This window comes from Aethalodelphis obliquidens, unplaced genomic scaffold (assembly GCF_003676395.1).
Source record: "Aethalodelphis obliquidens isolate GAN/ISIS:26980383/991018 unplaced genomic scaffold, ASM367639v1 scaffold92, whole genome shotgun sequence".
Classification (NCBI taxonomy): Eukaryota; Metazoa; Chordata; class Mammalia; order Artiodactyla; family Delphinidae; genus Aethalodelphis; species Aethalodelphis obliquidens.
Window position 1 is genome coordinate 4,539,836 of NW_020838036.1, and position 72,089 is coordinate 4,611,924.

Genomic DNA, 72,089 nt, shown 5'->3' on the forward strand with positions numbered 1-72,089 from the left:
ATAGCCAAAGCAATCTTGAGAACGAAAAAAGGAGCTGGAGGAATCAGGCTCCCTGACTTCAGACTATACTACAAAGCTACAGTAGTCAAGACAGTATGGTACTGGCACAAAAACAGAAAGATAGATCAATGGAACAGGGTAGAAAGCCCAGAGATAAACCCACGCACGTATGGAAACCTTATCTTTGATAAAGGTGGCAGGAATGTACAGTGGAGAAAGGACAGCCTCTTCAATAAGTGGTGCTGGGAAAAATGGACAGATACATGTAAAAGTATGAGATTAGATCACTCCCTAACACCATACACAAAAATAAGCTCAAAATGGATTAAGGACCTAAATGTAAGACCAGAAACTATCCAACTCTTAGAGGAAAACATAGGCAGAACACTCTATGACATAAATCACAGCAAGATCCTTTCTGACCCATCTCCTAGAGTAATGGAAATAAAAACAAACAAATGGGACCTAATGAAACTTCAAAACTTTTGCACAGCAAAGGAAACCATAAACAAGACCAAAAGACAGCCCTCAGAATGGAAGAAAATATTTGCAAATGAAGCAACTAATAAAGGATTAATGCTCCAAAATTTACAAGCAGCTCATGCAGCTCAATAACAAAAAAACAAACAACCCAATCCAAAAATGGGCAGAAGACCTAAATAGACATTTCTCCAAAGAAGATATACAGACTACCAACGAACACATGAAAGAATGCTCAACATCATTAATCATTAGCGAAATGCAAATCAAAACTACAATGAGATATCATCTCACACCAGTCAGAATGGCCATCATCAAAAAATCTAGAAACAATAAATGTTGGAGAGGGTGTGGAGGAAAGGGAACACCCTTGCACTGCTGGTGGGAATGTGAATTGGTTCAGCCACTATGGAGAACAGTATGGAGGTTCCTTAAAAAACTACGAATAGAACTACCATATGACCCAGCAATCCCACTACTGGGCATGTACCCTGAGAAAACCAAAATTCAAAAAGAGTCATGTACCAAAATGTTCATTGCAGCTCTATTTACAATAGCCGGGAGATGGAAACAACCTAAGTGCCCATCATCGGATGAATGGATAAAGAAGATGTGGCACATATATACAATGGAATATTACTCAGCCATAAAAAGAAACGAAATTGAGCTATTTGTAATGAGGTGGATAGACCTAGAGTCTGTCATACAGAGTGAAGCAAGTCAGAAAGAAAAAGACAAATACTGTATGCTAACACATATATATGGAATTTAAGAAGAAAAAAAAATGTCATGAAGAACCTAGGGGTTAGACAGGAATAAAGACACAGACCTACTGGAGAACGGACTTGAGGATATGGGGAGGGGGAAGTGTGAGCTGTGACAGGGCGAGAGAGAGCATGGACATATACACACTAACAAACGTAAGGTAGATAGCTAGTAGGAAGCAGCCGCATGGCACAGGGATATCGGCTCGGTACTTTGTGACCGCCTGGAGGGGTGGGATAGGGAGGGTGGGAGGGAGGGAGACGCAAGTGGGAAGAGATATGGGAACATATGTATATGTATAACTGATTCACTTTGTTATAAAGCAGAAACTAACACACCACTGAAAAGCAATTATACCCCAATAAAGATGTTAAAAAAAAAAAAAGAAAGCAAACTCATTGCAAAAGAGATCAGATTTGGGGTTACCAGAGGTGGGGGTGGGAGAAATTGGAGGAAGGGAGTCAAAAGGTACAGACTTCCAGTTATAAGTTAAATAAGTACTAGGGATGTAAGTTACAATGTGATGAATATAATTAACTGCTGTATGATATGTATGAAAGTTGTTAAGAGAGCAAATCCTAGGGGTTCTCAGAAGGAAAAAAAATTTTTTTCTATTTATTTAATGTATCTATGTGAGATGATGGTGTTCACTAAACTTATTGTGATAATCATTTCATGATGCATGTAAGTCAACTCATGCCGTACATCTTAAATTTATACAGTGTTGTATGTCAATTATATCTCAGTAAAACTGGAAGAAAAAAAACATTGTTTAAGAGAGCCTGTTGAGGGGGTGACATGGCAAGAGCAGCCTCTATTTGTTGAGAGTGGTCCTCAGTCGACAGTCAACAAAAAATAAGGACTTCAAGTCCTACACCTGCAAGGGACTGAATTATTGAAACAACCTAAATGATCACTTCTTCCTTGAGCCTCGATATGAGGATGCAGCCAGCTGACACTTTGATTTCAGCCTTATGAGACCCTGAGCAGAGAACCTAGACAAAATGTGCCAGACCCCTAGCCCACAGAAGCTGTGAGATAATACATCTGTGCTGTTTAAATTACTGAGTTTGTGGTAATACGTTATGCAGCTATAGCAAAGTAATACAGGCCTTGTAAATATTTCTCCCTCTGAGTGTTTCTCCTTTGTCAATTGGCATGATATTAAGCTTTGTCAGTAGGAGGTGCTGGAGAGACATTGCAGGAGGAGGGTTTTTTCCTCTCTTCTTGATTCCCATGTGCTTCTCTCACTGGTGCTCCTGAAGTATATGCTGCTTCTACAGCTCCCGGCTCCTGCAGTGCATGCAGTTTCTGCACTATCTGCTACTGTGTGCCAATAGCACACAGTATCTCCCTGTGGGTAGTTTCTTCTAGCATCCCCTAGAATGGCTTTGCAGTTACGAGGTGGGGCATCTCCCTGTAGCTGTCTTCCCTCAGTATCTCAGCAAGTTCTGCTGGTGTGGTGCCATAGCAAGCTTCTCCACCATCCAGTGAGCCATAGCTATTCTGTCTCCAGCAAGATCTGGATCTTAGTCTTGGTGAGCCGGGGGTGGATCATACTTGCTCCCTCTGAGCCCCAGAGTTGTAACTGCTCCTTATATTTGCTATTATTGTGTTCTTTAGATTTCTCTTCATTTCCTACTGGCCAGTCCTGCATTACTCCAGTGTCTATTATAGTGAATAATTCTTTATATTAAACCTTCTCCATTCACATTACTTGGTGTTTTCTCTCCTGATTGGACCCTGACTGGCATACCCAACAAAGCTGGAATCCTGGTAGGACTCCCCAGTGGGGAGCTAGGACCAGACAGGAGAGCCAGTTGCTGCTTCAGTTGCCTCCTGAGGCAGAGAGGAAGGAGGGACAAAGACCCTGATTTCTTCTTTCCTCTCTCCTTCCAATCTCTCAGTACCCCAGCCTCCAGTCTCCATCAGTACCCCCCATTCGCCAAACCCATCTGGAAGCCAGCTGACACAGGGGCCAGAGAACATGGGCACCTGCGATACAGAGCAGAACAGGGAAAGGTGAGGAGTGGGTCTGAGGGCCACCAGGGCTGGAAAAATCCTGCATAGTCACTGATATTAAGGAATTAGTTGTACTAGGTTAATGATGAAATATAGAGGGATTATATTTATCTCTAAGTAAATTAAATGAGTGTATTTTTCTCCTGGAAACACATAATAAAGACTTTTATGAAATCTTAAAAGGAAAAATGACATTTTGAAATCTTTAGCTGTTAATAAAAATTAATGCTTTTAAAAAAAAGTTATTCATGTAAGAAAATCCTCCCTCCAATTACTCTTATTTTCGTTTTCCTTTTTCGCTATTCTCACCTATTTACGCTTCCAGACGAACCTTTAGATAATTTTGTCAAGTTCCAAAAGCCATTCTTTGGGAATTTTGGTTGGAATGGGGTTAAACCAATAAATTTAACTGGGAAACAATTTATTTATTTGTAATCCTCTTTCTTCCCTTTCCATTCACTCAACTCTTTTGTATCTCTTAATTATGTTTTATGGTTTTCTTCATAATAAATCCATAAATTTCTTGTTCTGTGCTATTTTATGTCCCTTTTGCTATTATGAATAAAATATTTTTCACCTGTTTGTATTACTTTTTTAATTGGTTGTTGGTGATATAAAGAAAAGCCTTTGGGGGCTTCCCTGGTGGCGCAGTGGTTGAGAGTCAGCCTGCCGATGCAGGGCACACGGGTTCGTACCCCGGTCCGGGAAGATCCCACGTGCCGCGGAGTGGCTGGGCTCGTGAGCAATGGCTGCTGAGCCTGCGCGTCTGGAGCCTGTGCTCTGAAACGGGAGAGGCCACACAGTGAGAGGCCTGCGTACGGCCAAAAAAAAAAAAAAAAAAAAAAAGCCATTGACATTTGTTTATATTATACAGAATCTTCTTATTGATTTTAAAAGTTTTCAATTAACCCACTAATGTGTTATATGTAAAATCCCATGGGATAATAATCATAATTTCATCACCTTTTAAAAATTGATACTTGTTATTTGTTTCACATATTATGCATTGACCTGAATGTCTAAAACAACATTGAATAGCTACAATAACCAGCATCCTTTCTTGAATATCATCTTTAGTCATGATGCTGACTATTTAAGATAAATATGTAAAAACCATATCTCCCTTTTCCTAATTTTTATACTTTTATACAAGGAATGGGTGTATAATTTTATCGAATTCCTTTTGAGTATTCTCATTCTCTATTAGGAGACAGTTCTTGAATTTTTCAGCTACTGTTATTATTTTCTAATTATTGCATGCTTTTTTCCATTTTAAAGGTTTGTGTAATTGCTTTATTTCTAAATTCTTGAAAAATATTTAGTTAATGTATTTTCTTTTTTTTTTAAAGAAAGTATTTAAGGCTATGGATTTGACTGGGTACAGTTTTAGCTACCAAAATTAATCAACAATCACTACCAGCAGGTGATCAGTGATATCAGGAACAATTTTTAACCTAACACAAAAGAAAGTGTCTAAAGTACTGGCCCCCTTTGTATGGAGTTTATACTCTTAGAGTAGAGATCACAGAATGTGAAGTTATTAAAAGTCATCAACATCTTATCCAAGGTTAGTTCTTAGTGACCTATTGTAGCTGTATATGACTGTTTAAATTTTTATGAAAAAGGAAGCACATTAAAGGTTTGAAATTGCTATGGTCCTGAAGGCTTTTAACAAATAGTTGAATTTACATGTAACCTAACTATGGGGTCTTTATAAAAGAGTAATTGATATAATACCAAAAGAGGGGTAAAATATGAGATTATAAAATATAAATGTGTAGAGGTGGGAGTAAAGGCAAAGCTAGGCTCATAATTTTAGATTTATTGCAGGTACACCAAAGCTAAATAAGTAACGTAAATTGTTCATATGAAGTATCTCTCAAATGAGAACCAGTGGTTAAATATGGTAAAATTTATTATATGGTTGTAGAATTCATACAACCTAAATTCCTTATAGCATTTAGCACTTACACAGTTTTGTGGAATTCACAATACGGTTATCAGTGAGAAAGAATCACTGCATTAGTGAAAATGACTTCTTTATGAAAGTTTTTTACATATAAATCAGACCTATTACAGAGCACCTGACAGAAATGCAAAGATGTAATTTCTAAATTCAGGAAAGTTGCACAAAATGGAAAACACTTAACAATATTAAGTAATTTGACATGCTTTACACAAAACGTCAAAAACAATTTTAAATATTTTAAATTTGGAACATGTTCTACCATATGATTAAAGAGCTTACTTAAACACACACATACACACACACAAAGGATGGAATTCATTGTCAGGGTGTTAGCTGACACATTCATGCTGCTTTCAGAAATCTAAACCCTATAAATTCAAATAAAAGACATAAGAATTATTTCATTTCAGTTTCAAACAACAAGCAGTGCCAATTAAATTAAAAATTGACAAGAGCTTGCAGTGGTTAGTAGCTTTTTTTTCTTTTTAATATAAGCCATAGAGTAAATGCATGAGTAAATATCTTGAGTATCCCACACACTTTAATGTTGAAGTCATATTATAAATCTCTGACTTCCTGTTACTAAGTGTACTCATTTTCTGTTGCCTCTTACTCTTGACAGATCTTGGTCTCAACAATAAATTCGTTGGGGAAGTGTCTAATCTTCCAGCACTTATCAATGGCACGTTTGTTGAAACCTGTGAGGAAATGCACAATAAAAGTGGCTTTTTCATCTTTGTGTAAATAAAAATATATCTAGATTTGCTCTCTACTTTTCCCATACCCCACCCATACTCTCCTTCACTGTCTCAACAACACAGGGTGAAGGAAGAAATAAATTGCCTACCCAGCAAGAGGTCTCTTCTGCGAAGGCGGAAGGACTTGCGGTTGTTGCAAAGTTGATAAATAAATATACCAAGGTTACTAACATCACGAATCTCCTCCACAGCAACCAGGTCTTCACGAACCACGTAAGTGTGAGGCAGGTATTTGCCACTCTAAAAAATTTTTTTAAAAGATTGAAAGAGAAATTCTTAAAAATGCTATTTAATTTCTCACCTATAGCAGATATACTTTTTAAATAGAGTTTATTTTTAGAGCAGTTTAGGTTCACAGAATATTTTTTATTTGAAAATTATTTTAGTGAAATGGAATGTTTTGGCTCAAATAATTAATTTTAAAATGAGGAAGCAATTATTTGTAATTGCTTATATAAAAAGTTGACATCCAAAATACATACTGCCAGTTTTCCAAAGAGCTCCACTAGATTCTTTGGAGGCATAACAATGGAGGTATTGAGGGGCATCAGATAGCAGTTCCCCAGCAGCAAATCCAGGTAAGCAGTCATGCCCTGTTGGGGAGGGGGAAAATGTTAGGCATGATTCAGAGAGTATCAATGCTGCAGATTTTCCAATGACCATTAGAACAAGCAGTTACAACCTTTCAAAATCAACTAATGTATACTCAGTAGCAAAAGAATGAAAAAGGCTTTGCTGCAAAAAGTTGTATATTTATGAACAAATTTAATACCAATAAACTTACAAAAAAAAGAAAATTCAGAAATACCTATAAGAATGAGAAACCCACCTTTTCAAAGTCGTGAATAATTGCTGCAGGGTCACTATGAGAGAAACTGGGGACAGGCACATCAATAATTGCGATGTTGTCATCCTCACGAATGTCAGCCTCTTCCGTCACAGGCAGGAAGTAGGGCTCTCCTCCTTGGAGGGAATTTGAAGGGTCCTCAGAATCAAAGAAGCACATCTCTCCACGGTAGATGGTACTCTAAAAGACAAAAAGGGAAAATCAAAACTTTCTAATACTCACTCCCGTGACATTTGAATAATTTCTCAAACTCATATCAGTTCGTTGTCCTGTTTATCAAGCTGAGGATTATTGATTACAGTTATCACCATAAAGACAAATCAATTTTATACCAAAAGGTAATTTGAAAACTTTCCCTAAATCTTCATTTATCTGGGGACCATGACAGAATTATTTGTTTTCGCTAAATGTATAGCAATTAGTAATCCAAAATATAATAACTTTCATTAATATTACCTTGGGCATGAAGTACTTGTAAATGCAGGCTCCACCAACAATAAGTCCTGCCAAGATGAATGAAAGGCCTAAGAGAGTAAGCATACATCTCCCAGAGGAGCCCTCTTTTTCCTTGGCGGCAACTCGGAGTTCCTATTTATTAAAAAGCAAGATCAAAAACAAAAAAAAAACAGATTGTGCTTTTAGACACATAGTTGCTTTTGTGTACAATTTATCACCCTTGAAACCTAAGATGTTTTAAAAAGATGTTAATTCACCCTAGCCTAAAATCATTTCAAGACACTTTCTGATGTTTAATAGATGTGAAATTCTCCAATTTATAACAACCTTTTTCTGGCATTTCCAAACCCAAATATAGATATAAAGTTATTTCAAAGTATACAGTTCTAAAATCAGCTGAAAATAACCATTCATTTATGCAATAAGTTATCCTCTTTAAATAAATGGAAGCCATTACTTTTTGGACTTGTACAGTGATATAATCACTAACTTTCTGGAATACAACTGTTTCTTTAGTATTTTTTGTACATCAACTAGTTTGCCAAATTAGAGGTGAATTAATACCCTTTGGTTTATTAACTGATTTTCAAAAAGCTGTTTTTTGAAAATTAACTTTTATAGGAAGGAATTCTATAAAGTAGGTATATACCGTTTCCCCCTATTTTAGAAATTAAAATATTGAAGATGAGATCTATTTCATAATATTCCTAAGTTTAATGAGAAATTAGGCTTCCTAATATCACCCAATATTCTATGGCTGTGTATTGCTTGAATGAAATAACGTTTTCTAAGTTCTGGGCAAAACAGTAGATTTAAAGTACAGTCATAGCTAGGCACAAAGCTTTGAGTGTAACAGTGACTGTAAAATTCTGTTAAATCCATAATTTGTTTAGTAATTGGAACAAGGGACTCCAAAACAAACAAGTAACCAATTAGCTCTGTACTCTTCTCAGGGCAGTGGACCAAGGGGCCCTCCAATCTCATTCTTTTATGTCACAATATGCCCTAAGCAGCAGTATTACTGAAGGGTATAATGAATGAAGTCAGCAAATCTATTCTCTTATAATCAGAGGGTAAATCATTCAGACTGGTATGTAAATAGAATTGCTTTAAGTCTTTCTGGCCATTAGCTCTTTTCCATAACTACTTAATGAGAATTAAACTTTAATTAATTTGGTGAAAGCAAATACATAGATTCTAAGGAGAGGCAATCATCTCATAAATGGCTTCAAAAATGATTTCTCTTTAAAATTCAAAGAAATTTGGTATTCAAATTTTCTTAGCTACGTTTACTTAAGTTCAAACCCTCCACTAATACTCTATAAGCCTTGAAGGTTTTCCTTGTCCCAATAATTTTCAGAAATTTAAAATAATTTTTATTTAAAAAATAACCTAAGATTAACACTACAAAGCCTATAAATTATGATTGTGAATCCCTGTAATCTAGAGCTAAGGGCTTAGAAATTATACTTTGGATGATTAAATTGAGGTCCAGAAAAATGAAGTGACTTTCCTAAAAGTCACAAAAATGACTTAGTTCGAAATTCTCAAAGGAATTAATTAATTTATTTTTTCTTGTCATTGAGATACGACAAGAGCAATCTGCACTGCAATTTCATTTCTCCTTCCAATATTTCAGGGGGGTTATTATTAAGCAAGATCTAAGTATTAGAGTGTCAATTTCAAAATTTCCCACCATAGTAGGCAAGATATGGAAACAATCTAAGTGCCCATGGATGGATGATGGACTAGGAATAAGGATTTTTTTTTCATTTAAATTTGCCAAACTTCAGTGCGGTAGGGGCTGTCACTTACCACAGCTCATTTCCCTCTGAACTGTATTTTAAAGTCATTGTACACAACCTCTGACATACTATTTTGTTGTGTTCAATTTCTGATGAGCTGATCAATACATCACAGTACAATGTGCCAAGTATTATTAAATCAGTGTCTTATGGTGGCCAGGTCAGGATCCTGTCGTATGCTTATTTTTGTTTATTCCTCATAACACCTCAGGCCTGGTAGAAGTATTGCTTGCATATTAACTGAATTCAACAAGTCATGGAGTTTGTGGTGATGTGGGAAAATAAAGGATTATTGTGTGGCTATATTTAACTACTGGCATCTAATTAGAACTCCCCTAAAAAATCTGGCCATATTTCCCTTACAAAGTAAGTAGGACAATTACATATTTGACCTTCTACCATTTAATCAAAACCTCAACAATGCAAGGGGGTGTTTTTGAGTTCTGAAATGTGTCATACACAACAGCTAGTTTGATTGCTGGGTTAACTATTGAAAGTTTCCGTGATAAAAATTCTGCAAAAGCTCATTAGCTTTGCAAATTGTGTGCATAATCAGTTTTACTACATGGATTCTCATTTCACTCAGAGATCTTTTCAAATCTCCACTCTGAACACAAAAGTTTAAACTTTATAGAGAGAACAAGACAAGTTAGGGCAGATTTGCAAGCTCCAACAATGCACAGATTTTGTATAACAAGAAAAAAATACGATTGTGCCTTTTAACATTGAAATTTTACTGAGGAAAATGAGGAGTAGTTTACAGACACTGAAAACGTGTTAGATGTTTAAAGGAGATAGAAATTAGACTAAATGAACAATGGCTAACATTTTTTGGGGGAAAATTCCCCCAGTTCCTGGCAGTGCTAGAAGATTAAATTACAAGGTCAGACTTGCTTCAGATCTTTCTGTGGGGGAGGGTGGGCAGAGGGGATATCACTCAAAAAGGAAGTACTGTACTATAAAGAAAAACAAAAGAGAAAAACAAAACCCCTCAAAATTTCTTTTACGGAAGAGTGTTTTCTTTAGGAAATGTCACTCTGAAAACATACAAGGCTCTTGGAGTAAGAGGGCACAGTGAACATCTCAAAATCTAATTAAGACTAACTTCAGTTTTGACAGCTCCTTTACAGAATGCTTAACACCGCCTGTGACCAGGGAGAAACTGAAAATATACACGGGCGTGCACAGACACACACTTGCCCCAACCCATATCGCATCGAGTCAAAGCTGCCTTTTGCCCCCCGCCCCATCTCCACAAACACTCAGGGATCCTAGAAAGCCTTAAGATTCATAGAACTTCATACATGTCGAAAGGAAAGAAAGAAGAGTTAAATCTCGTGTCCTTGCTCACCCTGCTTGTCCTCTCCGCCCCTGTGGAAGATGTGTGTGCCCCTGGAGCTGACTGGGTGACATGCCTCTCTTTGATCTCTAGCTACCCACATGTTCCCCAGGAGAAGGTGACATCTGGTCCCAAGAGTTCTCCTCAAACTCCCTCCAACATCCCTCCGCGATGTACAACGTGAGCTGGGACCCACGGAACGTGGCGCGACGCACGGAGATGCTAAGGGACTTGGGGAACCGCAAGCGGAAGGTGGTGCGAATGGACAGAGTTGGGGTGACCGGGCAAACCCAACAGACAGCACAGAGAGCACCGCCGGAAACACAGGAACTCCGCAGCAGCTTTCATTTTGTCCTTTCCCACCTTTCCCCTTCCTTCCCCTCAAACCACCCCCACCCCCACCTTCCCGACCCTGGCAGGCAGTCAGGGGTGGAATGGGAATTGCTACCTTGCCGGTCAGGATCTGAGCTCGGACCGTACGGCTTACTAGGGCCTCCACGTCTTGCTGCGCCTCCTCTTTTTGCACCGCTGTGGGTGTGTTGAAGGCGATTTTCACCATGGTGAATCTTCGGGCTGCGCGGTAAGGCGCTGCTCGAATCAGTGTCCTGGGCTGCAGGTTGGAAGAGGAGAAGATCGCGCTAGCCCTAGCCGCACCTTCTTTCTCCTTGTCTGCTTTTACACTACTGCAAGCCCAGGTCTGGGTATACTTATGACGCAGTCACAAGCTGGGTGGGAGACCGTGGGCGGGCCCAAGCAGGGGCCGAGGGAGGAGAGGGAGGGTGTCTAAGTACTGGAATGGGGGTGGGAGTTGACAGTGGGAGGAGAGAAACTGGGTGGAGCCAGTGGACTGGGACTGAAAACTCCTCACCTGCACTCCAGGCGTGCTCCCACCTCGCTCTCTGCTCCCTCAGATAAGAGCAAGACAGGAAGGAAGCCTGCTGTGTCGTGTCTTTCTGCCTCTGTACAGGCCACAATAGCCCCTGTCCCTGATTCTATTTTCCCAAACTTGGACCTGGCCTCCCGCGGGGCAGGGAACTGTAACTTGGCACCAGTTCAAGCTTCCTCCTCTCTGCACCCAAAAGCACAGTTCCAGGACTTTTCTGTACATTTACAATAATACCTTCCTTTTAAAAACACTCAGAAGCACGTTTAGAATTACTTGGTTCATTCTCTCAACATATTTTTTCATTCCTTGACATCTCTTTGTTTCGTAATTTTAATTTCCTATCACAGAGCAATGCTAAATCAGAAATACAGGACACCTGCCTCTTCAAAGCCCATTTTGCAGGTAGGACATGAGACAGAGGAGTATGGAAAGCTCATAGAAAATCCCTGAAATATTTCAGATCTTTCACTCTCCGAGGCCAGGGAATCCAGACCAACGTCTCAGCCCAGAACTTGTTTCTTTTCAGCCACCAGCTGTGAAATCCACAGCGAGAAAAGCAGGGATGTGTGTGTACCTATGTGTTTAGGGAGGTGGAAGTGTGGTTGGAGATAGAAGATAGAAAATTTAGCCAGATGTTAACCCAGCTCTAGTGAAAAAACAAAAAACAATAATCTCAAAGGGGCTGAGTTAGAAACCATTTTTGGAACATGTACATGAGCAGCCAGTGTAATCATACCATTTCTTAAAAGTCAGTTCTCCCTGGTTGGTGACAATGATAGAGTACCTTTCCATATGAAATTCATGCTGTGGAGGTTGGTGACTAGGGGTAGTAGTGGTAAAGGGTTTATAAATAGTCCTGCTGCCAAAGACAGTAGAGGGGACTGTTTTGTGAAGATAATAACACTTACCCCAAAAATCTGGCTTGTGCTAGAGAATCCCTCGTCTACTCATGTACTTATTAAAATGACTTGAATATGTTGAGAGTCACCACCCCTCTATCCTAGAAATTCCAGGTTGTAGTTTTTCCCACCGAGGTTTCCTTGGCTCTGAAGTGCATAGCTGTGGCAACTTTGTGAAAACAGCCTTCATTTTCTTGGATAAGCTGCAGATGGGAAGGAAGATGGAAGGGAACAGTGGGGAGCCTGTGCCTTATACAGGGCCAGATGTATGAGTTTGCTTAGAAACATTGGTGTTGTATGTTCTTTTACTTATTTTTTGCTCAAGTGTGGCCATTATAATTTAACATTTATGAGGTAACCTTTAGTGTAGACTGAGGAAATCTCAACTTCCTAAGATGTTTCTCTTTACAGTTACTTTATGTTTGCCATCACCTTTGTGATAATTCAGCCTAGAGTCTGTGCTAGTCTGGCCCTGTGATCCATAACACACAGATGGTTGAACCAATGGTTGCTCTGACACATCTACCTACCAAGTGCAACGTGCTGGATGGAATAGTAATGTATTATTTTAGTGTATCTTTCCTGAAATGTGGTCACACAGAAGGGGCAAAGATTATTTCTATTTTTCAAATGAATAGACCCAAACTCTCATAACAACCAATGGAGTATATGATTAATTGCTAGGTTTGTGACATTGAGCAAGTCACCTCATCTCCTTGGGCCTCACTTTCTCCTCAGTAGAATGGTAAAATATTTTCATGCTGCTGCTGTGAGGATCATTTAGGATAATGCAGGAGGAAACACATTTTAAATTATGAAAAGGATAGAAGAGTGAAGTGGTTGGTTATGCTACAATTCTTATTTTAGTATGTAACATAGCCAGGTTTCAAGGTTATAAAGATAATCTATTTTTTTTTTATCCTTCAACTATTCTTTAACTTCTAGAGCTGCTTAAGACCCCACAGTCTCTGAATATAGAACATCTTGGAAAAGGTCAGACTTCTAAGAATAGTCACATAAATTAGCATTTAACTTCTCTGTTGAATTTTTAAAGCTTTGGCCATCTTCTGTTTCTTAATGCCATGCTGTATTTTAGGAATGTCACCCATACATCTCTAAGGGCCTTTGCTGATGTTGGACATATGTGCTATAGGCGTGGTCTCAAGTTAACAGATATTGCTGTTATCCTTTCAATATAAATATGTAATGCTTGTGTTAGAATCATAGAATAGCAATAACGCCCATCGTTAGTGCCCATTTATGAAAGGCAAATATTTCCTGCATGTTTTTTTTTTTTAATTTCAAAATGTAACCTGCTACTTGCTCATTGGGCTGCAACCAGTATAGTGAACATATTTCCATCTAATAAAAAATGGTTCTCATTAATTAATCTTTTTCTTGTACTTGCTCCTTCCCAGCAGCAACTTCTTGTTTCTCAGAATCAATTTCTCTCACTTTCTTGTCTTTGGAACTGTGGGGATCTGGCTGCCATACCAATTCCAGTTAAAGTTTTTGTTGTTGTTGTTTTTCTCTATTTTTTAATTGAAGTATAGTTGATTTACAGTGTTATGTTAATTTATGCTGTACTTCAAAGTGACTCATTTATACACATATATACATTCTTTTTTAATATTCTTTTCCATTATGGTTTATCCCAGGAGGTTGGATATAGTTCCCTGTGCTATACAGTAGGACCTTGTTGTTTATCTATTCTAAATGTAATAGTTTGCATCTACTAACCCTAAACTCGCAGTCCATCCCTCTCCCTCCCTCCTCCCCAAATGTCAATGGGCTGAATGCTCCAATCAAAAGACATAGAGAGGGCTTCCCTGGTGGCGCAGTGGTTGAGAGTCCGCCTGCCGATGCAGGGGACACAGGTTCGTGCCCCAGTCTGGGAAGATCCCACATATCGTGGAGCGGCTGGGCCCGTGAGCCATGGCCGCTGAGCCTGCGCATCCGGAGCCTGTGCTCTGCAATGGGAGAGACCACAGCAGTGAGAGGCCCGCGTACTACAAAAAAAAAAAAAAAAAAAAAGACATAGAGAGTCAGACTGGATAAAAAAAACAAGAGCCTACAATATGCTGCCTACAAGAGACCCACCTTAGGGCAAAGGACACACATAGATTGTAAAGTGAGGGGATGGAAAAAGATATTTCATGCAAACGGAAAAGAGAAGGAAGTGAGAGTGGCAATACTCGTATCAGACAAAGTAGACTTTAAAACAAAGGTCATAAAGAAAAATAAAGAAGGTCACTATATAATGGTAAAAGGATCAATATAAGAAGAGGATTTTACAGTCATCAATATATATGCACCTAATACAAGAGTACCCAAATACATAAAACAAATACTACCAGCTAATGTTGCTAATCTTGTCAGAATCCACACCATTTAAGTCTATAAATGAATTCCTTATTCTCACATGCCAAATGATGACTAAATTATCACAACTTGAGCTAAATGGAATACGGCAAACAATTGAATGCCAAGCAACATTGTCAACTCTCTTTGAATGACCCAAAATTCAACCGCACAAAAATAAGGCTACTGGTGGCATCTGTGATACCATTTAATTTATTAACTCATTTATTTGTTCATCAAATATTTACCAAGGGTCTACTGCCTTCTGCTGTAATCAGCCATGGGAATACAGTGGTGACTAAGCAGATACAACTTTGCCCTTGTAAATCATGTCACTACGGCACACATGGCAGTACCATTTGTTATGAGCTCTCTAGTTTTTGTAGCGGAAATGTTGGTCCCATGCTGTAGAGTGGGATATAGCAATTCTACAATCCAGCAGAGCACTTGCATCCACAGCTAGTGCTACCAAGAAAGCTTAAATTCCAAGCTCTACTGCAATGGCTTCACACCCAGCATTCTATTTAGTAAAATTAATATGACAACAAGATGTATTGGGAAACAAGTTAGGAGGCACTCCCACAGTCTATGTGAGAGGAGGTGGAATACGTTGATGACTGCAATATTGAAAATAAAGGGACAACTTCCATAGATGTTTAGGAGCCATATTTTACAAAGCCTAGTGCTGGAATAAATCATATGAGGGAGAAAAAATAATTCTGTTCTGGATGATTGGGAATCCAAGATTTGGAAAATGGTGGTGCCATTGGTAACAATACCAAACATTTGTGGAACACATCAAATGCTAGATTTCTGTGCTAAGCACATTCAATTGATTGTGTTATTTAATCTTTACCACAGTACTGTGAAGTATTATTACATTCACCACTTCATTGATGAAGAAACTGAATTTCCAGAAGTTAGATGACTTGCCCAAGGTCAAATTCTAACTCAGGTGGTCTGATTCCAGTGTTTATACTCAACCTTATATTGTCCTGCTGCCACTAAAATAAATGAGAAAATCAACAAGGGAGCTGGCTTGAAAGCAGAGAGAATAATTAGCATAATCTCTATGGAAATGAAGCATGAATCCCCTGCCCATACTGCAAGCAGAGATTCCTACCTAAGATTTTGTTCAGGACTAAAAACATTTGAAACACTTGTGCAACTTTGCTGGCCATGGGTACATGGATATACTCTACTCATTTTAAAGAATATTTCTCCTGAGTTGTGCAGTTGCTTTTGTCAGCAGAGAAACAACTACAGGGGAAGCTGGTCAGCCATCTGCTTCTGGATATAATTCCAGGAGTTTGGTTTAAGTCTTTAAAGAGCCGCTCAATTTCTAGGTACACAATTTCCCTGCAAGCTCAGCTTGGGGAGCATAGCTAGGGCTCCACACAAAAAGTAACATAGACACTCACTTTCTGGAGTAGACTCTTGTTTCTTGACTCCATTTAAGGTTTCTTTGTAGGCTAGTAAGTTATGATAATGGGAAAATGCAATGTTTTCTTACACATAAGAAATAAATTTCATCATCTTTTCACAATGATTTAGTCATATCTTTGGGGTTAAGAGGAAATTGTGGTCCATCCCTTATTTATAAAAGTCACTTTTCTTCTCATTTAAGGCAACTGAAAAATCTAGTGAAAATAACTGATTTTCAATGCACCTTCTCTTAATTGTGTAAAAATTCTTATCTCATTGCAGACTACCTGGGAAATTTTTAAAATAGAGTTATGAATCAATATCTGAACATGCCTTATGTGATAAACCTTTACATGAGTTCCAGTCCTGAATACTACAAGAGAGAAATTAAAGTTTAGCCCTAGGAATGCTTGTAAGAATATCTAGTTGGTTCAGTTGTTCCATAATATATTACTGAGTGATACTAAAATGTCTTTGTGGCTTTAGAGTTAGTTATGTTCTTATTCAATGAAAGCACAATCATTTGTATTTTTATTAATGATTGTTAAAACAGATACTATTTTTACTTTCATGTTTAGTTTTCTTGGTGGGTCAACATATTCTGTTCCTAGTTTATTCTTAAAGAACACAAAATCCCAAGTGGTTTTATAACAGATTTCACCTTGATTGTTCTTGAAATGTAACTTTGTTTTTCACTTCACTAATTTTTAGATAACCTCAATGTATTCATATTCCAAAGCCTTTAATTATTCTAAAGTATGATGGCATCTTGTTAATAATGAGGTCGCAACAACAAAGGAATGCTCCAAATTAGATTCTCTTCAGGTCAATGGCACAGTCAGTCCTAACAAATTAAGTCAGATCATGATTGGAAAATCTGGTTGACAATATCCTAACCCAAACTCAAGGTCCACAAAAAGTGCTGCTTACACTTTAGTGTGGTTGCCATGTTTCTGTACTAGTGAAAAAGGGAAGTCTTGCATAAAGGAGGAATGTAGTGTATGACACATCAATTATACTTCTGACTTTCAAGTTAGGGGAATTATCTTCTCAGAATTTTTGTTTGTTTGTTTTAGAAACTGAAATTTGTAATTGCCTCTACCACATTGAGAAGAATCCTACATAAAAATATTGTCCACACAGCCTCGGAAGGAGGAGGTCTAGTCTCCTATGTTCTGTTTGTGTTGTAATTAACTCAGAACAACTGGCTTCTTTACTCATATTTGGTATTGGAATTTTAAATTTAAAAGATTCTACTAAATGAGGCAAAATAGAATACTGGCATTTATAAATAGAAATAGATAATTATACAAATGCTAACATTTATTATGAATAAGGAGAATGTTTTCTTTCATCCACTGTGATCTTACCCCTTGACCTTTAAGCTTTAAGACCTTTTATTTACAGGAACGTGAAATGCTTAATTCTCCACTTCTCTAAACCTTGCAAGGTAGCTAAAGGGTATCCCATCCTGGAATACTCTTACTCAGTCTTTTCAGCTCCTTTTTGGGTTGAAACTTTTAGTCGAGTGGCATTGGTATCTTATTTGCTGTTTTATTTATGAAGATCTTGAGAAAAAATCAGTTCTCAATCAATGCCAAGAATTGTTATTGAACAACAATGAGGCATGCACAGAAAAGAAAATTCATGTATATTTAGAAGCAACCCAGGAATGAATTCACGCAGGAGGCAAGTATATCCTATGGGATTGTGAACCTGGATGAGTAAGTGATAACTAACAAGAACATCCAACAAATACTATGATGAATGTGCTGAGACTGTGACCAGAATATGATTCTGTCACCAAAAAAGCAAATTCTTCAAAGACAACTCTGCAAGAAAAACATTTGAACTCCAAATCTGCATCCAAATGCAGGTAGAAATCTCTCCCCAGCAATTCAAAGTAAAGGTAATTATAATTGTTTATATAGGAAATTCAAAGAAGCCAAAAATGTCTCCCAACAAATCAACTAAGCACATAATGTTTTCTCTCTCTCTCTCTCTCTCTCTCTCTGTGTGTGCATGTGTGTTTTAATGAACATATTCTCTTGAGACTACTTTCTCTGAATCACACTACCATCTTACGCATCCAAAGAAGTTTTACCTGGAACCCTCCACAGCACATCTATATACGTTGTGTATTGGTGGTATACAGCAAATGATAGTAAAGTTCTTCCCATCACACACTGTACCTTACACTAGAACAGTATTAACATTGCTCTTATTTCTTAGTCCTTACTAGTATCTTTATTTTTTTTGTTTTCTATGTGTCAGTGGGGTTTGTACTTCTGGATTGCCTGCCTGGTGGAAGAAGGGCAGAACTATTTATAAGGGACAAATCAAGTTCCTGTGCTTCTGCAGTAACTGGCAGTGATTCAGAGACTCACTTTTGCTAAGAAAGAATAAAATGTTTGTATGTCATACTATTACAAATAATGTTTTGTTCTATAGTCAATTCCATATGTATCTATTTTTCACCTCAATCAGCCTCTAACTCACCTTTGAATAGTTGACAGTGTTTAGTCCTTTGACTGTTACAAAGAGGAGGCTAAATAAAATTGTTGAATTGACCTGGATCTGAGGTTCATAGGCAAGCAGTAAAATTGTAAACATCATCCAGCAAAGTAGATGGGGCCAGCTCTGCCTCTGTACATATATACCCCTTAGGATTACTACATGGACTTTTCTACTTCGGAGATGGCTCCAGTTGATGCTCAAGTGATTCCACCTGTATATATGTATTTTTAAAACTTTATGAGACAATGTATGATGTATAGTGCACCTTGCCTTAGAACCATGTAGCACCCTTAGGAAGTCTTACACAAAATCATCTTCCTGGGGATAAGTACACAGCAGAAATCTGTTCACTCATTAAGTCTCACTTCCTCCGTGGTGCTTTCCTGGAGCACAGTTCTTCTCACAGTCTTTGACCTCCACCAACACTAACTTTGTATAAACTCTTTCTCCTGTTTTCTTCTGCCACAGTATGTGACTGTGTTTCATCTCCCTAACTATACTATGTTTCTAAAGGGGAGGGGCTGGGTCCCCTGTTTTGTATCTCCACAGTATCCAGCGTGAGTCTGACCAAATACCTAGTCAGTTTCCAAACCAGACTTACTGATTACATTAGTTGTTGATAATTGTTTCTCTTTGAGAAGAAAGAGGGAGAAAGTAGGTGGAAAATTAAGGGAGCTTTATACTTCCTATACTGTCTCATACTTTCAATTTACCAATTAACAGATCTACAGTGATCTACTTTTCTGTGCCCAACTCTGTGCTGTGTAGAAAATACAGAAATATAAAGAATGCTATCATCTATAAAGACCTTTAAATTCTTGTGCAATGAAAAAGTAATAAATTTCTTGTGTATAGAATGACATTAGTTTTACATCCCTTTTTTTCATTTGCCCCTACAAAAAGAGCTATATTCATCATGGCAGAGTTTATCTGCCTCCCCTCCCACCGTTTTTTTTTTTTTTTTAAACAACAAATAAAGTTGCTTGGAGAACGGGAATGATTTTGGTAGACCAAATGGATTTGCTATTATATCCTTACTCCTGCACTGAATTGAGACCCAGGCAGGTCTACTCCACAGGGCACACCTGTCCCAGAGAAGACAGAATATACTCTACCTCTAGTTCTAAGATATCAAGAAGGAAGAAACGTACCCCTCCTCTTTGATTCACCAGTAGAGGAGTCACTGCTCCCATGGGAAGGAGGAAATGGGGGTGAGTGTGGGCGAAAAACTGAGTTCTTTTCTAGGGAATTCTGCCTCTCCACATGGAAGCGGGGGCGCTGGTAAATAAATGTTGGTCCCTAACACCTATCTCATTAAGTTGCTTTTAAAATTTTATCTCATGTTATAATTTTTATTAAGATATAACTGGCATACAACATTATATTTGTTTCAGGTGTACAACATAATAAGTCAATATTTTTATATATTGTAAAATGATCACAAAGTCTAGTTAACATCCATCACCATATATTGTTACAGAATTATTTATTTATTTATTTAGGCTGCTCCAGGCCTTAGTTGTGGCATGTAGGATCTTCATTGTAGCATGCAGACTTCTTACTTGTGGCATGCGGACTTCTTAGTTGCGGCAGGTGGACATCTTTGTTGTGGCATATGAACTCTTAGTTGCAGCATGCATGTGGAATCTAGTTCCTGGACCAGGGACCGAACCTGGGACTCCTGCATTGGGAACACAGAGTCCTACTCACTGGACTACCAGGGAAGTCCCTGTACCAGCCCATTTTTTAAAGTATTGTTTACTTGACTTATTTTATAAAAGCCTTTAACAATGTGAACTTTTGATCAAGTCTTTGTTTTGTTTTGTTTTTGAAAGAAGAGCTAGTGCTTTACTAATAACAACTAGAATAAAACCACAAAGTGCTCAATTTGGCTTTAAATTCAGAAGATATCAAGTTTTGTTTCTAAAAGTGGCAACATTTTAAATATCTAGAGATAGAACTGGTAACATCTGCTCATGTTTAATTTCATAACCCAGAAAATATAATTTTGCTCTTTTTTGTGACTCAAATTAATTTGCCTAATGTGGAATCTCCTCCCTCAACTCTAAGACAAGTGGGAAAACAGGTCGAGTGACAAGGTATAGGGTGGGGACAAAATCCCCTAAGGACTCAGAATGCTTTTTTTTTACAGCTTGGCATAAGAGCATTTCTACCCAAAATAGGTGGTATGAAGGCTGAGACAGACTTTTTTAGTAGAGATTTAACTACATTAATATGACAATAAGATCTTCATATAAGTTGAATAACTTAATTTGGAAGTGAATGGCTGAGGTCTGCTAGTAGGAGTGCAGATGATACAGAGAGCCCAGATTTAAGGGTTTCTTCTGTAAACAGATACTATCCTTTTAGTATAAATTCTATGACTGTGTATACAGGCCAATATTCAACTGGTAACAAGATTATGGGTTGACTGATAGATTACTTTTGTGATATTTTACTTATTAATTGGAAGAAAAGCACCTTGTATTATTTTCAGAATCTTCTCTTGGATGGACAAACTTGCTGGAGTAGGACAGTGGATTTAGGAAGATTCCAAAGTAGACAGTGGGAGTCAGAACATGTAGTAGAAATTAGAGGTCAACATCAGAGAAGTCTGGGAGCCTGGGAGCAGTTCATAAAGACTAGCTACTTGTGTAACTTATGTTTGTTCAATCTGCACTAGGTTATTAAATAACAGGCCTTGGTCTCTTAGTTTTCATGTGCTGCACTTTCCATTATGTCATAAGTTAATACCCCCAAATATGAAGAACTAGAGTATTGACAGGGATGGATGAATGAAAGAGGCCCAATTCTGGGATGTAAGGGTTATAAGAACTGGGGAACAAGATCAGAACATGGCTAACAGCAAGCTTGCCTTGATGCTATTTCACTAGATTCCAGTTACTAAATTGATCTTTAAAAAACTTCAGAGAATTAACTGGAACCTCCTGGTAGACGATTGTTTAACAGAAGGAACTAAGAAACTTTTCACTCTATTAAGTTTTGTCCCATTAAAACATAACATCCTTGTTTTTCTTTTGACCTTGAATCCTCTGTGTCAAATACAAAAATAAACTGATCTCCTTTGCTTTGTGACTCATTTAGGAAAAAATACTTTTATCAGAAAGTTAGTGGATTATCCCCTGTATATATATTTACCATTAGACAGACCCTCCCACCCTTCCCTACACCCAACCTAGCAAATCCTGATTATTCACTGCCATTCATTAGAAAATTAGTCATGTCTGTTAGGGAAAAACCGTTGGCCTCAGGGCATAATGAAATCCCAGTTTCCCCTTCTTCCTCTTTCTCTCTCAAGGCATGTCCTAAGGAAGAACCATCATGTGCTCCCCTTTTCTTTCCAGGCTTGCTTCTCCTTGGCTTTTTTCCCCCTCCACACACTGACTTCCTGGGGAGTGCATAGAGTAGGCTTTCTTCATGTATACACAAGCCTTATTTAAATCACGGAGGGCCCTAACAGGACTTCAGGCCTACTTCCCAGTCCCCATTTGCATTTTAAGCAACTTTGGTAGTTGTGATGAGGACTTCTCCATCAGAACTACAGGCTTCTATATTTGCTTGTGTGACTTATGCTTGATGTTTGTTCTCTCTGAACATAGATTGGCATGTTGAGTGACAGACCTGGGCCCTCTAGTCTTTATAGGCTGCTCTTTCCATTATGACAAGAGTCAGCAGAGCTAAACCTGCTTACAATTTTATGACCCTAAACCTGTAAAGAGTATGTTTGCTTAGCAATGAGGAATTTTCAGTTTTCCAGTATGTACTTTCTTTTAGAAAATCTGCGAGCCTATGCTTCTTTACCATCCTTCTGCTCCTTACTGGATGCCTGATATTCACCAATATAATCTTTTTTAAAGGGGTGTATTTTGGGGATAGAAGAAACAGATTTGGATTGAAAACTATAATCAGAAGTTCCATAGGCTCCCAACTGCAAAAAAGAAGAACCCAAACCCCAAATTGAATGTCCTGACATGACTAAATGTCTACATAAAAATAAGATTATTGTTACAAATATACACTCACTAGGGCCCTCAGGAAAGGCACTACCACAATAACCATGTTTGAAGGATTTGTTCTTTCAAAAACAAGCAGAAAAATAATGAGACTTCATATAATTATAAAATATCAGATCTGGAAATGACCTTACAAACTTGGTTCAACTTCCTCTCTGGCTACCCAGTGAAGAGGTGTCTTGCCCAAAGTTCGTAGTCAGCAAAAGAGGGGAACTGGTAGTCCGTGTTTCCTCAGCTCTTTCTCTTATAATCTGCCACCTCCTGGGTATCTCCTCTGACACAGCTGTTACTGATGATTAAGCTTATATCCCTTCTCCACAAAAACCCTTTTCAAACAAAAAATAATAATAAATGCCTTTGCCAGTGCTATATCATTTCCTCTTTTTATAACCATGTCTTCTTTCCTGGAACTTCCTCTAGGTACATATTTTGTTGTTAGTTTTTATTTTCTTTATTCCATCAGAATTTGGCACCATTGAAGTCTATAATCTATATGAAAGGTTTTATGTTTTATTTTTAATACCATTTGGTTCAGCATGACTGATATGCATAGCTGGAAACACACACACAGAGCTGTCCAGAGGCTGGCTGGTGACAAGAAATGAACAGGTGTGAAGGATAGTCATTGGAATCTACAGCCTGGTCTTCAGGCAGATCCAATGTCCCATTGTGATGATTTACTTTCAGTCAAAATGAGCACAGGTGCTGCAAACATCATCCAGTGTCTATTTTATATCAATCTGTCTGCAATGCTCACTAGAAAACATCTGGGTTTCATTCCCCTCATCTCCTGCTGGGTGCCCTCCATTCACCCTTCTACAATCCTTGGCTCCCCTTATCCTCATAGAACCTGCTGCCTCCCTATCTATGTTAGGACATCCTGGCTGCATGGTGACCACGTGAAAGCAGCCTGGATCCTGTTAACCCTGGCTTGAGGGTAAATTGTAAAGCTTCATTACCATGACACTAATTCATTGATCTCATAAATTAGACATATGAATTCAAAGCTGTTTTTTGAATGTTCACTCATTGTGCACTTATTTATTATTGAGTTGTAGCAGAATTTTTCACAGAAGTAAATGTTTTTAGTTTACATGTTTTTGGTTTCCATGTCTGATCCATGTAGAAGGTTTTATAAATCAGTATGTCACTCCTTTAAATGCCCTATGGTCATATATTTAAAAGACCCTATGACAAGGACGCTAGCACATTGAAAGGAAAGATTATAAAAACTTCAGAACTTTGACATAAAACTAATATATTATGTGATAATGTTTCTAGTAGAAACCAGGACCTCATTCATCACAAAAGACAAACCTTGACCAAGTTCCATGCTATGTGTTAAGGAAACTGTCACCCTCTATTCACACTGAATGTTGTCACTCCTAATCAGATCTGGGTAACTTAGAAACTTTGGAGGAAAATACTGCTGAGAAAAAATAGTTTTGCTAAACAGAATACTGGGGACAAACTCAGGCAGCAAAGCCTCCAGTCAGGACCCCTCTCACTATGTCAGTTTTATCCTCTACCAAATGAGAAGATGGGCCTATACACCTATACTTCTGTGGTATAACTTACTTTTTTCCTTGATGCCAAAGTCGCAGTAGCTGCTGCATATGTTAGAGATTAGCTAAAACATGGTAGACATTAACTGGAGAGCTAGGAGCAATAATCTTTTGATTAGAATGGTGACCAGTTTTGCCACACCCTAGTGGGTCTCTGATTATCTCAGAGGGCATTGTGAAATGCTTGGGACGAAAAAATGTTCAAAATCATTTAAACTGAAAGTAGGAGCCAAGAGAACTCAGCACTTGTGAGTTTGTGGAATGGAGTGCTGAGACATTGAACAATGCTTTTCCTCTTCCTCACCCCCATAACCAATCAGTCACCGTATTCTGCCAAGTCTTCTCAGACAATATCTCTTGCATCTGTTCCTTTCCATTCACAGCACTGCCATCCTCCCTGCAGCTGCTTAACAGCTCACCCTTGGTTTACTATGAAGGCTTCTTGAGTGTTCTCTCTGCCTGCTCCTGTCCAATTTTGGCTCTGATATAATATCAATCTTTCAGAAGTAGAGCTTGTTTTAAAGAAAAAGAAAGAAAGGAAGAAAGAAAGAAAGAAAGAAAGGAAGGAAGAAAGAAAGAAAGAAAGAAAGAAAGAAAGAAAGAAAGAAAGAAAAAGAAAGAAAGAGAGAGAGAAAAAGAAAGAAAGAAAGGGAAAGAAAGAAAGGAAGGAAGAAAGAAAGAAAATGAAAACATCTTCAGTGGCTCTCCATTGCTTCTGGGAATAAGGCAAAACCCTTGTCTTAAAATTAATATCCCCTCACACTCTGGCCCTTGCTTTAGCTACCTCATACACACTCTTTCCTTCAGTCAAACAGGTCAATAGACTATCCCCTAAACATAGCTTCATCTTCACTGCTACAACCAAGCTTTTTTTTTTTTTTTCAGTCTTTGTATCACCTTCTGGAATACCCAACATTATTCCCTTAACCTCTGCAAATTCCAGCTATGGCTCTACTTCCCATCAAATCTCATATTTTTCTTAAAGCCTTCCTAAGCCACTAAGCCTGAAGGGATCTCTCTCTTTGAATTCCTTTAGTAATTATTCACGTGGTTATGAATCTTTTTTTACTATGTTTAATTGCAGTATAGTTGATTTAGAGGGTTGGCCAAAAAGTTCGTTCGGGTCTTTCTGTACCATCTTAGTTAAACCCGAACGAACTTTTTGGCCAGCCCAATGCAATGTTGCGTTAATTTCTACTGTACAGCAAAGTTATTCAGTTATACATATATATATATTCTTTTTGTATTCTTTTCAATTATGGTTTATCATAGGATATTGAATATAGTCCCCTGTGATATACAGTAGGACCTTGCTGTTTATCCATCTTATATATAATAGTTTGCATCTGCTAATCCCAACCTCCCAATCCTTTCCTCCCCCATTCCCCTCCTCCTTGGCCACCACAAGTATGTTCTCTATATCTGTGAGTCTGTTTCTGTTTCCTAGATATGTTCATTTGTGTCATATTTTAGATTCCACATATAAGTGATATTGTATGGTATTTGTCTTTCTCTTTCTGACTTACTTCCCTTAGTATAATAATTTCTAAGTCAATCCATGTTGCTGCAAATGGCATTATTTCATTCTTTTGATGGCTGAGTAATATTCCATTGTGTATATATACCACTTCTTCTTTATCCATTCATCTGTCGATGGACATTTTGGTTGTTTCCATATCTTGTCTATTGTAAATAGTGCTGCTATGAACATAGGGGTGCATGTACCTTTTTGAATTATAGTTTTACATGGGTATATGCCCAGGCATGGGATGGCTGGATCATATGGTAACTCTATTTTCAGTTTTTTGAGGAACTTCCATACTGTTATCCATAGTGGCTGCACCAATTTACATTCCCACCAACAGTGTAAGAAGGTTCCCTTTTCTCCATACCCTCCCCAACATTTATTATTTGTAGACTTTTTAATGATGGCCATTCTGACAGTGTGCAGTAGTATGTCACTGTAGTTTTGATTTGCATTTCTCTAATAACTGGTGATGATGAGCATCTTTTCATGTGCCTATTGGCCATCTGTATGTCTTCTTTGAAGAAATGTCTGTTTCGGTTTTCTACCCGGTTTTGATTGGGTTGTTTGGGGGTTTTTTGTTATTCAGTGGTATGAGTTGTTTTTATATTTTGGAAATTAATTCCTTGTCAGTCACATCATTTGCAAATATTTTTTTCCCAATCTGTAGGTTGACTTTTCATTTTGTTTATGGTTTCCTTTGCTGTGCAAAAGCTTATAAGTTTTATTAGGTCACATTTGCTTATTTTTGCCTTTCTTTCTATTGCCTTGGGAGACTGACACTTGGTCCTGTATCTTCAGCTCCCTTTATTTCTTATTAAATCATTTATTTGTAATTTTTATTACAGATAAATTATCTAAAAAATTATAGAAAAATTATGACATTAAAGAAATACTTGAGAAATGAGGAGGATGATAGAGTAGAGAAGCTGACCCATAATCCCAGTTCCCCAACTGGAAAACTTCTGTTTTGAGGAGCATAGGTTTTCTGTCCTGTGTATCATCATTTATGAGCTTTGTGACCTTGAGATAGTCAACATATCTAAGTCTCAATTTCCCAATCTGGAAAACTGGAAAAACAACAGTACTTACTTCCCAGGATTGCTATGATTATTAAATGGGATATCATGTATGAAACAGAATAAGAACTCAGCCTGGCACAAAGCAGTCAGCAAATTTTCTAATATTGTTACTCTTATGTTTCAGTCATGTTGTATGTATATTTTCATAGCTGAGAGCATGCTTTTCTTCAATTGACAATGTTTTATAGGCATTTTTCCCATTGTGGTACCATCTTCAGACAGATTATTTTAATAGTTTTATAACAATCTATAACATGCATGCATCATATTTTACTCATGCATGCTTTTTTTGTTAGGTACTTGGGCCGCTTCCCCTATTCTATTGTTATTATAAATAATGTCTTGATTGATATTTTATGCATAAAAATTTCCCTCCATTTGGATTATTTCTTTAGAATAATTGTCCAGAAATGAGGTTTTTGAGGAAAAGAGATGCACATTGGGACGGCTTTTATGCCACCAGCAATTTTAGATAGCACCAGTTTTATATACACACTAATTTTGTATATTATTAATTGTAAAGCTATGTAATATTCAAAATAGTATATCTTTTTGTTTTTTTCCTTTTTCTTTAAACATTTTTAGTAGCAAGTTGGATATTTTTCACATGTAGATTTGCTACTATATCCTCTTTTATACATTGTCTGTTTACATTCTTTGCTTATTCAACTATTTGGACTTTAATGTCTTTGTTTTAATTTCTATAGGCTCTTTATATAAAGAATAGTCTTTTGTCTGTCATATTTGCTGCCATATTTTCTTGGTCCGTTATTTACTTAAAAATTTTTAAGCTATTTTTTTAATTTACAGGAGTATTACATTTATGTGGAATTCAGTATGCCAGCATTTTCCTTTGGGATTGTTTTCATTAATTCTCAGCCTTCAAAGTTACTTTCTAATCTACTTCCTTTGGCAGCTTTTCTACTGTTGTGTTGTAATATTATTTTAGTCTATTGTTATATAACTGTTCTCAACCTGGATTATAAACTCCTTAAATTCAGAGATCCTGTTCTATGCTATGGGCAGAGCGGAAAGAGGACTGGCTTGTGAGTTCAAAGACCTATACTTGAGTCCATGTATTTGCTATGTAACTTTAGATATGTCAGTTCATTTCTTTTGGCTTCTATAAGATAGAAACTTACCCCCTGCTTTTTTCTATAAGTTATTAGGAGAAGCCAATGTGTTTATATACATGAAAGTTTTGTTAACTGTAATGCACCATTAAAAGTCAGTTGTAATTTTTTGTGTGTCCAACAGTACCTAGCACAGTGCTGCCTTGATAAGAGGTTCTCAGTAAAATTGTTTACTTTGGATTTTATAGGGTAATCATATTTTAAGGAAAAGAAGAGAGAGAAGTCACTATACTAGATGTTTATAATAGCCAGGATTACTATCTATACACTCTAAATTTTCTAGTGTGAAACAAATTACAAATCGTCTCCCTAATTGTAAGATGTGTCTTGGTTTAATTTGGGAAATGTGGTATACTTGGCTATGACCTCCTCATTAATTGATTTGGGCTAGGTAAAAATTTCAAAGTTAGCAGTTGTCTAATCTTAGGCATGAAACAAGTATGGAAATTCACTTTAAGGATCTTTTGAAAATTATCTCTGTTGCAAAGTGAAGATTACCCATGCTAAATGTATGTGATCTTCTAAATGAAAGATAATCTGGAAAGTAAAGGTTAGATAACAGTGTTTAAGAATCCAAGAGGCCATTATAGTTCCTTTCTTTTAAACCTATTCTGTCAAACATAGAAATACTGCAATGAACTAGCAGTGGCAACACTGGATATGCTTTCAGTTTTGTGAGATTTGTGGCAACAAATGAAGAAACACAAAAACTGTAGACTGATATGCATCTCTTAGAGATAGAGAATGCATAACCTCAGATAAAGTGTCTACCTTGTGCGTGAAGAAACTCGACACCACGAAATATGAAGCCATAACAGACAAAACTTATTCACAAATCAAGATGAAAGGGTACCAGTTCTTTATGACTTTCTGGAGAAAAAGCACACACACACAAACACACACACTGATGTTTTATGTTCCTTGTTTAAAAAGAAATTTGACAAAAAAATGTGTGAGAGGGAGGAGATATAGGGATATATGTATATGTATAGCTGATTCACTTTGTTATAAAGCAGAAACTAACACACCATTGTAAAGCAATTATACTCCAATAAAGATGTTTACAAAAATTTAAAAATGTGTGTGTGTATGTGTGTGTGTGTGTGTGTGTACTACACATCCAAACTTGAAGAGGCAGCAGGGGAAGGAAGCGAGAAAATAAATATGCTTATATTTTTAATGAGCCTGAAGTTCTGACTCAAGTCTTTTAGAATCATTTGAATGAATTCAATTTCAGAATCTGTGGCAAGATTAGGGAGAGATTCATTAAAATAAAATGCAATTCACCCAAAGGTAATTCTCCTTGCAGAGACTATCTTTCCTCATCATGTATATAAGTGTCAGATGAAATAAAAACCAGTCAAACCCAATATACACCAGACACTATGCTGGACCAAATTAACTTAAAATTTTGAAATTAGTGGAATTTGTAAATGGAATTAAAGGGATGATGTGAAAAATGTACCTGAGTAGCAAACACTTATGTTGGCCTCAAAAGGATGGTGAGGATGGAAGGGAAGGTAATGAGCAGAAGTATCAATAGAAATGTAAAGAGCTCTAAAGATGGTGTATAGATGAGTGAGTGCAGTTTCAGTAAGGAAATATTAAAAAGGAAAGAAAAGAAATAAACTGAAAGAAAGAAAAGAAGAAGAGAAATAGAGAGGAAAAAAGAAAGGAAGAATAAAGGAGGGAGGAAGGGAAGGAAGGAGGATGCGGGGTAGAGAGAGAGAGACAGAGACAGAGACAGAGACAGAGAGAGAATCTCTAAGTACCAAAATCCTAAAGGATTTGTCATGCAAAGTGACCAGAATTCCTGGCACTTGTTCCACTGAGAGTCTGTGAAGGTCATACAGAACCTTAATTTTTAAGTTGTGAGATTTCATGACGTTTTATTTACTGCATCATTTTTTGTGGCTGTTTTTGATATTCTGCTGGGCATGTTTATTTGTGCTTTTGGATCTTAGTCCCATTGTTGGACTCTCTAAAATCAGAGACCTCCTTTTCATGGCCTAGCACAAGAAATAGTACATGTAAGTACAGTAAGAGTTATCCATAAGGATGTCAATCAGATTAAATTCTCAATTTTCTTCAAATACTAAAATATTTTGTTAGTGCCTCTACATCTCCAAGAGATATTTTTCATGAAATTTAGAATTTTTGTATTATTTGTTCAATAGGCAGAGTCATTTAAATAATGCACATTCAGTTCAGCATTTGTATTTAAGACCAGGTGACTATCTTGGAATGTAAATAGAGTAAAATATGTAAATACTCCAACTGTGAAACAGTGTTGTGGAAACAATTAACAGAACTCTAAACAAGAATATTCATTTAAAAAGTGTAAATAGCAGAGTTGATAAAATTAATCTCAGCACATCTAAGGAGTACTGTGTCAAACTAAAATAAGATTCATTTTAAACCTCAGATATTATTATTAATTTATGACTAATAATTAGATAAGTTTTGTTTTTTTCCAAAGAAAGTAAAATACTTTTCTGACATAAAGCCTTTGCTTATGCTATTTCTCTACATTGGAAACCTCCCTCTCTTACCTTCTCTTCCTAGCAGACATTTATCTCTAAAAGTCTACGTCAAATGGCAAGTTTCTCTTGAAATTCCTGAATTTCTCTCATCATGATTAACATTGCCCTTTCCCTCTTCTATGCTGTCGTAACATGTTGTTCTCTTGTCTTAATGTTTAGAATCATAAAGCCAGAATTTTAAAGTTAAAAAGAACTTTAGAGATGATATGGTCTAATCTAGCCCCCTTATTTTATAAATGAGACATATAGTTCATTATCACTTTCCTATGTCATTAGAGTTAATTGTGAACACTTCCATCTTCCCCATTAAATTTAAAGTCATTAAGTGTAGGACTTGTGTTTTGTTTTTCTTTGCATCTCTCTTAGTGCCCTGCATAAAAGGAGTGCTCAAAAATAGTTATTGAATAAATGTTCCAAAATGAATGAATGAGTGAATGGAATTGTCTCTGGCAAAATAGTGAGGTAAGCACAATTTTGATTGTTAACATCCCCGTAAATACAGTTTCCTTTTTATCAACCCACGCTTTCCTCTGAAGCCCACTTTTTTTGTCATGCTCATTCCTAGTACTAAGTACCCCACTGGGGTGCCCTGAAGAATATGAGGGTAGTATTTAATAGTCTCTCAATGGAAAGTATCTACCAACTGTTGTATATAGAACTGGTCCAGCTGAACCACTTGATATTTTCTGTAGAGCATGTGTGGTGGGGTCTGAATTTTCTGGTCTCTGCTGTGTAACATGTTTTGTTGATGAACCATGGCAAATCAGACAAACTGCATATTTTTGTCTCACCTAATTTGGTTGCACTTTGATAAAGTTTCTTCCTTACTAGGCTCAGTGACATTTCCCCTTCCACCATCCTGTTTAACCTAAATGAAGAATTTTCTTCCACTTGACTATTGTTAGTATTTGAATTAACAGTAAATACTTTAATGTCTACTCCTCTTCCCTGTGGTGACTTACTGTTCAGAAATCACAGAAAGAGCTGGTGATTTCCCAGGAAATATTCACAGTGCAGAAAGAGATCATTTACCATAAAAAAAGGTGCTAATATTGACACATCTGTATGGAAGTTTTTAAGGATCATTTGGAATAATCAAACTGAACTAAACTCTTCAGGACCTAATGCTTTAGCAGGGTACCTGAAAAAGAAGTAGGAATTGTAAGATGTCAAAGGATTTCAAAATCATGACCAACGTCAGTTTTTCTAATAATAAATATAATAATATTTATTTAATATAAGTAATCATATAATAAAAATCCTTTGTTATTGCCATCCCATATTAATATAGCTGTCTTAGACCCTGGAGACTTCAACTGTGAATATGGATAGCCTTAATGTGACTGAATTCTGGGATCACTGCTACATGGAAGCACAGAAAACAATACAAAAATGGAACAGAATTGAAAGTCCAGAAAAATCCTTACATTCATGATCAATTGATAAAGTCAAAGGTGCTGAGGATATACAATGAGGGGAAAGACTAATCATTTCAATAAATGGTGCTGAGATAACTGTATATCCATATGCAAAATTATAAACTTACCATATCACATACCATGCGCAAAAATTAGCACAAAAATTAACTCAAAATGGATAAAGGCCTACATATAAGACACAAACTATAAAATTCTTAGAAAACAGCATAGGAATAAATCTTCTTGACCTCAGATTAGGCAACGGTTTCTTAGGTAGGATACAAAAAACACAAGTGATAAAAGAAAAAATAAATTGGACTTCATCAAAATTGAAATCTTTTGCGATTTAAAGGCCCACCAAGAAAGTCAAAAGACAATCTACGGAGTGGGAGAAAATATTTGTAAAACATATGTCTGACATGGAACTTGTATCCAGAGTATATGAAGAACTCTCACACTCAACAATAAAAGAACTATTAAACTTATGAACATGGAAAAAGTATTTTGATAGGCTTTCTCTAAGGAGGATATACTGATAAACACATGAAAAGAGGCTCAACGTCATTAGTTATAACAGAAATGCAAATCAAAACCACACATCCACTAGGATGTCTCTAATCATAAAGGCAGGCACTGACAAATGTTGATGAGGATGGAGAAACCAGAAACATTAAACTACTGGTAGGAATGTAAAATGGGAAAATAGGCATTTTGGAAAATAGTTTGGTAGTTCTTCAGAAAGTTAAGCATAGAGTTAGCATATGACCAAGAAATTCCACTCCTAATTATATGCCCAAGATAAATGAAAATGTGTGTGCCCTCAGTAAAGCTTGTATACAGGTGTTTGTAGCAGTATTATTCATAAGAGTCAAAGAATGAAACCAACTCAAATGCCTATCAATTGATGAGTGGATAAACAAAATGTGGTATATCCACATAAAGGAACAACAATGAAAATGAATGAAGTACTGTTGCATACTAAAGTATGAATGAAAATTTTATGCTAAGTGAAAGTTGTTACTTAACAAATTGTTGCACATTATACAATACAATGTATATGAAATGTCCAGAAAAGGAAAAAACATAGAGACAAGACTTAGATTAATGGTTGTCAGGGTCAGGGATGAGGAAGTAAAGAAGATTGAGTGCTAATTGACATGGAGTTTCTTTTGGGGGTGATGAAATCTTCTGGAATTAGATAATGATGATAGTTGCATAACTCTGTAAATTTACCAACTACCACTGAATTATACCCTTTAAAATGGTGAACTTCATTGTATGTCAATTATATATAAATATATATGTATTTGTTCTTCCAGTTTTATTGAGATATAATTGACATAGAGCACTGTATAAGTTTAAGGTGTACAGCATGATGATTTGACCTACATACCTCATGAAATGATTATCATAGTAAGTTTAGTGAACATCCATCATCTCACATGGATAAAATATTAAATAGGAAAAAAATACTTTTCCTTGTCATGAGAACTCAGGATTTACTCTGATAACTTTCATATATGACATGAAGCAGTGTTAATTATATTTATCTTGTCATACGTTACATCCTTAGTACTTATTTATTTTATAACTGAGAGTTTGTACCTTTTGACTAACTTCAACTAATTTCCCCTTCTCCTACCCCCACCTCTGGTAACTATAAATCTGATCACTTTTTCTATGACTTTATTTGATTTTTGTTTTTGAATTATAGTTGACCTACACTATGTTACTTCCTGTTACACAACGTAGTGACTTGATATTTCTATACATTTCAAAATGATCACCATGATAAAGCTAGTAACTACATGTCACCATACAAAGATATTACATAGTTATTCACTATATTCCTCACACTGTATATGTAATACCTATGACTTATTTATTTTACAACTCGAAGTTTGTACTTCTTTTTTTTTTTTTTTAACATCTTTATTGGAGTATAATTGCTTTACAATGGTATGTTCGTTTCAGCTTCACAACAAAATGAATCAGTTATATATATACATATATTCCCATATCTCTTCCCGCTTGCGTCTCCCTCCCTCCCACCCTCCCTATCCCACCTCTCCAGGCGGTCACAAAGCACCGAGCTGATCTCCCTGTGCTATGCGGCTGCTTCCCACTAGCTATCTACCTTACGTTTGGTAGTGTATATATGTCCATGCCTCTTTATCGCTTTGTCACCGTTTACACTTCCCCCTCCCCATAGCCTCAAGTCCATTCTCTAGTAAGTCTGTGTCTTTATTCCTGTTTCACCCCTAGGTTTTTCATGACATTTTTTTTTTTAAATTCCATATATATGTGTTAGCATACGGTAATTGTCTCTCTCTTTCTGACTTACTTCACACTGTATGACAGACTCTAGGTCTATCCACCTCATTACAAATAGCTCAATTTCGTCTCTTTTTATGGCTGAGTAATATTCCATTGTATATATGTGCCACATCTTCTTTATCCATTCATCCGATGATGGACACTTAGGTTGTTTCCATCTCTGGGCTATTGTAAATAGAGCTGCAATGAACATTTTGGTACATGACTCTTTTTGAATTATGGTTTTCTCAGGGTACATGCCCAGTAGTGGGATTGCTGGGTCATATGGTAGTTCTATTTGTAGCTTTTTAAGGAACCTCCATACTGTTCTCCACAGTGGCTGTATCAATTTACATTCCCACCAACAGTGTAAGAGGGTTCCCTTTTCTCCACACCCTCTCCAGCATTTATTGTTTCTAGATTTTTTGATGATAGCCATTCTGACTAGTGTGAGATGATATCTCATTGTAGTTTTGATTTGCATTTCTCTAATGATTAATGATGTTGAGCATTCTTTCATGTGTTTGTTGGCAGTCTGTATATCTTCTTTGGAGAAATGTCTATTTAGGTCTTCTGCCCATTTTTGGATTGGGTTGTTTGTTTTTTTGTTATTAAGCTGCATGAGCTGCTTATAAATTTTGGAGATCAATCCTTTGTCAGTTGCTTCATTTGCAAATATTTTCTCCCATTCTGAGGGTTGTCTTTTGGTCTTCTTTATGGTTTCCTTTGCTGCGCAAAAGCTTTTAAGTTTCATTAGGTCCCATTTGTTTACTCTTGTTTTTATTTCCATTACTCTAGGAGGTGGGTCAGAAAGAATCTTGCTGTGATTTATGTCATAGAGTGTTCTGCCTATGTTTTCCTCTAAGAGTTTGATAGTTTCTGGCCTTACATTTAGGTCTTTAATCCATTTTGAGCTTATTTTTGTGTATGGTGTTAGGGAGTGATCTAACTTCATACTTTTACATGTAGCTGTCCAGTTTTCCCAGCACCACTTATTGAATAGGCTGTCCTTTCTCCACGGTACATTTCTGCCTCCTTTGTCAAAGATAAGGTGACCATATGTGCGTGGGTTTATCTCTGGGCTTTCTATCCTGTTCCATTGATCTATCTTTCTGTTTTTGTGCCAGTACCATACCGTTTTGATAACTGTAGCTTTGTAGTATAGTCTGAAGTCTGGGAGCCTGATTCCTCCAGTTCCTTCTTTCGTTCTCAAGATTGCTTTGGCTATTCGGGGTCTTTTGTGTTTCCATACAAATTGCAAAATTTTTTGTTCTAGTTCTGTGAAAAATGCCAGTGGTAGTTTGATAGGGATTGCATTGAATCTATAGATTGCTTTCGGTAGTAGAGTCATTTTCACAATGTTGATTCTTCCAATCCAAGAACATGGTATATCTCTCCATCTATTTGTATCATCTTTAATTTCTTTCAACAGTGTCTTATAATTTTCTGCATACAGATCTTTTGTCTCCTTAGGTAGGTTTATTCCTAGATATTTTATTCTTTTTGTTGCAATGGTAAATGGGAGTGTTTTCTTGATTTCACTTTCAGATTTTTCATCATTAGTATATAGGAATGCCAGAGATTTCTGTGCATTAATTTTGTATCCTGCCACTTTACCAAATTCATTGATTAGCTCTAGTAGTTTTCTGGTAGCATCTTTAGGGTTCTCTATGTATAGATTCATGTCATCTGCAAACAGTGACAGCTTTACTTCTTCTTTTCCAATTTGGATTCCTTTTATTTCCTTTTCTTCTCTGATTGCTGTGGCTAAAACTTCCAAAACTATGTTGAATAAGAGTGGTGAGAGTGGGCAACCTTGTCTTGTTCCTGATCTTAGTGGAAATGCTTTCAGTTTTTCGCCATTGAGGATGATGTTTGCTGTGGGCTTGTCATATATGGCCTTTATTATGTTGAGGAAAGTTCCCTCTATGCCTACTTTCTGGAGGGTTTTTATCATAAATGGGTGTTGAATTTTGTCAAAAGCTTTCTCTGCATCTATTGAGATGATCGTATGGTTTTTCTCCTTCAGTTTGTTAATATGGTTTATCACATTGATAGATTTGCGTATATTGAAGAATCCTTGCATTCCTGGAATAAACCCCACTTGATCATGGTGTATGATCCTTTTAATGTGCTGTTGGATTCTATTTGCTAGTATTTTGTTGAGGATTTTTGCATCTATGTTCATCAGTGATATTGGCCTGTAGTTTTCTTTCTTTGTGACATCCTTGTCTGGTTTTGGTATCAAGGTGATGGTGGCCTCGTAGAAGGAGTTTGGGAGTGTTCCTCCCTCTGCTATATTTTGGAAGAGTTTGAGAAGGATAGGTGTTAGCTCTTCTCTAAATGTTTGATAGAATTTGCCTGTGAAGCCATCTGGTCCTGGGCTTTTCTTTGTTGGAAGATTTTTAATCACAGTTTCAATTTCAGTGCTTGTGATTGGTCTGTTCATATTTTCTATTTCTTCCTGATTCAGTCTTGGCAGGTTGTGCATTTCTAAGAATTTGTCCATTTCTTCCAGTTTGTCCATTTTATTGGCATAGAGTTGCTTGTAGTAATCTCTCATGATCTCTTTTATTTCTGCAGTGTCTGTTGTTACTTCTCCTTTTTCATTTCTAATTCTATTGATTTGAGTCTTCTCCCTTTTTTTCTTGATGAGTCTGGCTAGTGGTTTATCTATTTTGTTTATCTTCTCAAAGAACCAGCTTTTAGTTTTATTGATCTTTGCTATTGTTTCCTTCATTTCTTTTTCATTTATTTCTGATCTGATTTTTATGATTTCTTTCCTTCTGCTAGCTTTGGGGTTTATTTGTTCTTCTTTCTCTAATTGCTTGAGGTGCAAGGTTAGGTTGTTTATTCGAGATGTTTCCTGCTTCTTAAGGTGGGCTTGTATTGCTATAAACTTCCCCCTTAGAACTGCTTTTGCTGCATCCCACAGGTTTTGGGTCGTTGTGTCTCCATTGTCATTTGTTTCTAGGTATTTTTTGATTTCCTCTTTGATTTCTTCAGTGATCACTTCATTATTAAGTAGTGTATTGTTTAGCCTCCATTGTTTGTGTTTTTTACAGATCTTTTCCTGTAATTAATATCTAGTCTCATGGCGTTGTGGTCAGAAAAGATACTTGATACAATTTCAATTTTCTTAAATTTACCAAGGCTTGATTTGTGACCCAAGATATGATCTATCCTGGAGAATGTTCCATGAGCACTTGAGAAAAATGTGTATTCTGTTGTTTTTGGATGGAATGTCCTATAAATATCAATTAAGTCCATCTTGTTTAATGTATCATTTAAAGTTTGTGTTTCCTTATTTATTTTCATTTTGGATGATCTGTCCATTGGTGAAAGTGGGGTGTTAAAGTCCCCTACTATGAATGTGTTACTGTCGATTTCCCCTTTTATGGTTGTCAGTATTTGCCTTATGTATTGAGGTGCACCTATGTTGGGTGCATAAATATTTACAATTGTTATATCTTCCTCTTGGATCGATCCCTTGATCATTATGTAGTGTCCTTCTTTGTCTCTTCTAATAGTCTTTGTTTTAAAGTCTATTTTGTCTGATATGAGAATTGCTACTCCAGCTTTCTTTTGGTTTCCATTTGCATGAAATACCTTTTTCCATCCCCTTACTTTCAGTCTGTATGTGTCTCTAGGTCTGAAGTGGGTCTCTTGTAGACAGCAAATATATGGGTCTTGTTTTTGTATCCATTCAGCCAATCTGTGTCTTTTGGTGGGAGCATTTAGTCCATTTACATTTAAGGTAATTATCGATATGTGTGTTCCTATTCCCATTTTCTTAATTGTTTTGGGTTCGTTATTGTAGGTCCTTTCCTTCTTTTGTGTTTCTTGCCTAGAGAAGTTCCTTTAGCAGTTGTTGTAGAGCTGGTTTGGTGGTGCTGAACTCTCTCAGCTTTTGCTTGTCTGTAAAGGTTTTAATTTCTCGATCAAATCTGAATGAGATTCTTGCTGGGTAGAGTAATCTTGGTTGCAGGTTTTTCTCCTTCAACACTTTAAATATGTCCTGCCACTCCCTTCTGGCTTGCAGAGTTTCTGCTGAAAGATCAGCTGTTAACCTTATGGGGATTCCCTTGTGTGTTATTTGTTGTTTTTCCCTTGCTGCTTTTAATATGTTTTCTTTGTATTTAATTTTTGACAATTTGATTAATATGTGTCTTGGCGTATTTCTCCTTGGATTTATCCTGTATGGGACTCTCTGTGCTTCCTGGACTTGATTAATGATTTCTTTTCCCATATTAGGGAAGTTTTCAACTATAATCTCTTCAAATATTTTCTCAGTCCCTTTCTTTTTCTCTTCTTCTTCTGGAACCCCTATAATTCGAATGTGGTGCATTTAATGTTGTCCCAGAGGTCTCTGAGACTGTCCTCAGTTCTTTTCATTCTTTTTTCTTTATTCTGCTCTGCAGTAGTTATTTCCACTATTTTATCTTCCAGGTCACTTATCCGTTCTTCTGCCTCAGTTATTCTGCTATTGATCCCATCTAGAGTACTTTTAATTTCATTTATTGTGTTGTTCATCGTTGCTTGCTTCATCTTTAGTTCTTCTAGGTCCTTGTTAACTGATTCTTGCAATTTGTCCATTCTATTGTCCATTCTATCTCCAAGATTTCGGATCAACCTTACTATCATTATTCTGAATTCTTTTTCAGGTAGACTGCCTATTTCCTCTTCATTTGTTAGGTCTGGTGGGTTTTTATCTTGCTCCTTCATCTGCTGTGTGTTTTTCTGTCTTTTCATTTTGCTTATCTTACTGTGTTTGGGGTCTCCTTTTTTGCAGGCTGAAGGTTCGTAGTTCCTGTTGTTTTTTGTGTCTGTCCCCAGTGGCTAAGGTTGGTTCAGTGGGTTGTGTAGGCTTCCTGGTGGAGGGTACTAGTGCCTGTGTTCTGGTGTATGAGGCTGGATCTTGTCTTTCTGGTGGGCAGGTCCACGTCTGGTGGTGTGTTTTGGGGTGTCTGTAGACTTACTATGATTTTGGGCAGCCTCTCTGCTAATGGGTGGGGTTGTGTTCCTGTCTTGCTAGTTGTTTGGCATAGGATGTCCAGCACTGTAGCTTGCTGGTCGTTGAGTGAAGCTGGGTGCTGGCATTGAGATGGAGATCTCTCGGAGATTTTTGCTGTTTGATATTATGTGCAGCTGGGAGGCCTCTTGTGGACCAGTGTCCTGAAGTTGGCTCTCCCACCTCAGAGGCACAGCACTGAGTCCTGGCTGCAGCACCAAGAGCCTTTCATCCACAGGGCTCCTTAATTTGGGATGATTCGTTGTCTATTCAGGTATTCCACAGATGCATGGTATATCAAGTTGATTGTGGAGCTTTAATCCGCTGCTTCTGAGGCTGCTGGGAGAGATTTCCCTTTCTCTTCTTTGTTCTCACAGCTCCCAGGGGCTCAGCTTTGGATTTGGCCCTGCCTGTGCGTGTAGGTCGCTGGAGGGCGTCTGTTCTTTGCTCAGACAGGACGAGGTTAAAGGAGCCGCTGATTCGGAGGCTCTGGCTCACCCAGGCCGGGGGGTAGGGAGGGTCACGGAGTGCGGGGCAGGCCTGCAGCGGCAGAGGCCGGCGTGACGCTGCAGCCTGAGGCGCGCCGTGCGCTCTCCCGGGGAGCCGTCCCTGGATCCCAGGACCCTGGCAGTGGCGGGCTGCACAGGCTCCCCAGAAGGGCGTGTGGCTAGTGACCTGTGTTCGCACACAGGCCTCCTGGCGGCGGCAGCAGCGGCCTTAGCGTCCCATGTCCGTCTCTGGGCTCCGCACTCTTAGCCGCGGCTCACGCCCGTCCCTGGAGCTCTCTCAAGCAGCGTTCTTAATCCCCTCTCCTCGTGCACCAGGAAACAAAGAGGGACGTAAAAGTCTCTTGCCTCTTCGGCAGGTCCAGACCCCTCCCCGGACTCTCTCCCGGCCAGCCGCGGCGCACCAACGCCCTGCAGGCTGTGTTCACGCCGCCAACCTCAGTCCTCTCCCGGCGCTCCAGCAAAAGCCGGAGCCTCAGCTCCCAGTCCCGCCCGCCCCGGCGGGCGAGCAGACAAGCCTCTCGGCTGGTGAGTGCCGGTTGGCCCGATCCTCTGCGCTGGAATCTGTCCACTTTGCCCTCCGCACCCCTGTTGCTGTGCTCTCCTCCGCGGCTCCCAAGCTCCCCCACTCCGCCTCCCGAAGTCTCCACCCACGAAGGGGCTTCCTAGTGTGTGGACACTTTTCCTCCTTCACAGCTCTCTCCCGCTGGTGCAGGACCCGTCCCTATCCTTTTGTCTCTGTTTAGTTTTTTCTTTTGCCCTAACCAGGTACGTGGGGGGTTCCTTGCCTTTTGGGAGGTCTGAGGTCTTCTGCCAGCGTTCAGTAGGTGTTCTGTAGGAGTTGTTCCACGCGTAGATGTATTTCTGGTGTATCTGTGGAGAGGAAGGTGATCTCCGCGTCTTACTCTTCTGCCATCTTCCCGGAAGTTCCGAAGTTTGTACTTCTTAATCTCCCTCACCTATATTTTTCCTCCTCCCAACCCCTTTCCCCTCTGACAACCACCTGTTTGTTCTGTGTATCTATAACTCTGTTTTTGTTTTGTTATTTTATTCATTTGTTTTTTTTTTAGATTCCACATATAAGTGAAATCATACAGTTCTGTCTTTCTGTATCTGACTTATTTCACTTAGCGTAGTACCCTCTAGGTCCAACCAGGGGGTTGCAAATATCAAGATTTCATTCTTTTTGATGGCTGAGTAATATTTCCATTTTATATACATACCACATCTTCTTTATCCATTCATCTATTGATACGTACTTAGGTTGTGTTCATATCTTGGCTATTATAAATAATGCTGCAATGAACATAGGGGTGTTATATCTCTTTCAATTAGTGTTTTTATTTTCATTGGATAAATACCAGGATTGAAATTGCTGGATCATATAGTGTTCTATTTTTATTTTTTTGAGGAATCTCCATGTGGTTTTCCATACTGGCTGTACCAATTTATATTCTCACCAACAGTGTGTGAGGGTTCCCTTTTCTTCAGATCCTAGCCAACCCTTGTTATTTGTTGTCTTTTTGATAATAGCCATTCTAACAGGTGGTAGGTGATATCTTATTGTAGTTTTGAGTTTCATTTTCCTGAAAATTAGTGATGTTAAGCATCTTTTCACGTGCCTGTTGGCCATCTGTATGTCTTCTTTGGAAAATGTCTATTCAGATCCTCTGCACATTTTTTAATCACATTGTTTGTTTTTATGATGTTGAGTTGTATGAATTCTTTGTATATTTTGGGTATTAACTCTTTATCTGATATATCATTTACAAATATCTTCTTCCACTCAGTAGGCTGCCTTTTCATTTTGTTGATAGTTTCCTTCTTTTTGCAGATGCTTTTTAGTTTGATGTAGTTCCATTTGTTTATTTTTGCTTTTGTTTCCCTTGCCTGAGGAGACATATCAAAAAATATTGCTAAGACCAATGTGAAAGAGCGTAGTACCTATGTTTTTTTCTAGAAGTGTTAAGCTTTCAGGTCTTACATTTATGTTTTTAGTCCATTTTGAATTTATTTTTGTGCATGGAGTGAAAAAATAGTCCAGTTTGATTCTTTTGCATGCAGCTGTCCTGTTATCCAAACATTTATTGAAGAGGCTGTCTTTTCCCCATTGTATATTCTCACCTCCCTTGTCATAGATTAATTGCTCATAAAGTGTGGGTTCCTTTCTGGGCTCTCTTTTCTGTTCCATTGATCTCTGTGTCTTTTTTTGTGCCAGTACAATACTGTTTTGATTACTTTAACTTTGTATTATAATTTGAAACCAGGGAGTGTGATATCTCCAGCTTTATTCTTCTTTTTCAAGGTTGTTTTGGCTATTCAAGATCATTTGTGTTTCTACACAAATTTTAGAATTATTTGTTCTAGTTCTGTGAAAAATGCCATTGGTATTTTGATAGGGATTGCATTGACTCTGTAGATTTCCTTGAGTGATATGGTCATTTTCAATCATATTTATTCTTCAAATCCATGAGCACAGTATATCGTTCCATCTGTTTGTGTCATCTTCAATTTCTTTCATCAATGTCTTACAATTTTCTGAATACAGGTATTTTACCTCCTTAGATATATTTGCTCTTGGTTATTTTATTATTTTTGACACAATTGTAGATGGATTTTTTTCTTAATTTCTCTTTCCAAAGTTCACTGTTAGTGTATAGAAAGACAACAAAATTCTGTATATTAATTTTGTATCCTACAAATTTACCAAATTCATAGATGAGTTCTAGTCATTTTTTTGGTGTGTCTTTAGGATCTTCTATGTAAAGAATCATATCATTTGCAAACAGTGACAGTTTTAATTCTTCCTTTTCAATTTAGATTTCTTTTACTTCTTTTTCTTGTCTAATTTTTGTAGCTAGAACTTCCAATACTATGTTGAATAAAAGTAGTTAGAGTGGACCTAAGGGTCTTGTTCCTGATCTTAGAGAAAATCCATTCAGCTTTTCACCATTGAGTATGAGGTTAGCTTGTCATATTATTGTCTTTATTATGTTGATATGTGCTCCCTCTATACCCCCTTTGTTGTGAGTTTTTATGATAAATGGATGTTGAACTTTGTCAAAAGCTTTTTCTGCATCTTTGAAATTATCATATGATTTTTATTCTTTAATTTGTAATGTGGTGTATCACATTGATTGATTTGTGGATATTGAACCACCCTTGCATCCCTGGGACAAATCCCACTTGATCATGGTGTATGATCATTTTAATGTATTGCTGAAATCAGTTTGCTAATATTTTTTGAGAATTTTCTCATCTATGTTCATCAGTGATGTTGGCCTGTAATTTCCTTTGTTTTGTGATATTTTGTCTGGTTCTGATATCAGGGTGATGCTGGCCTTGTAGAAAGACTTCAGAAGCATTCCTTTCTCTGCACGTTGAGAAGGATAACATCTCTAAATGTTATGTAGAATTCACCTGTGAAACCAACTGGTCCTGGACTTTTGTTTCTTGAGAGTGTTTTATTTATTACTGATCCAATTTCATTACTGGTAATTTATCTTTTCATATTTTCTATTTCTTATTAATTTAGTCTTGGGAGATTGTACATTTCTAGGAATTTTTCCATTTCTTCTAGGTGGTCTATTTTATTAGTGTATAATTGTTACAATATCTTTTGATCCTTTGTCTTTCTGCTTTTTCATTTCTGATTTTATTGATATGGGCCCTCTCTTGGCTAAAGGTTTATGAATTTTGTTTTTCATTGCAAAGAACTAGCTCTTAGTCTTATTGATATATATTTTTTAGTCTCTGTATTATTTATTTCTGCTCTGATCTTTATGTTTAATTTTATTCCATTGATATTGGGTTTTTTTGTTCTTCTCTTTCTAGTTCCTTTAGGTATAAAGTGAGGTTACTTATCTGAGATTTTTCTTGCTTTCTGAGTTAGACTTGTATTGCTATAAACATTCCTCTTTTAACTTTTTTTGCTGGGTCCCATATGTTTTGGATCATTGTGTTACATGAATCTATATATACTCGTGTGTGTGTGTGTGTGTGTGTATATATATATATATATATATATATGGCTTCTCTTTTTTTTTTGTGGGACACGGGCCTCTCACTGTTGTGGCCTCTCCTGTTGTGGAGCACATGCTCCGGACACACAGGCTCAGCAGCCATGGCTCACGGGCCCAGCCACTCTGCGGCATGTGGGATCTTCCCAGACTGGGGCACGTACCCATGTCCCCTGCATCAGCAGGCAGACTCTCAACCACTGTGCCACCAGGGAAGCCCTATATGGCTTCTTTGGGCTTCTTCTTGACAAAGCCTGTGTGCACCAGCAGATCCTGCAACCCACAAGGCAGAACTGCTGCAGTAACAATAAATCAAAGGAGCATCATTTCCTGTGCTGCTGGGTGTACAAATGACTGTTGTTCTGCATTGTCTTCCTCAGCCATATTCATCCACACTAGTAGATAGATACTCAGATATAAGGAGGTGATATTGTAGAGTTGGGGTCAAGAGGAATGTGGAAATGTATTTATTTTCCCTCCTATTCTTTTGTTCAATTCACCTCATCCTTAATTATTAAGTGATGCTACACATTTGCTAACAGCCTAGTCCTGAGTGTAATCCCAGACTCAATTTACATGTCACAGAAGATAATGAGCCTCATTTATTTACAGTAGCATTTGTCTTGCACCAAGATCTCAATTAGCAGGCTTGTCCATCCATCTTATTCACAGGGTGTAACACTGAATAACTTCTATTTATTTTCAGAAATCAACATCGTGATTAACATGTGACCCCTTGATCATATGAGAAATATCTTACCTAGACACTGAGAGCAATTCCAAAAGAATGTGAACTCCAAAAATATTATGTTGTCTCCAAGGGTAACTACTTAGAAGACAAAACATTCATTTGGATGTGTAGACTGTATAAACTGTCTCATGACTGTGGAGAATTCATGTTTAGAAAGTCAAGTCACCTTCCATCTCCTCTTTTTTCCTTTAGTAGAAAATACTGGTAAAGTATACTTCCCAATTCATTGAAAGTTAATAAACTAAAAAATTCAAAAGGAAGAAATTTATATTACTCACTTGATATACAGAGGACCCAGTTAAAATTATACCAGAAGAATTTGCTCTTCATGGCAGTAACTACAAGGCATGTTGAGTACTCATCAAGTCAATTATCTACAATTTCAGATAAGAGCAAACAAAAATTAGTAAGTTAATGAAGAAGAAGGTTTTGTGGCCTTACTTTACCAAGACTAGTTCCAATTATCTACAGACTCCTTAATTCTCTACATTCCTTTGGATACACTTAGCCACAGGAGCATTGGAATTCAAATATTGTTCCTTGATTTGTTTCCAAAAGTAACAACTGAAAGAGAATGGAAAAGACAAGAAAGGAAGTAATAACTGAATTTCTTTCTCCAGAATATGCTCAATTTATTCAGATAATATACATTTTCTTCTATGCCACCATCACATTTTTCCCTTTAACTTTTTTTTTTTTTTAAGAAGGAAAAATTCCAGGTCAGATGTACAAGAAGATTCCATGAACCCATTATCCAACTTAAAAACCATCAATGTTTTGCCATATTTGTTTGATCTATTACTTAATTCTTTTGAAAAGTTGGAGTACTTTTTTTAACTTTGGAATAATTTTAGTTTTTAAATTATTTTTTATTGGAGTATGGCTAATTTACAATGTTGTGTTAGTTTCTGCTGTACAGCAAAATGAATCAGTTATACATATACATATATCCACGTTTTCAGATTCTTTTCCCATATAGGTCACTACGGAGTACTGAGTAGAGTTCCCCTTGCTATACAGTAGGTTTTTATTAGTTATTATTTTATATATAGTAGTGTGTATATGTCAATCCCAGTCTCCCAATTTATCCCTCACCCCTCCTGCCCCATTGGTAACATAAGTTCATTATCAACATCTGTGACTCTATTTCTGTTTTGTAAATAAACTCATTTGTAATTTTTTTTTAGATTCTACATATAAGTGATATCATATGATATTTGTCTTTGTCTGACTTACTTCACTCAGTATGACAACATCTAGGTTCTTTGATATTGCTGCAAATGGCATTATTTCATTCTTTTTTTTTTTTTTTTTTGCCTGAGTAATGTTCCATTGTATATACGTACAACATCTTTTTTTTTTAACACCTTTATTGGAGTATAATTGCCTTACAATGGTGTGTTAGCTCCTGCTTTATAACAAAGTGAATCAGTTATACATATACATATGTTCCCATATCTCTTCCCTCTTGCATCTCCCTCCCTCCCACCGTCCCTATCCCACCCCTCTATGTGCTCACAAACCACTGAGCTGATCTCCCTGTGCTATGTGGCTGCTTCCCACTAGCTAGCTATTTTACATTTGGTAGTGTATATATGTCCATGCCACTCTCACTTTGTCACAGCTTACCCTTCCACCTCCCCATATCCTCAAGTCCATTCTCTAGTAGGTCTGGGTCTTTATTCCCATCTTACCCCTAGGTCCTTCATGATTTTTTTTCTTTTTTTTTTCTTAGATTCCATATATATGTGTTAGCATACGGTATTTGTTTTTCTCTTTCTGACTTACTTCATTCTGTATGACAGACTCTAGGTCCATCTACCTCACTACAAATATCTCAATTTCGTTTCTTTTTATGGCTGAGTTATATTCCATTGTATATATGTGCCACATCTTCTTTATCCATTCATCTGTTGATGGACACTTAGGTTGCTTCCATGTCCTGGTTATTGTAAATAGAGCTGCAAAGAATATTTTGGTACATGACTCTTTCTGAATTATGGTTTTCTCAGGGTATATGCCCAGTAGTGGGATTTCTGGGTCATATGGTAGTTCTATTTGTAGATTTTTAAGGAACCTCCATAGTGTTCTCCATAGTGGATGTACCAATTCACATTCCAACCAACAGTGCAGGAGTGTTCCCTTTTCTCCACACCCTCTCCAGCATTTATTGTTTCTAGATTTTTTGATAATGGCCATTCTGACTGGTGTGAGATGATATCTCATTGTAGTTTTGATTTGCATTTCTCTAATGATTAATGATGTTGAGCATTCTTTCATGTGTTTGTTGGCAATCTGTATATCTTCTTTGGAGAAATGTCTATTTAGGTCTTCTGCCCATTTTTAGATTGGGTTGTTTGCTTTTTTTGTTATTGAGCTGCATGAGCTGCTTGCAAATCTTGTAGATTAATCCTTTGTCAGTTGCTTCATTTGCAAATATTTTCTCCCATTCTGAGGGTTGCCTTTTGGTCTTGTTTATGGTTTCCTTTGCTGTGCAAAAGCTTTTAACTTTCATTAGGTCTCATTTTTTTATTTTTGTTGTTATTTCCATTTCTCTAGGAGGTGGGTCAAAAAGGATCTTGCTGTGATTTATGTCATAGAGTGTTCTGCCTATGTTTTCCTCTAAGAGTTTGATAGTATCTGGCCTTACATTTAGGTCTTTAAACCATTTTGAGTTTATTTTTGTGTATGATGTTAGGGAGTGTTCTAATTTCATACTTTTACATGTACCTGTCCAGTTTTCCCAGCACCACTTATTGAAGAGGTTGCCTTTTCTCCACTGTATATTTTTGCCTCCTTTATCAAAGATAAGGCAACAATATGTACGTGGGTTTATCTCTGGGCTTTCTATCCTGTTCACAACATCTTCTTTATCCATTCATCCATGGTTGGACATTTAGGTTGCTTCCATATCCTGGCTATTGTAAATAGTGCTGCAGTGAACATAACGGTGCATGTATCTTTCTGAATTACGGTTTTCTTTGAATATACGCCCAGGAGTGGGATTAATGGATTATATTTTAGTTTTATTTAGTTTTCTAAGGAACCTCCATACCTTTCGCCATAGTGGGTGCACCAATTTACATTCCCACCAATAGTGTAAGAGGGTTCCCTTTTCTCCACAGTGTCTCCAGCATTTATTGTTTGTAGAATTTTTGATGATGACCATTCTGACCAGTGTGAGGTGATACCTCATTATAGTTTTGACTTACATTTCTCTAATAATGTGTTTTTTGGTCATCTGAGGGTTGTCTTTTTGTTTTGTTTATGGTTTTCTTTGCTGTGCAAAACTTTGAAATTTCATTAGGGGCCTTTTGTTTATTTTTATTACCCTGGGACGTGAGTTAAGAAAGGTCTTGCAGCAATTTATCTCAAAGAGTGTTCTGCCTATGTTTTCCTCTAAGAGTTTTACAGTGTCTGGCCTTAAATTTAGGTCTTTAATCCATTTTGAGTTTTTTTTTGTGTATGGTGTTAGGGAGTGTTCTAATTTTATTCTTTTATATGTAGCTGTCAAGTTTTCCCAGCACCACTTATTGAAGAGACTGTTTTCTCCATTGTATATTCTTGCCTTCTTTGTCATAGATTAGGTGACCATAGGTGCATGGGTTTATCTCTGGGCTTTCTAACCTGTTCCATTGATCTATATTTCTGTTTTTGTGCCAGAACCATACAGTTTTGATGACTGTAGTTTGTTGTATTGTCTGAAGTCAGGGTGCCTGATTTCTCCTGCTCCGTTTTTCTTTCTCAAGCTTGTTTTGGCTATTGCGGGTCGTTTGTGTTTCCATACAAATTGTAAACTTTTTTGTTCTAATTCTGTGAAAAATGCTATTGTTAATTTGACAGGGATTGCATTGAACCTATAGATTGACTTGGGTTGTATAGTCTTTTTCACATTATTGATTCTTCCAATCCAAGAACATCGTATATCTCTCCATCTGTTTGTGTCATCTCTTATTTCTTTCAACAGTGTCCAGAAGTTTTCTGAGTACAGGTCTTTTGCCTCTTTAGGTAGGTTTATTCCTAGGTATTTCATTCTTTTTGATGCAGTGGTAAATGGGATTGCTTCCTTAATTTCTCTTTCTGATCTTTCATTGTTATTGTATAGGAATGCAAAAGATTCCTGTGTATTAATACTGTAACTTAACAACTTTACCAAATTCATTGGTAAGCTCTAGTAGTTTTTTGGTAGCGTCTTTAGGATTTTCTATGTATAGTATCATGTCATCTGCAAACAGTGACAATTTTACTTCTTCTTTTCCAATTTGGATTCTTTTTATTTCTTTCTCTTCTCTGATTCCTGTGGCTAGCACTTCTAGAACTATGTTGAATAAAAGTGGTGACAATGGACATTTTTGCCTTGTTCCTGATCTTAGAGAAAATGCTTTCAGTTTTCCACTGTTGAGAATGATGTTTGCTCTGTGTTTTTCATATATGGCCCTTATTATGTTGAGGTATGTTCCCTGTATGCCCACTTTCTGGATAGTTTTTATCATAAATTGGTGTTGAATTTTGTTCATAGCTTTTTCTGCATCTATTGAGAAGATCATATGGTTTTTATTCTTCATTTTGTTAATGTGGTATCACATTGACTGATTTATGTATACTGAAGAATTGTTGCATCCCTGGGATAAATCCTACTTGATTATGTTGTATAATCCTTTTAATGTTTTGTTGGATTAAGTTTGCTAGTATTTTGTTGAGGATTTTTGCATCTATATTAATCAGTGATATTGACCTGTAATTTTCTTTTTTCTTGGTATCAGGATGGTGGTACCTTTATAGAATGAGTTCAAAAGTGTTCCTTTTTAAAAGCTGGAGTACTTTTAAACGATTTCTGACATAATGTTATTCCTCCCCTAAATGCCTCAGTTTGTTTTCCAGAGAAGATAAATAAGGATATTTGCATTAAAATTCCATCATCATAACTAAAATAATAACAATATATCAACAGTTATCATTTAATATCCAGTCCTTATTTACATATCCCTGATTGTCTAAATATGTCCTTTTACTATTGTCTGTTTGGCTCAATATCCAAATTCCACTCACTGTATTTAGGAATTATATTTCTTCCATATCTTTAATTTCTGTTATTCTAAAACTGGCCTCTCCTCATCCCCCCACCCCATTTTAGTTTTTATGAGTGCCACTATCTTAACCATATGCCTTTCAGTTTGAGAATGTAAAGGGCCAATTTACATTTTTTCTGATTTTAGCATTAGTTATGATTTAGCTGGGACAACTACACATACATTTATTAATTCAACAGATTCTTCTCAAGTACTTACTGTGTTCTAGGCATATTTCTGGTGCTAGATATTCAGTGGTAAAGGTGACAGATACAGTACAGGCTTATGCCATGGAATATAAGTGGACAAATAGTTGCATAATATACTGTCAGTTGTGATAAGTTACATGATAAAAAATAAAGCGTAGTAGGGGAATAGAGTAGGGTATGGTGAGGAAGCTATTTAAGATAAGGTGAACACAGAACAGCCTTATAAGCAGCCACTTATCTCAGGAGTAGGATATAGAATGATAGGCTTGCTGAGTTGAAAGTCACTTCAAAGATTACATAGTCCAATTTCTGGGCTGTTTGATGACTTAGTATTTGTTAGATGATTTGTAAAATATCCAGGTTTCAAGGATTTTACTCTCCAGGTATCTTTAAGAGTTTAAAGGTTGTTGTGAGTTGGTATGCAAATGTATATATCTATGTATACATATATTATGAGCATATGTTTGACACAAATTTTGGAATGATCTAAACCAAAGAATCTGGAAATACATATGAACTCACCTCATATTTCAAAATAATCTGTTGAATTGAGGATGGGAATTTTATAACCTAAGTTATCTAAATTTCAAAACAGAGAAACTACTCTGCTATATATATATATTCTTTTCTGTTGTGGTGTTTAGTGCAGGAAGTAGGTGAGAGCATTCAGTGAAGGTGATGAGAGGAAGTGACTTACATGGCTCAGGCACCTGGAAACTTCAGAAAACTTGTTGCTAATTTGGTGTGCAGTAAATTTTACTTGAAATATATCTTTAAATCTGTCATCTGGTTTTAAAATCTACTGCACAGAGATAGTGGTAGATAACAGAAAGATGGCAAGTACACTGTGTATAATCAAAGAAAACAAGCATCTGAGAAAGAGCTGTGAAATTCTGAGTAACTTCATCAAACTTTATTTATTTCTAAAAAGATATTAGGTTTGATTGTAAAGACTAGTAATCTGGTTTTCTAATTCCTGAGCATGCATATTTCAGTAAATTTAGTGTTATTAAAATAAATATTCAATCTACTTTTAGAAAATTTCAGATATCAAAAGTTTGAGTTGGTTAATCATTTAAAATTAACCAAGCAGCAATCAATTAATATGGTTTGTCTGTACATTCTAAAGAAGGAAAATGGAGATTTCAGTAGGGGATTATAGCTTCATGTGTACTATCTTTATTGGAGAATTGCCATGCTTTTGGGTCAGGATGCAAATAGGATGGGGAGAGAGGGCATTTGCTCCATCTTACTTACAGATTGTTCCAAAGAGATGAATTATATAAATGTTAACATAAGTAAATTAGACTGAATTTTACCCTCCTATACCTTCTCTTGCTTCAATTAAACAAGCTATTTTAATGCTCTTTGACAGAATTTCATTCCGGTATTTTCCTCCAATTTTTATGTTGAATTTCACATTTTGTAAGGTAGCATGTACTCACAATTCTCATGCATATGCTTATACTATGAGCTCTAGAAACAATAAAAACAAACAGTAGAGCATTTTCTGTTTGGTACACACTCATCCTCCTTATATTCAGATAGCTAGATATTTCTACTCCTACTCTATTACCTAATATATTCATATGTAGAATTACCAGTTGCTCTTATAGAAATAATGATTCTTAGATTAAATGTTTCTTGAATGTGTAAAATGTCACAATATCATAAAAAGCTCTTTGGTGAAACAATGTAAAACTAAAAAGGAAAAGAAAATTTCAGCCAGAGAAAAATCATTTAAAACCCATCTACTCTATCACATAATTATCTATAAAGTAAGACATTTACGTGTTTCTTTTGTCTTTGGTAACTAGTGAGATATTCATGCCAGTCATCTTCACTATGGCTTAGATATGATATTATTTTAAGCAAATGATTACATTCCAAGTCATACCCAATCTCTTTAATGTTAGCATTAACTCTGAACTAAATATTTGCAATCTACATCTTTAAAAAATCTCCACTTCTCTTTCCAAATTATATGGAAGTGAGGCTAAGATAGAAAGGATCAATTTAGTGACAGCGAACTCTCTAGAATTCATACTAAAATTAAAGTACTATATACTCAAATTTTAGCACATACTAAAATTAAATTACAGGGACATTTTAAACAAGAGCCCTTACCGCAATGAAATCATGAAAATAAGTAATTACTGAAACACCAGGTTTTGTTATTCTCTTTACTTTCTTCCTCTCCTCAATCTTTGAAAAATAATGTGATGACACAGGACCAAAGGCACATGGGAGAGGTCAGTAGAGTGGAATGTGTGTGTATGTATATGGATGGAGTTGGTAGTAGTGGAGAACATGAGACAATTTTGTCTCACCTTGACTGAATAGAGAGCTAATAACAAAGGTATTCTAGAGAGTCTCTTAATTATTAGGTTGCAATGGACCTTCAGATAGTGGCATAATTATGAATTTATAGAAACCAAGTAAATGTGTGCACGTTTAAAGCATAATTCACTCAGTACCTTAAATACTGTCCTAAAATAAGTTAGCTTCTAAAAAATGTAGATTTATAAAGTCCTTTATTAGTCATGACCAAGGCTAATAATGAAAAATGGTATTCAACTGGGTGGTTAGTTGAACCTTATCCAAAATAATAGCTTTAATTAATTGCAACTTTCAAAATAAGAGCCAAGTATGTCTTCATATACCTCTCTACACAAAAAAACAACAATTGAAGATAGGCCATGTATCCAAACATTAATTCCAATATAGCTTTTCTTATTATTTAAACTTGTTTTCCACACATATCACTCATCTTTCTCACTCTTATCCAAACTGGGAACAGAGTCGTATAGAGTTTCCTGAGATGAACATCCATATATTTCTATTTCCATTAGCTCATTTTAGATTCTAACTCTTGCTTTTAAAACTTTAAATGGCTGTTCAATTTCCTTCCTCCTCCATCAGTGTAATGAAATAACGTTTTGATTTGAACTTGCTTAGATTAGCTACTTACTTAAGTTGAAAATTATTTTAAAAACTTTCTGGAGTTGGGGAATGGGGAGAGCACTGAGAATATTAACCATTATTATGGTTATTGATCACCATAATCTTACATGAAAGTCTGGGGCAAAATATCCAATATATTATCAAATGTGTTTCTCTTTCTTAGTATGAAGTGAGATGACCAGGTATGCTAGATTGTTTAGGATTCTCCAGTTTTTTTTTTTTTGTTTGTTGTTTTTTTTTTTTTTTTGTGGTACGCGGGCCTCTCACTGTTGTGGCCTCTCCCGTTGCAGAGCACAGGCTCCAGACGTGCAGGCTCAGCAGCCATGGCTCACGGGCCCAGCCACTCCATGGCATGTAGGATCTTCCAGGACCAGGGCACGAACCTGTGTCCCCTGCATCGGCGGGCTGACTCTCAACTACTGCACCACCAGGGAAACTCCAAGGATTCTCCAGTTTTTTTATGTTGCAGTTGGCTGCCCTTGCATGACACTTCGAATCTGTAACCCACAGCTGAACGGATTCTGGCAGGAACTTAAAGACTTGATCCAAGAGAGAATTTGGGATGAACAGTCAATTAGAACAAGAAGACAACTGATTCACTGACTGACTGACTGACTGACTAGACATTTAAATGAACAAACAAATATATATACATATGATAGAATGAATAACTGAGAATCACAAAAAGAAAAATCATAGTTTGAATATGATTTGAAGGTAATATTTATTTATTTTTTAACAACTTTATTGGAGTATAATTGATTTACAATGGTGTGTTAGTTTCTGCTTTATAACAAAGTGAATCAGCTATATGTATACATATATCACCATATCCCCTCCCTCTTGCATCTCCCTTCCGTCCTCCCTAACTCAACCCTCTAGGTGGTCAAAAAGCAAGGATCTGACTTCCCTGGGCTATGCAGCTGTTTCCCACTAGCTATCTATTTTACATTTGGTAGTTTATATATGTCAATGCTACTCTCCCACCTCGTCCCAGCTTACCCTTCCCCCTCTCTGTGTCCTCAAGTTCACTCTCTACGTCTGTGTCTTTATTCCTGTACTGCCCCTAGTTTCATCAGAACCACTTTTTTTTTAGATTCCATATATATGTGTTAGCATATGGTATTTCTTTCTCTCTTTCTGACTTACTTCACTCTGTATGACAGACTCTACATCCATCCAACTTACTACAAATAACTCAATTTCATTTCTTTTCATGGCTGAGTAATATTCCATTATATATATGTGCCACATCTTCTTTATCCATTCATCCGATGATGGGCACTTAGGTTGTTTCCATCTCCGAGCTATTGTAAATAGAGCTGCAATGAACATTTTGGTACATGACTCTTTTTGAATTATGGTTTTCTCAGGGTATATGCCCAGTAGTGAGACTGCTGGGTCATATGGTAGTTCTATTTTTAGTTTTTAAGGAACTTCCATACTGTTCTCCATAGTGGCTGTATCAATATACTTTCCCACCAACAGTGCAAGATGGTTCCCTTTTATCCACACCCTCTCCAGCATTTATTGTTTCTAGATTTTTTGATAATGGCCATTCTTACCGGCGTGAGGTGATACCTCATTGTGGTTTTGATTTGCATTTCTCTAATGATTAGTGATGTTGAGCTTCCTTTCATGTGTTTGTTGGCAATCTGTATATCTTCTTAGGAGAAATGTCTATTTAGGTCTTCTCCTCATTTGTGGATTGGGTTGTATGATTCTTTTGATATTGAGCTGCATGAGCTGCTTGTATATTTTGGAGATTAATCCTTTGTCAGTTGCTTCATTTGCAAGTATTTTCTTCCATTCTGAGGGTTGTCTTGTTTATGGTTACATTTGCTGTGCAAAAGCTTTGAAGTTTCATTAGGTCCCATTTGTTTATTTTTGTATTTATTTCCATTTCTCTAGGAGGTTGGTTAAAAAAGGATCTTGCTGTGATTTATGTCATAGAGTGTTCTGCCTATGCTTTCCTCTAAGAATTTTACAGTGTCTGATCTTACATTTAGGTCTTTAATCGATTTTGAGTTTATTTTTGTGTATGGTGTTAGGGAGTGTTCTAATTTCATTCTATTACATGTAGCTGTCCAGTTTTCCCAGCACCACTGAATGAAGAAGCTGTCTTTTCTCCATTGTATATTCTTGCCTCCTTTATCAAAGATAAAGTCTTTATCAAAGATAAAGATATGTGTGTGGGTTTATCTCTGGGCTTTCTATCCTGTCCCATTGGTCTATATTTCTGTTTTTGTTCCTGTACCATACTGTCTTGATGACTATAGCTTTGAAGTCAGAGAGGCTGATTCATCCACGTTCATTTTTCTTTTTCAGGATTGCATTGGCTATTCAGGGTCTTCTGTGTTTCCACACAAATTGTGAAATTTTTCATTGTAATTCTTTGAAAAGTGCCATTGGTAGCTTGATAGGGATTGCATTGAATGTGTAGATTGCTTTGGGTAGTATAGTGATTTTCACAATGTTGATTCTTCCAATCCAAGAACATGGTCTATATCTCCATCTGTTTGTATCATCTTTAGTTACTTTCATGAGTGTCTTATAGTTTTCTGCACACAGGTTTTTGTCTCCTTAGGTAGGTTTATTTCTAGGTATTGTATTATTTTTGTTGCCATGGTAAATGGGAGTGTTTCCATAATTTCTCTTTCACAATTTTCGTCGTTAGTGTATAGGAGTGCAAGAGATTCCTGTGCATTAATTTTGTATCCTGCTACTTTACCATATTCAATGATTAGTTCTAGTAGGTTTCTGGTAGCATCTTTAGGATTCCCTATGTATAATATCATGTCATCTGCAAAGAGTGACAGCTTTACTTCTTCTTTACCGATTTGGATTCCTTTTATTTCTTTTTCTTCTCTGATTGCTGTGGTTAAAACTTCCAGAACTATGTTGAATAATAGTGGTGTGAGTGGTTAACCTTGTCTTGGTCCTGATCTTAGAGGAAATGATTTCAGATTTTCACCATTGAGAATGATGTTGGCTATGGGTTTGTCATATATGGCCTTTATTATGTTGAGGTAAGTTCCCTCTATGCCTACATTCTGGAGGTTTTTTTTATCTTAAATAGGTGTTGAATTTTGTCAAAAGCTTATTCTGCATCTATTGAGATGATCATATGGTTTTTATCCTTCAGTGTGTTAATATGGTGTATTACATTGATTGATCTGGGTATATTGAAGAATCCTTGCATTCCTGGGATAAACCTAACTTGCTCATTATGTATGATCCTTTTAATGTGCTGTTGGATTCTGTTTGCTAGTATTTTGTTGGGGATTTTTATGTCTATGTTCATCAGTGATATTGGCCTGTAGTTTTCTTTCTTTGTGACATCTTTTTCTGGTTTTGGTATCAGGGTGATGGTGGCCTCATAGAAAGGTTTTGGGAGTATTCCTCCCTCTGCTATATTTTGGAAGAGTTTGAGAAGGATAGGTGTTAGCTCTTCTCTAAATGTTTGATAGAATTCGTGTGTGAAACCATCTGGTCCTGGGCTTTTGATTGTTGGAAGATTTTTAATCACAGTCTCAATTTCAATGCTTGTTATTGGTCTGTTTATATTTTCTATTTCTTCCTGGTTCAGTCTTGGAAGGTTTTGTTTTTCTACGAATGTGTCCATTTCTTCCACTTTTCCCATTTTCTTAGCATAGAGTTGCTGGTAGTAATCTCTCATGATCCTCTGTATTTCTGCAGTGTCAGTTGTTACTTCTCCTTTTTCATATCTAATTCTATTGATTTGAGTCTTCTCCCATTTTTTTCTTGATGAGTCTGGCTAGTGGCTTATCAATTTTGTTTATCTTCTCAAGGAATCAGCTTTAAGTTTAATTGATCTTTGCTATTGTTTCCTTCATTTCTTTTACATTTATTTCTGATCTAATCTTTATAGTTTCTTTCTTTCTGCTAACTTTGGATTTTTTTTGTTCTTTTTACTCTAATTGCTTTAGGTGTAATTTTTGGTTGTTTATTTGAGTTGTTTCTTGTTTCTTCAGGTAAGATTATATTGCTATAAAATTCCCTCTTAGAATTGCTTTTGCTGCATCCCATAGGATTTGGGCAGTCATGTTTTAATTGTCATTTGTTTCTAGGTATTTTTTGATTTCCCCTTTGATTCCTTCAGTGATCTCTTGGTTATTTAAAACTGTATTGTTTAGCTTCCATGTGTTTTTATTTTTTTACAGTTTTTTTTCCTGTAATTGATATCTAGTCTCATAGCATTGTTGTTGGAAAAGATACCTGATACAATTTCAACTTTCTTAAATTCAACAAGGCTTGATTTGTTATACAAGATATGATCTATCCTGGAGAATGTTCCATGGACACTTGAGATGAAAGTGTATTTTGTTGTTTTTGGATGGAAGGTCCTATAAATACCAATTAAGTCCATCTTGTTTAATGTGTCATTTAAAGCTTGTGTTTCCTTGTTTACTTTTATTTTGGATGATCTGTCCATTGGTGAAAGTGGGGTGTTAAAGTCCCCTACTATGAATGTGTTACTGTCGATTTCCCATTTTATGGCTGTTAGCATTTGCCTTATGTATTGAGGTGCTCCTATGTTGGGTGCATAAATATACACAATTGTTATATCTTCTTCATGGGTTGATCCCTTTATCATTAGGCAGTGTCCTTCTTTGTCTCTTGTAATAGTCTTTATTTTAAGTCTATTGTGTCTGATATGAGAATTGCTGCTCCAGCTTTCTTTTGATTTCCATTTACATAGAATATCTTTTTCCATCCCCTCACTTTCAGTCTGTATGTGTCCCTAGGCCTGAAGTGGGTGTCTTGTAGACAGCATATATATGGGTCTTGTTTTTGTATCCATCCAGCTAATCTATGTTTTATTGGTTGGAGCATTTAATTCATTTACATTTAAGGTAATTATTGATATGTATGTTCCTATTAGCATTTTCGTAATTATTTTGGGTTTGTTATTGTAGGTCTTTTCCTTCTCTTGTGTTTCCTGCCTAGAGAAGCTCCTTTAGCATTTTTTGTAAGGCTGGTTTGGTGATGCTCAATCTCTTAGCTTTTGCCTATCTCTAATATTTTTATTTTCTCTGTCGAATCTGAATGAGATCCTTGCTGGGTAGAGTAATCTTGGTTGTAGTTTTTTCCCTTTCATCACCTTAAATATGTCGTACCACTCCCTTCTGGCTTGCAGAGTTTCTGCTGAAAGTTCACCTGTTAACCTTTTGGGGATTCCCTTGTATGTTATTTGTTGTTTTGTTCTTCCTGCTTTTAATAATTTTTCTTTGTATTTAATTTTTGATAGTTTGATTAATATGTGTTTTAACATGTTTCTCCATTGATTTATCCTGTATGATGCTCTCTGAGCCTCCTGGACTTAATTGAGTATTTCCTTTCCTATATTAGGGACGTTTTCAACTATAACGTCTTCAAATATTTACTCAGTACCTTTGTTTTTCTCTTCTTCTTCTGGGATCCCTACAATTCGAATATTGGTGCATTTAATGTTATCCCAGAGGTCTCTGAGACTGTCCTCAATTATTTTCATTATTTTTTCTTTATTTTGCTCTATGATCGTTTTTTCCACTATTTTATCTTCCAGGTCACATATCCGTTCTTCTCCTCAGTTATTCTGCTGTTGTTTCCTTGTAGAGAATTTTAAATTTCATTTATTGTGTTTTTCATCATTGTTTGCTTGCACTTTAGTTCTTCTAGTTCCTTAAACGTTTCTTGTATTTTCTCCATTCTATTCCCAAATTTTGGATCATCTTTACTATCATAATACTGAATTTTTGTCCCAGTAGACTGCCCATTTTCTCTCCATTTGTTTGTTCTGGTGAGTTTTTACCTTGCTGCTTCATCTGCTGCGTATTTGTCTTTCTTGTCAGATTACTTAACTTACTGTGTTTCGGGTCTCCTTTTCGCAGGTTGCAGGTTTGCAGTTCCCATTTCTTTTGGTGTCTGCCCCCAGTGGATAAGGTTGTTTCAATGGGTTGTGTAGGCTTCATGTTGGAGCGTACTGGTGTCTGTGTTCTGGTGGATGAGGCTGGATCTTGTCTTTCTGGTGGGCAGTTCCACAGCCAGTTCTGTGTTTTGGGGTGTCTGTGAACATATTATGATTTTAAGCAGCCTCTCTCTAATGGGTGGGGTTGTGTTCCTGTCTTGAGAGTTGTTTGGCATGGCTTGTCCAGCACTGGAGCTGCTCGTCTTTGCATGGAGCTGGGTCTTAGCATTGAGACAGAGATCTCTGGATGAGCTCTCACCAATTGATATTACTTGGGGCTAGGAGGTCTCTGGTGGACCAATGTCCTGAAATCAGCTGTCCCACCTCAGAAGCTCAGGCCTGACACCCAGTTGGAGCACCAAGACCCTGTCAGCCACACAGCTCAGAAGAAAAGGGAGAAAAAATGGAAATAAATAAATAATAAAATAAATAGCTATTAAAATAAAAAACAAAAAAATATTAAAATTAAAAAGGAGAAGAAAAAGAAGAGGGCAGCCAAACCAGTAAACAAATCCACCAATGATAACAAGTGTTAAAAACTAAACTACAATAAACATAAAATCAGAAACTAGTCAGTTGCATACAGAAAACCCCAAGTCTGCAGTTTCTCCCAAAGTCCTTGGCCTCAATTTTGGGTTGATTCTTTGTCTATTCAGATATTCCACAGATGAAGGGTACATCAAGTTGATTGTGGAGATTTAATCTGTTTCTCCTGAGGTTGCATGGAGAAATTTCCCTTTCTCTTCTTTGCTCCCATAGCTCCTGGGATTCAGCTTTGGATTTGGTCCCGCCTCTCCATGTAGGTCACCCTCTGGCATCTATTGTTCACCCAGACAGGATATGGTTAAAGCAGCGGCTGATTAGGGGTCTCTTGCTCACTCAGTCTACGGCGTGTAAGGGGTATGGAATGTGGGGTGAGCCTGTGGAGGCAGACGCCAGTGTGATGTTGCAACAGCCTGAGGCTCACCATGTGTTCTCCCAGAGAAGTTGTCCCTGGATCACAGGATCCTGGCAGTGGCGGGCTGTACAGTCTCCTGGGGTGGGGCGGAAGTGTGGACAGTGACCTGTGCTTCCACACAGGATCCTTGGTGGTTGCAGCAGCAGCCTTAGTGTTTCATGCCCATCTCTGGTGTCCTTGCTGATAGCTGCAGCTTGCATCCATCTCTGAAGCTCGTTTAGGCAGTGTTCTGAATCCCCTTTCCTAGTGCACCCCAAAACAAAGGTCTCTTGACTCTCAGGCAGTTCCAGACTTTTTCCTGGACTCCCTCCTGGCTAGCTGTGGTGCACTAGCCCCCTTCAGGCTGTGTTCACGCAGCCAACCCCAGTCCTCTCCCTGAGATCTGAACTCTGAAGCCCAAGCCTCAACTCCCAGCTCCCACCCGCCCTGGCAGGTGAGCAGACAAGCCTCTCGGGCTGGTGAGTGCTGGTCTGCACCTGTCCTCTGTGTGGGAATCTCTCCACTTTGCCCTCTGCACCCCTGTTGCTGTGCTCTCCTCTGTGGCTCTGAAGCTTCCCTCCCTCCCTGTCACCCCCCATCTCCGCCAGTGAAAGGGTTTCCTAGTGTGTGGAAACTTTTCCTCCTTCACAGCCCCCTCCAGAGGTGCAGGTCCTATCCTTATTCTTTTGTCTCTGTTTTTTTCTTTTTTCTTTTGCTCTACCCACATACGTGGGGAGTTTCTTGCCTTTTGGGAAATCTGAGGTCTTCTGCAAGCGTCCAGTAGGTGTTCTGTATGAGTTGTTCTACATGTAGATGTATTTCTGAGGTATTTGTGGGGAGGAAGGTGATCTCCATGCTTTACTCCTCTGCCATCTTGAAGGTCCATTCTGTCATTCTTTATTATTCCCTTCTTTCTTGCTTGGACCTGTATGTCCTTCTTTTCCTACTTGTCTTTAAACGTTGGTTTTGCCATATTTCCTTCCTCCATCTCTTCTACAAGAAGGCAGAACTTCCTGTCCTGCAATTGTGTTTTTGTCAAGTACCCATATCTGATCCAGAAAATAAGGACATGGAGGTGAAATATCAGACTATCCCAGACAATTTTTTTTTTTTTTGCAGAAAGTTCTTTTATTTATTTATTTTTTAACATCTTAATTGGAGTATAATTGCTTTACATCGGTGGGTTGATTTCTGCTTTATAACAAAGTGAATCAGTTATACATATACACATGTTTCCATATCTCTTCCCTCTTGTGTCTCCCTCCCTCCCACCCTCCCTATCCCACCCCTCTAGGTGGTCAAAAAGTACTGAGCTGATCTCCCTGTGCTCTGCAGCTGCTTCCCACTAGCTATCTATTCTATGTTTGGTTGTGTATATATGTCCATGCCACTCTCTCACTTTGTCACAGCCTACCCTTCCCCCTCCCAACATCCTCAAGTCCATTCTCTAGTAGGTTTGCGTCTCCATTCCCATCTTACCCCTAGGTTCTTCCTGACCTTTTTTTTTTTTCTTAGATTCCATATATATGTGTTAGCATACAGTATTTGTTTTTCTCTTTCTGACTTACTTCACTCTGTATGACAGACTTTAGGTCCATCCACCTCACTACAAATAACTCAGTTTCATTTCTTTTTATGGTTGAGTAATATTCCATTGTATATATGTGCCACATCTTCTTTATCCATTCATCTGATGATGGACAGTTAGGTTGTTTCCATTTCCTGGATATTATAAATAGAGCTGCAATGAACATTTTGGTACATGACTCTTTTGGAATTATGGTTTTCTCAGGGTATATGCCCAGTAGTGGGATTGCTGGGTCGTATGGTAGTTCTATTTTTAGTTTTTTTAAGGAACCTCCATACTATTCTACATAGTGGCTGTATCAATTTACATCCCGACCAACAGTGCAAGAGGTTTTCCTTTCCTCCACACCCTCTCCAGCGTTTATTGTTTCTAGATTTTTTGATGATGGCCATTCTGACTGGTGTGAGATGATATCTCATTGTAGTTTTGATTTGCATTTCTCTAATGATTAATGATGTTGAGCATTCTTTCATGTGTTTGTTGGCAATCTGTATATCTTCTTAGGTCCTCTGCCCATTTTTGGATTGGGTTTTTTGTTTTTTTGTTATTGAGCTGCATGAGCTGCTTGTAAATTTTGGAGTTGAATCCTTTGTCAGTTGCTTCATTTGCAAATATTTTCTCCCATTCTGAGGGTTGTCTTTTGGTCTTGTTTTCTTTGCTGTGCAAAAGCTTTGAAGTTTCATTAGGTCCCATTTTTTTGTTTTTGTTTTTATTTCCATTTCTCTAGGAGGTGGGTCAAAAAGGATCTTGTTGTGATTTATGTCATAGAGTGTTCTTCCTATGTTTTCCTCTAAGAGTTTGATAGTTTCTGGCCAATTTTGAATGTGTGCATACCTCATTATACCATGTTACTAATTTACTCAAATCTTTGCTTAATTTTATCTTTGAAATCTAGGACAGCAGTTTTCCTAAGCGTGGTTTGGAAACCAAGGTTTGCTTGTTCTTGTTTAATATTTAGTTACATCCCTGCTTAAATGATAGTGATGAGAGAAAATCTCCTTGAGGAACCCATTCATTTTTCTATCCACTACATAATTTGTTAAAAAATTTCACACGTAAAAAGGACAACAGTGTTCAATTAACTGAACTGAACTCCTTTGTTTGATAAGCTTACAGAATAACATATCTTCAAAGAGCTCTCAATCTAGTTGGTGAACAAGGTAACAAATGTAATTGTGCCTAGTGATACATAACAGTAACAAGGTGACTGGTACATATAATAAATGCCATGAATATCCAGAGGCAGAAGAAGGCAAGTTCTTTTGGGAAGAGTGAGATTAAGGAAAACCTAAAGGAGAACATAATCAAATAATATTTTCAATACTGATATTTGAAGTCATCCCATTAGAGACTGTAGAATGTTAGAGATAGAAGATAACTTAATCCAACCTCTTAATTTGCACATTTGGAATTTTAGGTCCAGTAATGAAAAATGTCAGAAAAAAAAGTCACCCAGAGACCCTTACTCTAAATTCAACATGACACAAAATATCTCACATCTTTAGAAGCAAAATGTATGCCATATAGCCAATCAGAAGTATTTCATATGTATCCACAGGCTATTTCACCAGCTTGAGTTTGGAGACCCTGTCCCATGGGTGATACATGCTAAATATGTGGTTATCTCCCCATGTGCTCACCTCAAGTGCTAAATTAGAAAACAAAGACTTGGAAACTTTTTTTCTGTCCAGAAAACTGTGGGCTTGTCCAGTCAAACTCCTAATTGGAGAAAGTGAATCAATGGAATTGCAATATTTCTATTTAGATAGAAATATTGTACACTTCTAACATTCATTGTCTGCTTCCATTCACTGATTGATATGTATCCTCAAAGTATCAGAGCACTATATGTTTTAAAATCCTTAGAATCTTTCTCTTTCTGACTTACTTCACTCTATGACAGACTCGAGGTGCATCTGGAACCTAAAAATAAAAAAGAACTTGTACTGATGAACCTAGTGGCAGGGCAGTAATAAAGACATAGACATAGAGAAGGGACTTGAGGACATGGGGAGGGGGAAGGGTAAGCTGGGATGAAGTGAGAGAGTAGCATTGACATATATACTCTACCAAATGTAAAATAGATAGCTAGTGGGAAGCAGCTGCATAGCACAGGGAGATCAGCTCTGTGCTTTGTGACCACCTAGAGGGGTGGAATAGCGAGGGTGGGAGGGAGACACAAGAGGGAGGGGATATGGGGATATATGTATGCATATGGCTGATTCACTTTGTTGTACAACAGAAACTAACAGTACTGTGAAGCAATTGTACTCCAATAAATATCTATTTTAAAAACTCCTTAGAGTCTTTCACATTTCCAATCTCAGGTTAAAAACATCTTAAATGTCATCAAGCAAATCTCTCCTTTCTAGCTCTCCCACATGCCAAATGTTAGAATGTTCTCTACTATCTTTGTCAGATGATAGTGCTGGGGGTGTGGGTAGAATAACTGATTACTCTGGAACATACCCATATTTTAAGTTATTCTTTCCCTCATTTCTTTTGTCTCTAGAACTGCTTCAGGCCCCAGAGTACCTGAATATTACTTCTTAGAAAAAGTCAGGCCACTAAGAAGAGTCACATTCATTTTCTCCCATTTTCTCTATATATTCTGATGAACTTGGTCATCCTTCATCTGTTAATATCAAACCCCTAATTGAATCTATAACCTATACTCCTCTGAGAGTCTTAAATGTTCAGGTATTGGACATCTGGGAGTCATGCAAGCTCCCAAAATAGCATATATTTCTGTCATCATTTACATATAAGTAAGTTATATTGGTATAAAGATCATATAATAGCAGCAGCAACTCATGAATAATGATCATTTTAGGAAGGGCAAAAGGGCCTTTAGGAATGATCCAAGGCTGAACCCTATAACCTTTACTAAAGCACTTAAAGGATATAATTATCTCTTCAATTATTAGAATATTTCAAGATCATCAACTGGTCCTGGACCAAATGGAAATTTATTTAAATCATAACAACATGGAGACTGATTTTATTCCATATAATGGAATTAAACACAATCCCCAAAGATATCAACATAATTGTGGTTCTACTATAGAACCACGCTGGAAATGTATCCTTTGTTAAAATAAAATTTTAGATGAATAAAAGCTCACCAGTCATGAGAGAGTATATAATAATATACACTTTTAAAATATATTACTCACAGGGGCTTATTTTTCTATATCAAAATTTACACTTTCAACTCTTAGATTGATTTAGACTATATTCCTTGGATTTTTCTTGGGAATAATCCCATTTAGACCTTCTAATTGCATAGAATATGTAAAAAACTAGGAAGAAGCATAAGAAATTATCTGGTCTGGCTTTCTGCATGCAAGCAAGCAAGGATGGACAAGAAGGTCAGTTCTGATTGGTCTTGATGGTTTAACTCTAGATTACCAAGAATGATTAAATTAACAATCATATAAGAACATTATATACTAAGGAGTTTTGGATGTATCTTGGTACTATAGGTACCAGTAGGTACTTAAGTTGCCTTATTTGATCCTTGCTATAGACTTATGGTATAGATACAGTTATTATTTTCATTTTTCAGAGGAGGAAAATGAGGATTGGAGAGGTTAAACATTTAATACAAAAATCACACATCTGCAGAATCAAGATTCAAACCTAGGTCTGCCTCCAAAGCTAATTCCACCATACTGTATGTTACTTTTGCTTCCTTGTCCAGAATGATTAAATAGTTTTTATTCTGGATTCTAGAATAGGGATAAGCATAATTGTAAAACTGAACCAACTTCGATGGGCATTCCATAAACTCACTTGAGCAACCAAAGCCATTAATTATAGGACTTTCAGCCTATTTGCTGTAAGACAATCTCCTAGTTCCACTCTGAATCTATAGATTTGCCTGGATCAGCTCCTTATGATGCCTCTACTTTAATCATATGAACAAATATTGAACTCGCTCTCATAATTTCCATTTCCATCATTCCTGTCCAAGTCCATAACATCTTGTCTCTGGATTATTGCATTAGCCTCCAATTCTCTCTTCTAGTTTATTTTATAAAAACACTGCCAGCTTTATCTTCTCTAAAAGTCTTTTTCAATATGTCATTGCTCTTCCCAAAATTCTTTAATGTAACCTCATTTAAGATAAATTGTGTCAACATTGCTAACACTATCTGGCTTATTCATCATTTTAATTTTACTGCTCCTTGTTTCTCAATATGAAATCCCCAGTTCAGCCAGATTGATGTATTATTTGTCACCAAATTATCATGTGAATACTCATCTCTCTTTACTGATTTGTTCATATTCATCTGGTTAACCAAAATGCTCAATTCCTTCCTCTCTTCCAATCCACATTATACGCTCTTTAATCTCTCCACTCCACCCAATCTCTGAAATCCAATAGTGTTTACTATCTGTTTGGTACATTGCATATGTTTCGTGTGTACAATGACTTAAATTTTCTTGGCTCTGTATTTGTTCTCTCCCAATTAGGCAAATGCTTCTCCCACACAGAAATTGTGGCATATTTCCTTACATTTATTTCCCAAAGTGTAGCTGCCTCGCACATAGTAGACATTCTATAAATACTTGTTTGATGTTAAATACATTAATGACCCCATAAGAAGATGGCAGTTTATCATAGAAGACAATATTTTCAAAGTTGCTAACCAATAGGTGCTAATTAAATAGTCCAAAATACTGAAAAAGAGGATAGAACACACAGTAATGCACTTTATGAACTAGAGCAAATAGTTCTGGCAGGTAACTATTTGCTTTGCCTTACTATACACAATGTTTTGGGAACTCACTGTACATGTTGCAATGATTCCAATTTTAATTTGTTATAAAAGTGACACAAAGAGAACATCAACATGTAGTACATAATTGCTTTAGCCTCCTATATCCCTCATGTAAATGTAGGATAGGTTGGAAATATTTATTTAATTTGTCATATCCCTGTATGGAATCCCCCAGAACTTTGGCTTCTCTTCCCATAACCCTTACAAAAAGAACTGCTGCAGACTTTCATAGTGGGCTGGTTGAAATGTGAAATACATGTCCAAAATTTTTCCAACTTTTACCTAAAGTTAAAAACCATTTGCTTGAATTTTGGCGTGTATAATATTGGAAATGGAACATATTTCACTTGGAAATACCTGCTTTTAAAGTTTTTGAATCATTTTTCCATTTCGAGTTTCTGTTTTGCTTGGTTGTCTCTTCTCCCACCATTTTCTAAAAATTAATATTCTCTCTTTGAGGAATTGTAGCAAATAGTTTAGTCTTAAAGGTAATGTCCCATGAAATTATGAAAAGGATGATTGGCTTATATCCATTTTGCATAAAATTATTCATATTTCCATTGAGACGTGCAAGTTTTGGTTCTTTGTGTGTGTGTGTGAGGGAGAGAGAGAGAATGATAATCAGTGAAGTACAGATATTTATTATCAATATAACAATTGAAGTTTAATTATTTTAAATAAAGATATTTAAAAGAAATTTAACAAAGTAAAAAAAAAAAACTGCATTGTATGAAAAAGTGAAAAGGAAGAACATCTCCCAAATATCATCAGTTTCCTTAAGATACCCAGTTTCACAAAAGGTGTTCCAGTCCACCCTGAAATACCTGCCTATTAAAGTAACAGATGCAGGCGTGTTCTTGTTAACCATATTCCTCATCCAACACATCAAGAGGGCTAAGCTGTTTCAGAAAACAACGAAACCATTTTCTCAGCTCCAAATTCAGGAAAGAATACGGAATGACTTAATATTTAGCCAACTCTAATGTTCAGTGAATCTGTGTTTTAAAAAATAAACACACCCGTGGTGAAATAAATCACCTTTTCAAAAAGTTTAAAAACAGCTGTAATTTTTTTTCAAAGACCTGTTATAAATATATTCTTGTATTTGATCGTCACACGCCCCCTTGTGGTAAACCATAGGAGAAAATCAGAAGGCTCTTGAAAACTGAAATGGCTTACTTTTCAGTACATTTAGGTCTAAATTACTCTTTTTGAAATTTCCTCATTTATTTTTGTAATAGATAATTGTGTAATAGAAATTAATACCATTGAAAATCCTGGGTTGCTCATATGGAAATAAACTCTTACGCTTTCTCACCATTTTAAAGAAAACATATACACAAGCATATCTCAGAGATGTTGAAGGTTTGGTTCTAGACCACTACAATAAAGTGAATATTGCAATAAAGGCAATATCGCAATAAAGCTAGTCATACAAGTTTTTTGTTTTCCCAGTGCAAATAAAACTTATGTTTACAGTGCACTGCGGTCTATTAAGTGTGCAATAGCATTATGTCTAAAGAAAACAATATACATACCTTAATTAAAAATACTTTATTGCTAAAACATGCTAACCATCATCTGACCCTTTAGCTAGTCATAATCTTTTTGCTGAAGGAGGGTTTCAAATATTTATAGAATTACCAAAATGTGACACGGAGACATGAAGCCAGCAAATGCTGTTGGAAAAATAGCGCTAACAGACTTCCTCAATGCAGGGTTGCCGCAAACCTTCAATTTGTAAAAAAACGCCATTATCTGTCAAGCAAACAAAGAGAAGCACAATAAAACGAGGTATGCCTTGTGTTTACAATAGTAGTAGACTAATTGTATTTTACAAAACAAATTACGGTATGTAAACCAAGAGAGAGCTATTTAATGAGAGATACTGATAGTCTCCTCGTGTCTTTCGTAACAAATTAAAATTGGAATAACTGCAACATATATAATGAGATCCCAATTAATTTTATATAGAAAGTCAGAGAAAGTAGTTTCATTTTCCAAAATAACATACCAACCACAATCTTGTTCTAAGGGCTGCAGTGAGGACTTATTAAGGAAAGCCTTTGTACAAATAGCATTAATGGTGCAGATTCTGAGCTTGGGTAGAAAAGTTGGACACGTGAGAGCACCAAAATATTAAGTACAAAGTCAGTTATGTGTCTGAAATAAATATCCTTTAGACACTACCATTTGTACAGAGTCCCGTATTAAGTCATGTGTAGAAATCAACAGAAATAGAGATCTGGTCCCTGCTAAACTGAAGGTTTTACAGTATAGTATAAAATATACAGTATGGTGGCATCTAAAGATCTGGGACTGCTCTGCCAAATGCTTCCTTAGTTAGAGCTACCAGATTTAGCAAATAATAGAGGAAGCCTGATTAAAATGGAATTTTACATAAACAGTGAAGGATGTTTTAATAAACTATTTCCCATGAAATCTTTGTTTCAATTACCAGTCTGTGATGAAATTTTCAACGATCTATATCATAACTTTTTTGGATAGTGCAATGAGTTTTTCATAGAACTAGATTTATTCCATCTTTTATTCTAAAGTTATGCCTGCCTCACATTTTTCGTTTGCACTAAAAATGCACACTTTCTATTATGAAATAATGATGACGTTTGATAGTATATTTTATTGTTTTTTAATTACCATAATTAAAAGTGACAACATATTTTATTATTTTAGATATATACTTATTTGTGTATATATATATATATGCATATATATAATTCCTTTTAACTGCTATTTAGTATTCCATCATATAAATATATTGCATTACATTTATCTAGTTCCAGTTGACTAGATAATTTTGTTTCTAATTTTTGCCTTTAAAAACAATGTTGATTTCAGCATTCTTGTACATGTGTTCTTATGTACAGTGCATTTATATAAAATATATACCTAAAGTGTGAGTGTAGGAGCGTTAGGGTCTGCATATTTCCAATTTTAACCAGTACTAGCAAACTGCTTTCCAAATTGGCCGTATACATTTTTAACTCCATCAGCAATGTATTGAAGTGTTATTTTACCCATATGCTCACTGTATTTGACATCTTCAGACTTTATCCCAGCTTTATTTATTTATTTATTTTTACATCTTTATTAGAGTATGATTGTTTTACAATGGTGTGTTAGTTTCTGCTTTATAACAAAGTGAATCAGTTATATATATACATATGTTCCCATATCTCTTCCCTCTGGCATCTCCCTTCCTCCCACCCTCTCTATCCCACCCCTCCAGGTGGTCACAAAGCACCAAGCTGATCTCCCTGTGCTATGCGGCTTCTTCCCACTAGCTATGTACCTTACGTTTGTTAGTGTATATATGTCCATGCCTTTCTCTCGCTTTGTCACAGCTTACCTTTCCCCCTCCCCATATCCTCAAGTCCATTCTCTAGTAGGTCTGTGTCTTTATTCCTGTCTTACTCCTAGGTTCTTCATGACATTCTTTTTTCTTAAATTCCATATATATGTTAGCATATGGTATTTGTCTTTCTCTTTCTGACTTACTTCACTCTGTATGACAGACTCTAGGTCTATCCACCTTATTACAAATAGCTCAATTTCATTTTCTTTTATGGCTGAGTAATATTCCATTGTATACATTTGCCACATCTTCTTTATCCATTCATCCAATGATGGACACTTAGGTTGTTTCCATCTCTGGGCTATTGTAAATAGAGCTGCAAAGAATATTTTGGTACATGACTCTTTTTGAATTATGGTTTTCTCAGGGTACATGCCCAGTAGTAGGATTGCTGGGTCATATGGTAGTTTTATTTGTAGTTTTTTAAGGAACCTCCATACTGTTCTCCATAGTGGCAGTACCAGTTCACATTCCCACCAGCAGTGCAAGAGGGTTCCCTTTTCTCCACACCCTCTCCAGCATTTATTGTTTCTAGATTTTTTGGTGATGTCCATTTTGACTGGTGTGAGATGATATCTCATTGTAGTTTTGATTTGCATTTCTCTAATGATTAATGATGTTGAGCATTCTTTCATGTGTTTGTTGGCAGTCTGTATATCTTCTGTGGAGAAATGTCTATTTAGGTCTTCTGCCCATTTTTGGATTGGGTTGTTTGTTTTTTTGTTATTGAGCTGCATGAGCTGCTTATAAATTTTGGAGATTAATCCTTTGCCAGTTGCTTCATTTGCAAATATTTTCTCCCATTCTGAGGGTTGTCTTTTTGTCTTGTTTATGGTTTCCTTTGCTGTGCAAAAGCTTTGAAGTTTCATTAGGTCCCATTTGTTTATTTTTTTTTCCATTTTCTCCCTGACTTCAGACAAAGGTACAAAGATACAGTACTGTACAAAGGTATTGTACAAAGTACTGTACAAAGGTACAGTAATCAAGACAGTATGGTACTGGCACAAAAACAGAAAGATAGATCAATGGAACAGGATAGAAAGCCCAGAGATGAACTCACGTACATATGGTCACCTTATCTTTGATAAAGGAACCAGCTTTATTTAAATATAACTGACATAACATTGTTTAAATTTAAGGTGTACAAGGCGTTTCTGTTATGGTAAGAACATCAAGCTCTACTCTCATAATCTGATAGAGCCACTTCTTACACATAACTCTTTAACCTGCAATAGCATTCTTTATGGCCTTCCTATGCTCTGGACTGGCCTGCTACACCATCCAATCCTGCCACTGCTTCCCAAAATTCACACTATAATGATCAGCCCGTGCCTCCCTTCTCTGAATAATGCCCTAGACTCCAGATCTCCTTTTATCAGTCAGAGCTTTTTGTTCCTTTATGTCACATTTCTTCAGAGTCTAGATTAATTTCCACTAAAGAATTACTGTATGATTAATGATTTAAAGGGTTATCTTTCTCAGTTTATATTTGCATTTTAATTGTTTTTGTCAAGGAAAGAAACCAATGCCCCTAGGGAGGATGAGCTTGAATGATGGGTGTGATTATGTCCTTAGAGTGACATTCAATCACACCACTAATGTGTCATTGTTACCCAGCACACTAGGAAATTAAGGTAGCTCTGGTTAAAACAGTTCATACTTGGGTTTAACTAAAAGTCAACTAAAACCCTTTTTTACTTGAAAACTTTAAAATATGTATGAACATGTTTCTTAGTTTATTCAAAGTAGTCTGGTGACCATGATTAAAAACTTGCTCACTTTTCAGGACCTAGGAGTCATCTTTTTGAGCATCAGTTTCCAGTCAGAACCGAAGATAACAATGGAGGTAGAAACAAGTACACCAATTCTGTTGTGTACTGAGTCCAGGATATAATCTGAAATCTTTTCTTTTTTTGGTTAATAAATCATTGATGCCAGCTGTGTTGTTTTATGTTTTCCTTAATTACAATTTTACTATACCTGCCTTTGTGTAGTTTTTGTATTATGATAACTTTATTTCTCATGTGTGACTTTATTATAGTTGATTCTAATAGTGATTTTCAGTCTGCACGTACTTGATTTACATTTTATACTTCTTAAAAGTCTTGTTAAAATGCCAGTGACAAAAATGCAGCCACAACTTGGAAATTGCCTACAGAAAAACAGTTTGGACTTTACCATCCAGCATCATTTCATGTGTTCCTAATACAGTTTTCTGAAACATATTAGTTGCTCAATAAATGTGATAAAAAATCTTGAATGAATTAGTGACCAGGTTCGCTTTGAATTTGCAAGTTAGTGTTTTCCTCTAGAAATCTATCAGATCACTATGTTTATTTGCAAAAGGTCTAGAATGACTCTCTTTCTAGTTGTTGATGGAGAGGCTATTTGAACAGTGTTTACCCCCTGACTCCTTGTTTGATTGTGGCTTCCAAGCAGGATAAAAAGAAAATATTCCTCCAAAAGAAGTGCACATTTATCAGATGAAGAGGCATGAAGAGCCAGAGTCTCTTGTTTCTCTTCTGAGCTATTATAGAGTGTGCTTGGAAGAAATGACTATAAATTTAGCTGAATGGTTCTTATTCTCCCATAGCCAAAAGTTGAGCCTGAATCAGTTGAGCAATAGAGAAGGTAGTAGCTTTTGAAACATAGTGGCCACATTAATGTGGTCTGCACAATTATCTGTCACCTGGGGCAAATTATTTAGAAAAAAATTACTTATATTAACAAAACTGTTCTCCCTGCTTATATTTCAC

The 72,089-nt window shown here is 36.7% G+C and overlaps 1 protein-coding gene across 1 annotated transcript; it reads right to left on the bottom strand.

Annotated features, from left to right (window-relative positions):
• Positions 1–5,161: 5,161 nt before the first annotated feature.
• ITM2A (integral membrane protein 2A) lies at positions 5,162–11,223 on the bottom strand. The gene is made up of 6 exons (XM_027095614.1): positions 10,890–11,223; positions 7,298–7,429; positions 6,824–7,021; positions 6,477–6,587; positions 6,084–6,234; positions 5,162–5,934 (listed from the first exon to the last, which is right to left on the bottom strand). The coding sequence occupies exons 1-6, from the start codon at positions 10,998–11,000 to the stop codon at positions 5,846–5,848; spliced, it is 792 nt and encodes a 263-aa protein (XP_026951415.1). The 5' UTR covers positions 11,001–11,223; the 3' UTR covers positions 5,162–5,845.
• Positions 11,224–72,089: the final 60,866 nt, after the last annotated feature.

What these genes read in the sequence shown, in the direction of transcription:
- ITM2A (XM_027095614.1), bottom strand. Translation starts at nt 11,000, where the DNA reads ATGGTGAAAATCGCCTTCAACACACCCACAGCGGTGCAAAAAGAGGAG. An exon ending in CTCAGATCCTGACCGGCAAG is followed by an intron (nt 7,430 to 10,889) that starts GTAGCAATTCCC and finishes TTTAATAAATAG; the next exon opens with GAACTCCGAGTTGCCGCCAA. An exon ending in AGCTCTTTGGAAAACTGGCA is followed by an intron (nt 6,235 to 6,476) that starts GTATGTATTTTG and finishes AAAATTTTTTAG; the next exon opens with AGTGGCAAATACCTGCCTCA.